General features: G+C 45.5%; 1 protein-coding gene across 3 annotated transcripts; it reads right to left on the minus strand.

Moving 5' to 3' along the window:
- Nucleotides 1–2,728: 2,728 nt before the first annotated feature.
- LOC144695811 (class I histocompatibility antigen, F10 alpha chain-like) lies at nt 2,729–56,750 on the minus strand. Of its 3 annotated transcripts, none has more exons than XM_078566819.1 (6): nt 56,608–56,750; nt 35,679–35,939; nt 20,844–21,119; nt 20,293–20,559; nt 14,182–14,283; nt 2,729–3,628 (listed from the first exon to the last, which is right to left on the minus strand). In XM_078566819.1, the coding sequence occupies exons 1-6, from the start codon at nt 56,678–56,680 to the stop codon at nt 3,612–3,614; spliced, it is 996 nt and encodes a 331-aa protein (XP_078422945.1). In that variant the 5' UTR covers nt 56,681–56,750; the 3' UTR covers nt 2,729–3,611. The 3 variants fall into 3 exon arrangements, with proteins under 3 accessions (XP_078422945.1, XP_078422943.1, XP_078422946.1); XM_078566817.1 differs by having other exon boundaries at nt 14,182–14,269; nt 20,276–20,559; XM_078566820.1 differs by lacking the exon at nt 14,182–14,283.
- Nucleotides 56,751–72,089: the final 15,339 nt, after the last annotated feature.

The following is a 72,089-nucleotide window of genomic DNA, read 5'->3' on the forward strand; positions in this document are numbered from 1 at the left end:
ATTGAATGTAATGTGAGGAAAATGTGAAATTGTCCATTCTGGCAAGAATAAAAAGAGGGGCATTATATAAATGGTGAGAGATTGCAGAGCTCTGAGATGCAGAGGGATCTGGATGTCCTAGAGCATGAATCACATAAGTTTAGTATTCAGGTGCAGCAAGTAATAAGGAAAGCTAACAGAATGTTGTTGTTTGTTGTGAGGGGAATTAAATACAAAAGTGGGGAGGTTATGCTTCAATTACACATGGCATTGGTGAGACCACATCTGGAGTATTGTGTACAGTATTGTTCTCCTTCTTGAAGTAAGGGTGTAAATGCATTGGAAGCAATTCAGAGAAGGCTTACTGGACTTGCAATGGGTGAGTTGCATCATGAGGAAATGTTGGACAGTGTAGGCTTGTATCCGCTGGAGTTTAGAAGAGTAAGAGGTGACTTGATTGCGCCATCTAAGATCCTGAGTGGTGTTGACTGGGTGGATGTGGGGAGGATGTTTCCCCTTGTGCAAGAATCTAGAACTAGGGGTCACTTTATAAAAATAAGGGGTGGCTAATTTAAGACAGTGATAAGGAGACCTTTTTCTCTCAGAGGGTAATGAATCTTTAAACTCTCTTCCACAAAAGGTGGTATATGCAGAGCCTCTGAATATTTCTAAGGCAGAGGTACATAGATTCTTGATAAGCAAGGCGGTGAAAGGTTATCGGGGCTAGGCAGGAATGTGGGGTTGAGGTTACAATCAGATCAGCAATGATCCTATTGAATGGTGGAGCAGGCTCGAGGGGCCGAGAGGCCTACTCCTGCTCCTAATTTGTATTTTTCTGTGTTTACATCTTTGTGAGATGCATTGAATACAAAAGGAGGGGAGTTAAGTTGACCATGGTAATTAAGTTTATAAAGCAACATGGGTACTGCATCCAGTTCTAGTCACCACACTTACGGAAAGATGTTGAAACCCTTGAGAGGGTGGAGACGAAATTTACCAGAATTGTTCACGGGATGGCAAGGAGGGAAGGGGGAGTGTTAGTTACAAGGTTAGGCTGAGCAGGCTGGGGTTGTTCTCGTTGGAGTAAAGGGGATTGAAGGGAGATGTGATAGAGGTGTACAAGATTAAGACAGGGTTAGATAAGTTGGCCAGAAAAAGACTCTTCCCATTCGCTGCTGGTGCAAAGACAATGGGACAGGTCTTTACAGTTCTGAGTAGGAGATGCAGGGGGGATGTCAGGAAGAACTTATTTTGTGTGTGTAACGAGTGGCAATGACCTGGAACTCGCTGCCCATAAGAGTGGTGGAAGTGGAAACAATCAATGATTCCAAAAGTAAATTGGATGGACAACTGAAAGGAATAATCTTGCAGGTTTAGGAGAATTGAGCAACAGCAGGACTGACTGGATTGCTCTGCAGGGTATCAACATGGACTTCGTGGTCTGAATGACCTTCTTCAGTGCTAAAAATAACTCCCTGACTCTGAGAATGTGTAGGTTTATTGTGATAATGTGTAAACAAAGTGCTAATTATGTAAGGATGCTGCAATAAAATCTGTGCACTCTGATTTGTGTCTAAAGTTGGCTAAACAACTAAATGGTAGATAAGATGCCTAAACTTCAATTAATTTTATTTGATGAGACTCAGACAATAAATGCTGCTCCATGAATTGCTAAATGCTTATGTGTCCTCAGAATTTGCCCATTTGCCTGGACAGAGAGTGAATGATTTGAGTGAAGAAAAAATCCACACTAATTATTGCAGAGTTTATTTTGTGCAAATCATTTCTTAAGCCTGTGTTTCTCATTTCTTTCACTACTCCCTCACTTACAGCCAACATGGTGACCATTGTGATCCTCTCCCGCAGAAAGTGTGGCCTCTCCAAATGCATCACTATTTACCTGATGTCCATGGCAGCGGCGGACCTACTGGTCCTGATAGTTGATGTGATCCTTAATGTGATGAATGAAATTTATTTCCCAAATTCCTTCCTGGACTACACTCCTGTCTGCAGTCTGAATTTCTTTTTAATTTTTGCTTCAATTGAATGTTCCGTCTGGTTAACTGTAGCATTCACCTTCGATCGATTTGTTGCCATTTGTTGCCAAAAAATACAAACACAATATTGCACTGAAAAAACTGCAGCAGTGGTTGTAGTGACAATATGGGGACTGGGCATCCTGGAAAACATCCCAATTTACTTTACATTTAAACCTCGCATAACAGTTGACAATATATCATGGTTCTGCTGTAGAAATTAAGCCTCTACACTGTACCTATATGGGTTACATTCTTATGGGTTGACATAGCTTTAATGCCTTTTGCCCCCTCTCTCTTGATCTTGACATTGAATGGCCTGACCATCAGGCACATTTTACTATCAAACAGGATTAGAAGAGGTCGCCGAAGTAGTGACAGTGACCCAGAAATGGAAAATCGAAGAAAATCCATCATTTTACTGCTGGCCATATCTGGCAGCTTTATACTGTTATGGCTGGTAACTTTTGTTCATTATATATGTGTACAGGTTATGGATATTCAATACCTGCACACAGATTACAACAATCCTTTCACTATTATGGAGCAAACTGCAGCATTTGAGTTCCTGCACAAATACCATTATTTATGCAATATCCCAGAGTAAATTCAGAGAGGAGTTAAAGAATTTGTTTAAATATCCAATGACTCTAATTACTAAGTTAGTGAAATGATGTAAAGCCCTGAGTGTAATAATAACTGACCACAAAAACTTGAGACTCCCTTCCGTTTTTATTGTGCAAAGTAGACAAGACTAGAACAGACATGTTACATGCTCCACACAATTCTCTATTCCATGAAGAGGAAGGTCAGGCGTAATAAGCGGCTGGTCTGCTATCCCTGCTCAGGTGGACCATCCCTCTCTGGAAGAGGCGAAGTCAGTGGACCTTATGTTTGCAGTTATGTCCCACTTCGATGTTTAACCTTCTCTCGAAAATATTCACCAAATCCATTTGTAGCTTGCGGTTACTTTAACTTTCCACTTGACATTCTGGAGATGTAGTTCACTTGCCGCTGGTGCCTCAAATACGCTTTGCAGATTAGTCAGAGGTTATGGAAAGCGTCTCATTCTAATTCCCATTGCAGTTAAAGGGTTAGCAGCAGAGGGTTTACATTGGCGTCGCTCCCCTTCACTTAGGGAGAGAGAGAAGCAGACTCGGGATTGCGTATTCGGCTGGTGAACCGTGAGTATGTGAAAAGGATCATGCTCGACTGGGCGTCCAGTTATTGAATATTTCCGTATCCACTGTTTCAAAGCACAAGTGGAGACTTTTACCTGAGGCCAATGTTCAAGCTTCTGCTAATTAGGAACGTATAGATGTTCACAAAACATATTTTAATTGCCAGAAATGCATTTATTCCGCACTGTCGTTATTTATGTAGCGGTACTTATGCAATTATAGGTCAGACTTGGCAATATTCCTTCAATGTTAAGCAAAGGAATAATCGTTTAATAAATTGATTGAAGCAGAAAGCATATGTAAAATATTTATGCAATTACATTTGATTTCATCGCAGAGCAATTGATTCACAGACTACTTTCAGTGTGTTCTTGGTTCCTATTCAAGTCTGGCGTTTGACCCTCGCAGGTACCGGTTAAACAACATTGTAATCTAGGGAGCGGAAAATAAGTGTTAGATAATCCAGAGTCGAAGTGCAGAGCAGTGTAGTGAATGAAGTCACTTTGCCTAAATCAGCAGCCCGCCCACCATTTTTAAAAAAATAATTAACAGGCAACTGAGCTTGTTAACAAGCCGAAACGAGCACAAAGGTCATTCGGACTCGAAACGTTGACTGTGCTCCTCTCCGCAGATGCTTCCAGACCTGCTGGGTTTTTCCAGGTATTATTGTTTTTGTTATCAAGCCAGTTGACCGAAGAATAAGCTGCCCGCACCATGATATGGTTGGCCTGGACAGACAACTGAAATTCAGAAGGCCTTTTTTTAAATAACAATTGAAATGCTGGAAGGAAAGGAAAGCACATCATTCAGCACGACTCCCGCAAAGGTGGTTATTTCGACGTGACTTTCAAGCGAGTGGCAGACTGCGTCCGGCTCCTGAGGGTGTTCGAGGAGAAGAGAGACCTGCCGGAGATGAAGATCCTGACGGCGGAGCCGCACTTTTCTCTGCCGTTGCAACGGGAACGTGAGGTGATGGTGCATGTGTACAACCCCTTCGTCCCTGTCGCCGACGTGGTCACCTTCCTCACCAGGCACTTCGATAAGGTGGGGAGCGGCACCGAGATTCGAGACGACTTGGGGATCTGGACAGGCAAACGCCTGTTTAAGGTCACGCTAAAGACCGATGGTAAGGGAGCCATTTTCCACCCTCCTTCCAGTTTCGCAATCGGGGGAAACCGTGGCTACCTGGTCTACGCTGGGCAACCCAAGCATTGTCGCTCATGCGGCAAGGCTGGCCATGTGGCGGCCAACTGCAGCGCCTCCCTCTGCAAGATCTGCAAACAGGAAGGGCACCAGACAAAAGACTGCAAACAGGCCAAGTGCTGCAACCTGTGTGGCGAGGCAAGTCACCTCTACAGGACCTGCCCCAAACGCTGCCGTACTTACGCACAGGCAGCCAAAGCCGACCAGGGGGAAGCAGAAGAAAGGTTCCATGTCACTCCAACCACCAAGGCCCCCAGGGAGCTCAACGGGACAAAGGAGGACACAGAGAGAGACAAGGTGGAGAAAGAGATTGAGGCAACAGAGAGCCAATCAACAGCACTACCCCCTGAACCTTCCAGCCCTCAGGACAGCGAATCAATGGAGGAGGAGGCAGCAGTGGAAAAGCAGCAGGGGGAGTGGCGGACGGTGAAGAACAAGAAAAGTAAGAGGGAGCGAAGAAGAAGCAAAGGCGTTTCCCAGAGAAGCGGCAAGAGGCGTCTCCCATCCGACACGGATGACAAGGGCAGCAGCTCTTCGGATGATGAAGTGCCAGAGCGGCACCGACAGAAGAGGCGGCAAAGCTCCAGGGCGTTGGAGGACGAGACACCCGAGCTCCAGAAAATTGGAGACAACAAGGAGCCCAGCGCACCCCAACTTTGCCTGCAACCTGAGGAGGCCAGTGCACCACAGCCCCTGGAATCTGGGAGCAGTGAGGCAATCATCGCACCCCAGCTCCAGGAAGCCGGGAACAGCAACCCCCCAGAGGGGGTGAGTTTTGGAGAAGCTTCTCCAGCAAAGGTCATCTCAAAACCCGCTCACTACGTGAACCTCCAGATGCCACTGGAGCAGAACACGGCCAAGGAGATCTACCTCAGCCCATCCAAAGTGAAGGAATTTGAGCTCACTACGGGTATGAAGGAGCAGACTAAAGGTCTGGGACTCTCAGAGACAGTGGGTTTGGTAGGAGAATAAATGCTTTAATATGGGTTTAAAGATTGTATCCATAAATGTGCGTAGCATTAAATCTACTACGCGATGTGTTGCGACCTTGGACTACCTAGCCAAGGTCAAAGCTGACCTGTTGTTTCTGCAGGAGTGTGCGATACCGCACCTCAGCTCCTACAGGCAATGGTCACGATGGTGGTCCCACGGGCCATCGATCTGGTCGGGCGGAAACGACTCTCGTTCCTCCGGCCTGGGTATTCTGCTGCGGGGAGGCAACTTCACCGTCTCCGAGGTCAAGGAGGTGGTGGGCGGGCGACTCCTGGTAGCAGACGTAATGTACAAGAACGCTCCACTCCGGTTAATTAACGTGTACGGCCCGGCACAAGGGGCTGAGCGACTGGAGGTTTTTCAGCAGCTCCCACTGCTGCTGGCGACCTCCAGGCCGGTCATTCTGGGCGGGGACTTCAACTGCATCATCGATGCGGCTGGACGATCCGGCAGGGCCGGAAGCAGATTGGACGCTACGTCCAGATCCCTGATGGAAACAGTTAAGGATGCCAAGCTGCACGACGTCTTCAGCAACCCTGCAGACGGAGCGCAGCGTAGATACACCTGGTCGCGGCCAGACGGGTCCATTCGTTCCAGGATAGACTTCCTGTTTGTGTCCCGTGCATTCACAGTCAGATCCACCGACGTCAAGCCGGTGTTCTTCTCTGACCACTGCCTCCTACTGGCGGACTGCCACTTGGAGGAAGACCTGAGGGTGGGCAGGGGGGCATGGAAGCTAAATGTGCAACTGCTGACCCCAGAGAACATTGAGGAGCTCAAGAGGGATTACAAAGGTTGGAGAACCGTGAAACCCCTCTTTGAGTCCCTGACACACTGGTGGGAAGTGATCAAGGGAAGCATCAAGAGGTTTTTCATCCGCAAAGGCACCCAGAAAGCTAGAAAGGAACAGAGGGAAATGTCCCGACTCCAGGAAAAGATGCAGAATCTGCTCCGGCTGCAGTCGATGGGGGTCGATGTCAAGGAGGAGCTCCAAGAGGTGAAGGGCCAGCAAGCCTCGCACTTTGCCTCGGAGGCCTCCAAGATCATCTTCCGTTCCAGAGTCCGCTCCGTGGAGCAGGATGAGACGTGCTCACGTTTCTTCTTCCAAAAGGTACACAGAGAGCGCTCTGTGATCAGCAGCCTGAAGGAAGAAGACGGCTCAGTAAAGTCATCACGGTCCGACATTCTGAGGATCAGCAAATCCTTTTATGCCGGTCTGTATGACGTGAAGCCCACGGACAGCACGGCCTCCCAGTCCTTCCTGTCCTCTATCACGGAGGTCTTAGACCACAGTACGCGGGAGAGCCTAGACAAACCGCTAACTCCTGACGAACTGACTAAGGCCCTCGAGTCCTTCGAGAAGAGTAAAACCCCCGGAAGCGACGGCCTGCCGGCGGAGTTGTATTCGGCTCTGTGGGACTTGATCGGCCCAGACCTGCTAGAAGTGTACGAGAGTATGCTCCTGGCCGGCAGCATGTCAGAATCCATGAGGAAAGGCATCATCACCCTCATCTACAAGCACAAGGGGGAAAGGGAGGAAATTAGAAATTGGCGACCCATTTCACTGTTGAATGTGGACTATAAGATTCTGTCCAAGGTCATCGCCAACCGGGTCAAATCCGCTCTGGAATTGGTGATTCACCCTGACCAGACCTGCTCTGTGCCAGGCAGGAAGATCTCTGACAGCCTGGCGCTGCTCAGGGATACGATTGCCTATGTACAGGACAGGGGTGTGGATACCTGCCTCATCAGCTTGGATCAGGAGAAGGCCTTTGACAGAATATCGCACACCTACATGGGGGATGTGCTCTCCAAAATGGGGTTTGGGGAGGGAATTCGAAATTGGATCCAACTGCTCTACACTAACATCAGTAGCGCAGTCTCAATCAATGGGTGGGAAACAGATAGCTTTCCGATTAAATCTGGAGTCAGGCAGGGCTGTCCTCTCTCGCCTGTCCTTTTCGTGTGCTGCATAGAACACTTTGCCGAGTCCATCAGGAAGGATCCGGGCATAAGAGGAGTGACGATCCCAGGCAGTGGAGGCACTCAGGTAAAAGCCTCCCTGTACATGGACGACGTCGCCGTCTTCTGCTCGGATCCGCTGTCGGTGCGCAGACTGATGCACGCCTGCGACCAGTTCGAACTGGCCTCGGGAGCCAAGGTAAATCGTGGGAAGAGCGAGGCCATGTTCTTTGGGAACTGGGCTGACCGATCCTTTGTCCCCTTCACTGTCAGGGCTGACGGCCTGAAGGTGCTGGGGATATGGTTCGGAGGGACCGGGGCATGCGTTAGAAACTGGAAGGAGCGAGTGGCTATGGTGAAAAGGAAACTGGGCATGTGGGAGCGACGCTCCCTCTCCATTGCGGGTAAGAACCTGGTCATCAGGTGTGAGGTACTCTCGCTGTTGCTGTACGTGGCGCAGGTCTGGCCCATTCCACACTCTTGCGCGATGGCGATCACTCGAGCCATCTTCCGCTTTATCTGGAGGTCGAAAATGGATCGTGTCTGCAGGGACGCGATGTACAAGCCTCTAGATAAAGGGGGAAAAAACGTGCCCAACATCGCCCTCATACTGATGGCCACCTTTGTGTGTGGCTGCATCAAGCGGTGCGTAGACCCTCAGTACGCAAACACCAAGTGTCACTACGTGCTGAGGTTCTACCTGTCCCCGGTGTTGCGAAGGATGGGTCTGGCCACGCTGCCGCGGAACGCTCCAAGTAGTTGGACCGCGCCGTACCACCTGTCCCTGGTGGAAAAATTTATGCAGAAAAACACCTTTGACCACAAGTCCATCAGGCAGTGGTCAGCACGTAACGTCCTAGAGGCCCTGAGGGATAAGGAGAGGGTGGACCCTGTGGGATGGTTCCCCGAGCAGACTGTCAAAGTCATTTGGCAGAATGCCTCATCGCCAGAACTTTCCAACAAGCACCAAGACGTAGCTTGGCTGGTGGTGAGAAAGGCCCTCCCCGTCAGATCCTTCCTACACGCCAGGAGTCTCACCCCCTCTGCACGATGCCCTCGAGGTGGCTGTGGTGGGGAAGAGACCGTTGTTCACCTCCTTGTGGATTGTGCCTTTGCAAAGAAAGTCTGGAGAGAGATGCAGTGGTTGCTGTCGAGGTTCATCCCGAGCAGTTCTGTGACACAGGACTCTGTGCTCTACGGGCTGTTCCCAGGGACACACACCGAGACAAACATCGACTGCAGCTGGAGGATCATCAACTCGGTGAAAGACGCGCTTTGGTCTGCCCGAAACTTGTTGGTCTTCCAGCACAAAGAGTTGTCCCCGACCGATTGTTGCGGACTGGCACAATCCAAAGTCCAGGACTACGTGCTGAGGGACGCACTAAAGCTTGGGGCAGCTGCCGCAAAGGCGCAATGGGGAAGGGTCGCTGTCTAAGACCTTTCTACCACAGCGCACCGAGAGACTGGGAACTGTTTAGAGCCCCTCGGGCTGTACAGATCAAAATGAAAGGCTGTAAATGATTGTAATATTGTTTGTACTGATGCACCTGGTGATACATTTTGTAAAAGTTTAACCTGGATTGTACCCTTGTAATGTTGTTTTTGAAATGGTTTTGAATGTGATTGAAGATTTTTTATGAATAAAGTATATTTTTACAAAAAAAAAAAAAAAAATCATTCAGGGCACCACGATATTCTGTCAAAGGCCTTCTCCTGATCCAAGCTGATGAGGCAGGTATCCACACCCCTGTCCTGTACATAGGCAATCGTATCCCTGAGCAGCGCGAGGCTGTCAGAGATCTTCCTGCCCGGCACAGAGCAGGTCTGGTCAGGGTGAATCACCAATTCCAGAGCGGATTTGACCCGATTGGCGATGACCTTGGACAGAATCTTATAGTCCACATTCAACAGTGAAATGGGTCGCCAATTTCTAATTTCCTCCCTTTCCCCCTTGTGCTTGTAGATGAGGGTGATGATGCCTTTCCTCATGGATTCTGACATACTACCGGCCAGGATCATACTCTCGTACACTCCTAGCAGGTCTGGGCCGATCAAGTCCCACAGAGCCGAATACAACTCCGCCGGCAAGCCGTCGCTTCCGGGAGTTTTACTCTTCTCGAAGGACTCAAGGGCCTTAGTCAGTTCATCAGGAGTTAGCGGTTTGTCCAGGCTCTCCCGCGTACTGTCGTCTAAGACCTCCGTGATAGAGGACAGGAAGGACTGGGAGGCCGTGCTGTCCGTGGGCTTCACGTCATACAATCCGGCATAAAAGGATTTGCTGATCCTCAAAATGTCGGACCGTGATGACTTTACTGAGCCGTCTTCTTCCTTCAGGCTGCTGATCACAGAGCTCTCTCTGTGTACCTTTTGGAAGAAGAAACGTGAGCACGTCTCATCCTGCTCCACGGAGCGGACTCTGGAACGGAAGATGATCTTGGAGGCCTCCGAGGCAAAGTGCGAGGCTTGCTGGCTCTTCACCTCTTGGAGCTCCTCCTTGACATCGACCCCCATCGACTGCAGCCGGAGCAGATTCTGCATGTTTTTCTGGAGTCGGGACATTTCCCTCTGTTCCTTTCACAGAATATCGCACACCTACATGGGGGATGTGCTCTCCAAAATGGGGTTTGGGGAGGGAATTCGAAATTGGATCCAACTGCTCTACACTAACATCAGTAGCGCAGTCTCAATCAATGGGTGGGAAACAGATAGCTTTCCGATTAAATCTGGAGTCAGGCAGGGCTGTCCTCTCTCGCCTGTTCTTTTCGTGTGTTGCATAGAACCCTTTGCGAGTCCATCAGGAAGGATCCGGGCATAAGAGGAGTGACGATCCCAGGCAGTGGAGGCACTCAGGTAAAAGCCTCCCTGTACATGGACGACGTCGCCGTCTTCTGCTCGGATCCGCTGTCGGTGCGCAGACTGATGCACATCTGCGACCAGTTCGAACTGGCCTCGGGAGCCAAGGTAAATCGTGGGAAGAGCGAGGCCATGTTCTTTGGGAACTGGGCTGACCGATCCTTTGTCCCCTTCACTGTCAGGGCTGACGGCCTGAAGGTGCTGGGGATATGGTTCGGACGGACCAGGGCATGCGTTAGAAACTGGAAGGAGCGAGTGGCTATGGTGAAAAGGAAACTGGGCATGTGGGAGCGACGCTCCCTCTCCATTGCGGGTAAGAACCTGGTCATCAGGTGTGAGGCACTCTCGCTGTTGCTGTACGTGGCGCAGGTCTGGCCCATTCCAGACTCCTGCGCGATGGCGATCACTCGAGCCATCTTCCGCTTTATCTGGAGGTCGAAAATGGATCGTGTCCGCAGGGACGCGATGTACAAGCCTCTAGATAAAGGGGGAAAAAACGTGCCCAACATCGCCCTCATACTGATGGCCACCTTTGTGTGTGGCTGCATCAAGCGGTGCGTAGACCCTCAGTACGCAAACACCAAGTGTCACTACGTGCTGAGGTTCTACCTGTCCCCGGTGTTGTGAAGGATGGGTCTGGCCACACTGCCGTGGAACGCTCCAAGTAGTTGGACCGTGCCGTACCACCTGTCCCTCGTGGAAAAATTTATGCAGAAAAACACCTTTGACCACAAGTCCATCAGGCAGTGGTCAGCACGTAACGTCCTAGAGGCCCTGAGGGAAAAGGAGAGGGTGGACCCTGTGGGATGGTTCCCCGAGCAGACTGTCAAAGTCATTTGGCAGAATGCCCCATCGCCAGAACTTTCCAACAAGCACCAAGACGTAGCTTGGCTGGTGGTGAGAAAGGCCCTCCCCGTCAGATCCTTCCTACACGCCAGGAGTCTCACCCCCTCTGCATGTTGCCCTCGAGGTGGCTGTGGTGGGGAAGAGACCGTTGTTCACCTCCTTGTGGATTGTGCCTTTGCAAAGAAGGTCTGGAGAGAGATGCAGTGGTTGCTGTCGAGGTTCATCCCGAGCAGTTCTGTGACACAGGACTCTGTGCTCTACGGGCTGTTCCCAGGGACACACACCGAGACAAACATCAACTGCAGCTGGAGGATCATCAACTCGGTGAAAGACGCGTTTTGGTCTGCCCGAAACTTGTTGGTCTTCCAGCACAAAGAGTTGTCCCCGACCGATTGTTGCGGACTGGCACAATCCAAAGTCCGGGACTACGTGCTGAGGGATGCACTAAAGCTTGGGGCAGCTGCCGCAAAGGCACAATGGGGAAGGGTCGCTGTCTAAGACCTTTCTGCCACAGCGCACCGAGACTGGGAACTGTTTAGAGCCCCTCGGGCTGTACAGCTCAAAATGAAAGGCTGTAAATGATTGTAATATTGTTTGTACTGATGCACCTGGTGACACATTTTGTAAAAGTTTAACCTGGATTGTACCCTTGTAATGGTGTTTTTGAAATGGTTTGGAATGTGATTGAAGATATTTTATGAATAAAGTATATTTTTGCAAAAAAAAAAAATCATTCAGGGCACCACTCCACCTGACCCCCTCGCTGCCTTCCTCGGATCCCCGATCGCTACCCGCCCTGGAAACTCGGGATTTACCTCAATCTGGCTGCTCCCTGGGTCCATTATTATTCTTCCAGAGACCTACTTGTAGTCCCAGCAGCGCCCACTAATGAGCTCTAGCGCTGTTGCGACTGCTAGAGCTGCCGGCCAATCAGAATGGGCAGGAGTCCCTCTGCTCGTTCACTTCGGTCGGTTTGAGACCGGCTTTTGCAACGTGGGGTAGGGGTGCGTGCAATAGCCCCTCCAAACTAACTCCCCCAGTAAAATTCAGCCCATCGAAGCTATCTCAGGGGGCAGATTCTGCAGCAGTGCTGATTGACGTGAACACAGGTCTGAGACAGGTCTGCACTAGTATGGCTCAGGTGAAAGGTTTTCCACTCCTCCGCTCTGAGCCAATGGAACAATAGAACCATACAACCATAGAAAAGTTACAGCACAGAAGGGGGCCATTCGGCCCATCTTGTCCATGCGAGCCCGAGGACACCCAGGTGCTCTTTCTAATCCCACCTTCCTGCACCCAACCCACAGCCCTGCATCTTACAGAACTTTAGGTGCAGATCCAGGTACTTTTTAAATGAGTTTAAAGTTTCTGCCTCCACCACCAACTTGGGCAGCGAATTCCAGACACCCACTACCCTCTGCGTAAAAAAGTTCTTCCTCATGTCCCCCTACACCTTCTGCCACTTATCTTGAATCTATGTCCCCTGGTTCTAGAATTCTCCATCAAGGGAAACAATTTTATCCTGTCCACTCTATCTATTCCCCTCATAATTTTGTACACCTCAATCAAGTCACCTCTCAGCCTTCTTTGTTCTAAGGAAAATAACCCCAACCTATCCAATCTCTCCTCATAGCTACACTTTTCTAACCCTGGCAACATTCTTGTAAACCTCCTCTGCACTCTCTCCTGAGCTAGTACATCCTTCCTGTAACATGGTGACCAGAACTGCACACAATCCAGTTGTGGCCTCACCAGTGTTTTATACAATTCCAACATTATATCCTTACTTTTATACTCTACACCTCTGCCAATGAAGGAGAGCATTCCATATGCCTTCTTTACAACCTTGTCTACTTGAACTGCTGCCTTCAGGGACCTGTGTACTTGTATACAAGATCTCTCACTTCACCTCTTCACCCCTGTAAGTATATTCCCATTTATTATGTAATCCCTGTAACTGTTTGACCTCCCTAAATGTATGAACTCACATTTCTCTATGTTAAAATCCACCTGCCACTTTACCACCCACTCCACCAACGCATCTTTTTCATTTTGGAGATTATGGCTATCCTCTACACTATCCACTACTCGGCCAATCTTTGTGTTATCTCCAAATTTCCCAATCGTGCCCCCCAACTTCACGTCCAAATCGTTAATATATAACACAAACAGCAAGGGTCCCAACACCAAGCTCTGAAGAACACCACATGAGACAACTTTCCATTCGCAAAGGCATCCATCGACCATTACCCTTTGTTTCCTGTTACAAAGCCAACCTTTTATCCAGGTTGCCACATTACTCTGAATCCCATGGGCTTTTACTTTCCTGATTAATCTGCCATGTGGGACCTTGTCAAATGCCTTGCTAAAATCCATGTACACAACATCCAGTGCACTACCTTCATCAACCCTTCATGTCACTTCCTCAAAGAATTCAATCAAATTTGTGAGGCAAGACCTTCCTTTAACAAAACTATGCTGACCATCCCTGACTAGTCCATGCCTTTCCACATGACAGTTAATCCTATCTCTCAGGATTGATTCTGCTAATTTGCTCACCACCGATGTAAGATTAACTGGCCTATAACTGTTTGGCATTTCCTTTGATCCCTTTTTAAACAATGGAGGCTATGGCAACGCCAGTGAATCTCTAAATACTTCTTAACTGTTACGATTTTCTGACTCAACCACCCTGTCAGGCAGTGAATTTCTCTTCAACTCCCCTCTTATCCTTCTACCTCTTACCTGAAATCTATGCCCCCTGGTTTTGACCCCTCTACAAATGAGGCAGCATCTGAGTGAATGTGGCCTGTAGCTTTTTTAAAGCTCAATGACCCACAATGGTGGGAAGCTCAGCACTGCACACAGCACTCTCACTGAGGTTGCAATAAACCTATGTGCAGGCTTCTCATTACGTCTTGCCTTTTATATTCTATACTTCTTTTGACAAAACGCAGCATTCAATTAGGAAATGTTTCCTCGATAAAAGTTGAAACTCTTACGCAAGCAAAGCCATGGACCCTGCCATAACTGATGTTAAAAAAGCAAATATAATCATGGGCAGGGGTGAGAAAAGATTTTTGGCAAAGCTGCTGTGCAATAACAAAAAAAAAATGCCCTTGCCTTACCTTTTCGCCTTTTCCACTTTATATACAACAGAATAATGATTGCCAGTAACACCAGTACACCAGTGACAATCAGCCCCACATGTTTGTCCTTCATTTTTCCTTCTGAAACATATTAGAAAGACTTTTTGATATAATTTTATATACGAATAGACTATATATATATATATATATATATATGGATACCTATGACACAGCTCATGTAATAAGAGAATATTATGAATATGAATAGTATCCCCAAACCAAAGACTGCATGATATTATATTTAGACAGAAGGAGGCGGAGGAAGAGTAAGGGCGAGGATATGTGAGGAGGGAAAGTGAGAGAGGAGGGGAAGGAAGGGGCCGGCAAAAGGAAAAGCAAGTCAGAGAGGGAGTGGACAGGGCAGGAAGGAGTGGGAGCAGATGGCTGGCAAAGAGCGAGATAGGGGAGGTAAGAGTCGTTTGGCCAGAAAAGGTTTCTCAATTCCAGGATGGGATCATATCAGCCTAAACCCATTCATGGCTTTGCTTAGTGGGCGGGGGCGCACAGCCTGAAATGTTCATGGCGGGAGGGAAGGTAAAAGACGAGTTACTCTGCTTTGTGGTTCCAGGATATAGTGGGGCGTGGGGGGGGAGGGTGAGGCGCAGAAGCTGCTCAGTTTTGTTTTTGCAGTGGAAATCCCTGATTACTGCCCAGTGTATAAGGGAATCCCTGAATAGATAATGATCATGGTGGTGGGGCGGGGAGGTGAGGGTGGTTGTCCTGTTCCCTTTGGGAAAAATGGATCAGTGATGGGATTTAGAGGCCTAAGTTTCTACATGGTTTGTGGTGGACAGTTATGGGAGGATCTGAGGGAAGGGAACAAGGGCCAGGGTCAGTGGTAGGGCTGTTCACTTGGATGGGGAGGGTGTGGGGGAGGGCTGGGGCTCAGTGGGGAACAAAGAGCAGTAGCCAAAACACTGCTTCGTGAGGGGTCTGGTCACTAAGGTATAGTATCTGCTACATAGGGGAAACGAGGCGTAAGGGTGATCAGTGGTGGGTGGGAGTGGAGGGTAATTCCCTGAAAGTTTCCTCATGGTCAAAAGCAATGGTCCTAGTGAATGTGGGAAAACTGGGATATCGAGCGAGCTCCTGGTGAATGTAGGCTTGGTCAGGGACAAGAGAGTTTGGCTTAGTGACTGCTAAGTGGGGCAAAAATAATGGTCCTGGTGAATGAGAGGGATGAAAAAGACAATGACCCTGGTGAATGGGGGCAGTGGAGAGGCTGTAAATGTGGCTCGTGGTGGTGGGGTGGATAAATGCAATTTGCCACAGATATGAATGCGTTGCTGGAAGGTCCATGGAAAAGGATTCTGGTCGCGGTGCCTATTAAGGGAGGGGTAAAGCTCGCAGAGCCCGTTATTGCTTGCTTATTGGCTGTGTGGGAGGGGGCAGAAGGGAGGTGGAAGAAGACCCTATCTGTGGGTCTGGTGAGAGTGGCAATGTGAGGGGCAATTTAATAGTTGATGTCTAGTATGCCAGCTCCCATGTCTGAGGGATAGAGCTTCTAACCGCTGTCGCAGGTCTCTGTGTTGGAACTTATGGGGTTGGGGCTCAAGGTGTAACGTTACATCCCCTAAAAATGTAAAATGCACAATTATCTACATGAAATTTGCGTTTCATTCAAATAGTTTAAACTTAAACAAAAACAGAATTACCTGTTTTTGTTTCTGTTTCTGTTTTTGTTTTGGATTTCCAGCATCCGCAGTTTTTTGTTTTTATCTCTGGTTTAAACTTAGCTGCTTTTACCTAGACTGCTCCACACTGACATGCAGTGGCCAGAGCCAGTAACTGCATACAGACTCCGTCTGTGAAGACTGTACTAACGCTCACTATCCAGCAAGGGTCGCCTTGTGCTTTGGTGTTAAATTAGGTGGCACTCTATCATAAAAACAAAAAGCTAAAAGCTACTGCGGATGGTGGAAATCCAAAACAAAAACAGAATTACCTGGCAAAACTCAGCAGGTCTGGCAGCATCGGTGGAGAAGAAATCAGTCAACGTTTCAAGTCTTCATGACCCTTCGGCAGAACTGAAGCATAGTTAGGAGAAAGATGAAATATAAGCTGGTTTAAGGTGGGGGGGCGGGGGGAGAGAGAAGTTGAGGGTGGGGTGGTTGCAGGGATAAGCAAGCAGTGATAGGAGCAGATAATCAAAAGATGTTACAGACAAAAGGATCAAAGAGGTGTTGAAGGTGGTGATATTGTCTAAGAAAGGTGCTAATTAAGAATGGAAGACAGGATACTCAAGATACAGCTCTAGTGGGGTGGGGTGGAAAGACTAACAAAGTTTTAGTTTTAGATTTAAAAATAATGGAAATAGGTGGGAAAAGAAGAATCTATATAAATTATTGGAAAAAAAAGGGGGGAGGGGGCAGAAACGGGGTGGGGATGGGGGGAGGGGGGGGTGGAGTTTAAGATCTAAAGTTGTTGAATTCAATATTCAGCCCAGAAGGCTGTAAAGTGCCTAGTCGGAAGATGAGGTGCTGTTCCTCCAGTTTGCGTTGGGCTTCACTGGAACAATGCAGCAAGCCAAGGACAGACATGTGGGCAAGAGAACAGGGTGGAGTGTTAAAATGGCAAGCGACAGGGAGGTTTGGGTCTTTCTTGCGGACACACCGCAGATGTTCTGCAAAGCGGTCGCCCAGTTTGCGTTTGGTCTCTCCAATGTAGAGGAGACCGCATTGAGAGCAACGAATGCAGTAGACTAAGTTAGGGGAAATGCAAGTGAAATGCTGCTTCACTTGAAAGGAGTGTTTGGGCCCTTGGACGGTGAGGAGAGAGGAAGTGAAGGGGCAGGTGTTGCATCTTCTGCGTGGGCATGGGGAGGTGCCATAGGTGGGGGTTGAGGAGTAGGGGGTGATGGAGGAGTGGACCAGGGTGTCACGGAGGGAACGATCCCTACGGAATGCCGTCAGGGGGGGTGAAGGGAAGATGTGTTTGGTGGTGGCATCATGCTGGAGTTGGCGGAAATGGCGGAGGATGATCCTTTGAATGCGGAGGCTGGTGGGGTGATAAGTGAGGACAAGGGGGACCCTATCATGTTTCTGGGAAGGAGGAGAAGGCGTGAGGGAGGATGCGCGGGATATGGGCCGGACACGGTTGAGGGCCCTGTCAACGACCGTGGGTGGAAAACCTCGGTTAAGGAAGAAGGAGGACATGTCAGAGGAGCTGTTTTTGAAGGTAGCGTCATCAGAACAGATGCGATGGAGGCGAAGGAACTGAGAGAATGGGATGGAGTCCTTACAGGAAGCAGGGTGTGAGGAGCTGTAGTCGAGGTAGCTGTGGGAGTCGGTAGGCTTGTAATGGATATTGGTGGACAGTCTATCATCAGAAATTGAGACAGAGAGGTCAAGGAAGGGAAGAGAAGTGTCAGAGATGGACCATGTGAAAATGATGGAGGGGTGGAGATTGGAAGCAAAATTAATAAATTTTTCCAGGTCCCGACGAGAGCATGAAGCAGCACCGAAGTAATCATCGATGTACCGGAGAAAGAGTTGTGGGAGGGGGCCGGAGTAGGACTGGAACAAGGAATGTTCCACATACCCATAAAGAGACAGGCATAGCTGGGGCCCATGCGGGTACCCATAGCCACACCTTTTATTTGGAGGAAGTGAGAGGAGTTAAAGGAGAAATTGTTCAGTGTGAGAACAAGTTCAGCCAGATGGAGGAGAGTAGTGGTGGATGGGGATTGTTCGGGCCTCTGTTCAAGGAAGAAGCTAAGGGCCCTCAGACCATCCTGGTGGGGGATGGAGGTGTAGAGGGATTGGACATCCATGGTGAAGAGGAAGCGGTTGGGGCCAGGGAACTGGAAATTGTTGATGTGACGTAAGGTGTCAGAGGAATCACGGATGTAGGTGGGAAGGGACTGGACAAGGGGAGAGAGAAGGGATTCAAGATAACGAGAAATGAGTTCCGTGGGGCAGGAACAGGCTGACACGATCGATCTGCCAGGACAGTTCTGTTTGTAGATTTTGGGTAGGAGGTAGAAGCGGGCTGTCCGAGGTTGGGTGACAATCAAGTTGGAAGCTGTGGGAGGAAGATCTCCAGAGGAGATGAGGTCAGTGACAGTCCTGGAAACAATGGCTTGATGTTCTGTGGTGGGGTCATGGTCCAGGGAGAGGTAGGAGGAAGTATCTGCGACTTGACGCTCAGCCTCCGCGAGGTAGAGGTCAATGCGCCAGACAACAACAGTACCACCCTTGTCAGCGAGTTTGATGACAATGTTGGGGTTGGACCTGAGAGAACGGAGTGCAGTGAGTTCAGAGAGAGACAGATTGGAATGGGTGAGAGGAGCAGAGAAATTGAGACGGCTAATGTCACACTGACAGTTCTCAATGAAAAGATCAAGAGAAGGTAAGAATCCAGAGGGAGGGGTCCAGGTGGAGGGAGAATATTGGAGGTGGGTAAAAGGATCCGTTGAATGGGGAGAGGACTCGCAGACACTTCCTCCTACCTCTCCCTGGACCATGACCCCACCACAGAACATCAAGCCATTGTTTCCAGGACTGTCACTGACCTCCCATTCCCATTCTCTCAGTTCCTTCGCCTCCGTTGCATCTGTTCCGATGACGCTACCTTCAAAAACAGCTCCTCTGACATGTCCTCCTTCTTCCTTAACCGAGGTTTTCCACCCACGGTCGTTGACAGGGCCCTCAGCCGTGTCCAGCCCATATCCCGCGCATCCTCCCTCACGTCTTCTCCTCCTTCCCAGAAACATGATAGGGTCCCCCTTGTCCTCACTTATCACCCCACCAGCCTCCGCATTCAAAGGATCATCCTCCGCCATTTCCGCCAACTCCAGCATGATGCCACCACCAAACAGATCTTCCCTTCACCCCACCTGGCGGCATTCCGTGGGGATCGTTCCCTCCGGGACACCCTGGTCCACTCATCCATCACCCCCTACTCCTCAACCCCCACCTATGGCACCTCCCCATGCCCACGCAGAAGATGCAACACCTGCCCCTTCACTTCCTCTCTCCTCACCGTCCAAGGGCCCAAACACTCCTTTCAAGTGAAGCAGCATTTCACTTGCATTTCCCCTAACTTAGTCTATTGCATTCATTGCTCCCAATGCGGTCTCCTCTACATTGGAGAGACCAAACGCAAACTGGGCGACCGCTTTGCAGAACACCTGCGGTCTGTCCGCAAGAAAGACCCAAACCTCCCTGTCGCTTGCCATTTTAACACTCCACCCTGTTCTCTTGCCCACATGTCTGTCCTTGGCTTGCTGCATTGTTCCAGTGAAGCCCAACGCAAACTGGAGGAACAGCACCTCATCTTCCGACTAGGCACTTTACAGCCTTCTGGGCTGAATATTGAATTCAACAACTTTAGATCTTAAACTCCCTCCCCCCATCCCCACCCCGTTTCTCCCCCCTCCCCTTTTTTTTCCCAATAATTTATATAGATTCTTCTTTTCCCACCTATTTCCATTATTTTTAAATCTAAAACTAAAACTTTGTTAGTCTTTCCACCCCACCCCGACTAGAGCTGTACTTTGAGTATCCTGTCTTCCATTCTTAATTAGCACTTTTCTTAGACAAATATCACCACCTTCAACACCTCTTTGATCCTTATGTCTGTGACATCTTTTGATTATCTGCTCCTATCACTGCTTGCTTATCTCCACAATCACCACACCCTCAACTTCTCTCTCCCCCTCCCCCCACCTTAAACCAGCTTATATTTCACCCCTCTCCTAACTATGCTTCAGTTCTGCCGAAGGGTCATGAAGACTCGAAACGTTGACTGATTTCTTCTCCACCGATGCTGCCAGACCTGCTGAGATTTTCCAGGTAATTCTGTTTTTGTTTTGGCACTCTATCATGTTCACTTCTGTCACAATAACGTTGTGTTCACAACTGCGTGCAGCAGTTTTGAAATCTTCGCTCACCTTTTTCAAGGTAGGCAGATAGAGAAATATAGAGAGACAGATGGAAATATGATTAGATGAAAGTGTGTATATGCAGATAAGAACGCAGATGCGCAATGAGCCGGTACCTCCACCTCCGGTTGCTTAACGAAAGTGACTAGTGTGAAACCACCGGGGCCGGCACGCGTTGGACGACAGCACCAGAAAATTGACCTTACCCCAGGGGACAGTCTTCCCACCCGGCAAGCTGCTGTGCTCAATATGGCAGGAATACTGTTTCCCACCATACGGGTCAAATTGAAGGGTTGTCGTTAGTTGATACGTCCCATCTTCATTGGGCAGTAAGCCGGTCGAGTTGGTCTCAGGGACACGTTCTCCGTTCTTCAGCCAGGTCACACGGATGGCCTGCGGGTAAAATCCACGCACAATGCACTGGAGAAAGCAACGCTGCCCATCTCTGGCAATGATTGACACCTCGGGAGGAACTGGACGATAGAATGAAAATTATTTTCAACTTCAACGCAAATCGGACTTTTCATTATGAAATCAGTTGGGGGGGGCGGTAATTGGCGGGGGGCAGACTCGATGGGCCGAAGGGCCTCTTCTGCACTGTGTGATTCTGTGAATTGTAGCCTTTGCTGCTAATGTAAAATAGGCGATATCGAACCAGCCCCGCCTGTTAACGAGTGTGCCCAACAGAATAGGATCTATCACTTATTGTACACTAACGGCGAGCTTTAAGAGTACCCCTGGGCTGTTCTGAACTTACCTTCTCTGGTTAGGGATGTATTCCCAACTGAATAGTATGTCCACCAAAGATCCACGCAGTCCTTCTCTAACAGGCTCTTGAAATAATTGTTCATTTTTTTTTCTTTATTCCACTTGACCTCTAATTCCTGAGCTGTTGGAACATGTGCAGTCCAAACCAACGTGTTTTTATCAAAACTGAATGCGTACCTCCCATCAAGAGCAAACTTCAAAATCCCTCCACTCGGCTTTGTATCATTCAGCTCACAGCCAAACAGTCCTTGTACGTAATGGATATCTGCAAAATTAATTCAATCGATGAATGCTTAAAAACATATCGCATCTATTCTCACCAAATCTGAGAATTTCACTTATTTTCTCGTCACTTCATATCCAGTCATTTTTTTTTTTACAAGTGAGTTCAGTATAGAAAACAAGTATCATTACTTGGGGACGTAGAACAATTGGCACCAAATTTAAGCCCAGAACTGTTAGCTCCAATCATTTTCTTTTCTCTGCCGGTGGTCGTTTCCTTAAACAATTTCCTTGTCGTGATTTATTCAGTTCGATTTTAAGTAATTCTGTAATAGCTGCATCAGTAACATTGCAAATTATGATGGAAAAAATCCTAATTTCTACCGTTGTTCTGTGTGTCCCTTATTAACAGCAGCCACGGAAGGCAATCATTCATTGGCGAGACTGTCAAAGATCGACGTAACTTCCAAAACCTCTCACAATCTCCACGCACCTTGTCTATGTCTGTAAACATGTGCTACTTTTCGAGTCTGTCTTCATAACTATAAAAACTCATTCTTGTGAATCTCTCTTCTACGGCATTAATATCCTTGCTGTCGTAGGTACTCAAAACCGCATGCATACAAACTCTGTCCTAGCCATTGTCTTCTTTAGGCCACCGTCATATGCAATAAATACCCTTAGGCCCAATTATCGATTGAAGGGTAAAGCAGCACTTTGTTGCACGGGTGCCACTTGATATTGGTATTTCGTTTGATGTCAGAACTTAAAATGTCTCCTGGGAGTTAAGTTTCAATTCAGCTGGGCTACCAAACGACTGGTAGCGGGAATTCCGTCAGTTATACTCCCAGGTCCATCATAGCTTGAAGTGAATTCAAATGGAACGTGTAAGAGTTAATCAGGGACTTCTATTGGTAAAACAAAGGTCAGCAGAATTTTCCAGGTGAACCATGTACACCATAGGGGCGATATTAGCAGAACTCTCCAGAAAGAACTGTAAGGTCACAAGGGATTAACTGGTTAGGAGACATAAGAGGGGGATGAAGGTAAACAGATAAGTTAAAGACAAACAGTGCCAGGGATGGAGCCAGGCTAGAATGAGATAAAGTGGCCTTGCTTGGGTAAGGAAAAGATGCACACCTGGGACTGAGAATCACAGAATCGCACAGTGCAGAAGAAGCCCTTCGGCCCATCGTGTCTGCACTGATACGTGATAAACATCTGACCTACCTACCTAATCCCATTTACAAGGACTTGGCCCATAGCCTTGAATGTTATGACGTGCCAAGTGCTCATCCAGGTACTTTTTAAAGGATGTGAGGCAACCCGCCTCCACCACCCTCCCAGGCAGCGCATTCCAGACCGTCACCACCCTCTGGGCAAAAACGTTTTTCCTCACATCCCCCCTAAACCTCCTGCCCCTCACCTTGAACCTGTGTCCCCTCATGACTGACCCTTCAACTAAGGGAAGCAGCTGCTCCCTATCCACCCTGTCCATGCCCCTCATAATCTTGTACACCTCGATCAGGTCGCCCCTTAGTCTTCTCTGCTCCAACATCTGCTTATTATGCAATTATGTCATGACAAGATTAGAATTCAAAAATAACACAATATCTGTGTGACTAACTCTGTATAAAAAAGATGGTTTTGCTGTAATTGGTGGAGTTCTGTTTTAGCCAGTCTAAGACAGACATTCCATGAGTTTGCTTGAATAAAACAATCATTAACCTGTACCTGAGTCTCCTGTGCTCGATTCTGAGAAAACACCACAACAACCTGGCATAGTTGGCAGGATACTCATCTCAAACCATCAGAGCGGCGCTGCATAACGGGTGAGTAATGTTTATTTACCACTTGCAGTTAGTGCATTAAGCCAAGCCGAGGACGGTCCAGTCGAGCATCAAAGAATCTAAAGAGGAACTCAGTACAAGAAGCACTGAGAGAAGAGAGGTTGCTAGCGAAGGGGCAAATCAAGCGCTGGTGGTATCCGCACAGGGGCTGTAGCCAAATCCGTGCTGGTGGTATCCGCACAGGGGCTGTAGCCAAATCCGTGCTGGTGGTATCCGCACAGGGGCTGTAGCCAAATCCGTGCGGGTGGTATCCGCACAGGGGCTGTAGCCAAATCCGTGCGGGTGGTATCCGCACAGGGGCTGTAGCCAAATCCGTGCGGGTGGTATCCGCACAGGGGCTGTAGCCAAATCCGTGCGGGTGGTATCCGCACAGGGGCTGTAGCCAAATCCGTGCGGGTGGTATCCGCACAGGGGCTGTAGCCAAATCCGTGCGGGTGGTATCCACACAGGGGCCATGACCAAATCCACACTGGTGGTATCTGCGCAGGAGCCATAGCCAAATCCGTGCTGGTGGTATCCGCACATGGACCGTAGCCAAATCCGTGCTGGTGGTATCCGCACATGGACCGTAGCCAAATCCGTGCTGGTGGTATCCGCACATGGACCGTAGCCAAATCCGTGCTGGTGGTATCCGCACATGGACCGTAGCCAAATCCGTGCTGGTGGTATCCGCACATGGACCGTAGCCAAATCCGTGCTGGTGGTATCCGCACATGGACCGTAGCCAAATCCACGCTGGTGGTATCCGCACATGGACCGTAGCCAAATCCATGCGGGTGGTATCCACACAGGGGCCATGACCAAATCCACACTGGTGGTATCTGCGCAGGAGCCATAGCCAAATCTGAGCTGGTAGTATCCACGCAGGGGCTGAAATAGAATACTGTGCTGATGGCATCCACATGGAATACAAATAAATAAATAAAATGCATTCATGGGAGGAGAAAAATGAATTGATCTAAGACACAACAGCTCTGTGCTGGAGAGAGAGAGATAGATAGAAAGAGAGAGAGAGGGGTACCCTTAGGGGGTTAATGAGCAGTAACAGGCAGAAGCAAAGGAAATGTGAGCTTCAGTCAGTTTGATTATCCCTGTTAGTGGAGTCTCCAAGATTCCTTTATTCCCCCCGCTGCTACTTGAAGTTTTGTTTAGAGTATGAAAGTTTTAAGTCATTAGCTTCAAAGTTATAAGAATGGAAATACATACCTTTGTATATGTGTGTACTTGTGTGCAATAAAGTGTTTGTGTGCAAGGAAACATTTGTATGTGTGCTTTAATGTGTTTCCTTCCCTAAATTGTCATTTGTGTGTGGAGTTCAGCACTTTAGAGTCAAAAGCCTCATATTAGATTAAAGGAAAAGTGTACTCAAACATTCCAATTTTCCGAGTATCAGGTTCGAGTTGAGATTTCCAGCAAAATCGCAATTCCAATGTATTGTAAAGATAAAACAGGATTTTCCTTTGTTTGAGATGAACCAGCCTTTGTAAAAAAAATCTACCTGAAATTCAAAAGGATTCTAGGAAAACCAAAAGACATAAACACTTGATGGTTTCTGTGGATAAAAATGGGTTTCTTTTGAAGAGCTTAATTAAATAGGAAAGGAAATCTACAGCCCAACAGCACTGTTATTTGTATTTGGGACAATCTTGAGATGTGAAAAGTGCAATGGAATTTAGCAGGCCACTTTTGAATAAATAGGATGCTATCCATGGAAAAGAATATGTGTTGATAAACATGTGGGATTTTTAATCTGGATACAAATTTATACTCATGAGAAAGAGGCTGTTTTAATTTTGCTAGTGTACATAAGAACGTAAGAAATAGGAGCGGGAGTAGGCCATTCAGCCCCTCAAACCTGCCCCGCCATTCAAAATGATCATGGCTGATCTGCCCCAGGCCTCAACTCTTCTTTCGTGCCAGCTCCTCATAGCCCTCAACTCCCCGATATTTCAAAAATATACCTACCTCCTCTTTAAATACTTTCAGTGATCTAGCCTCCACAACTCACTGGGGTAGAGACTTCCAGACATTCACTACCCTCTGAGAGAAGGAATTCCTTCGCATCTCAGTTTTAAATGAGTGTCCCCTTATTCTGTAACTATGTCCCCTAGTTCGAGATTCTCCCACTGGTGGAAACATCTTCTCAACATCTACCCTGTCAAGCCCCCTCAGAACCTGTACATTTCAATAAGATCACCCCTCATTCTTCTAAACTCTAATGAATAAAGGTCTAATCTGTTTAGCTGTTCTTGATAAGTCAACCTCTTCATTCCAGGAATCAGCCTAGTGAATCTCTTTTGAACTACCTCCAATATCCTTTCTTAAATACAGGGACCAAAACTCTACACAGTACTCCATGTGTGGCGTCACCAACACTGTACCGTTGTAACAAGAATTCACTATTTTTAAACTCCAACCCTCTAGAAATACAGGCCAAAATTTCATTTGCCTTAATTACTTGCTGCACCTGCATACTAACTTTTTGAGTTTCATGCACAAGAACACCCAGGTCCCTCTGTGCTGCACTTTTTTGGAGTCTCTCTCCATTTAAGTAATAGTCTGCCTTTTGATTCTTCCCACCAAAGTGCATGACCCCCTCACACTTTCCTACATTAAACTCTATCTGTCAAATTTTTGCCCACTCACTCAACTCAACCTGTCTATATCCCCTTACAGATTCCTTATATCCTCATCACAACATGTCCTCCCACCTATTTTTGTAACATCAGCAACTTTGAATATATTACATTCTTTCTCCTCCTCCAGGTCATTAATATAGATAGTAAATAATTGAGGCCCTAGGACTGATCCTTGTGGCACTCCTCTGGTTAAGTCTTTCCAACCTGAAAACGACCCATTAATCCCGACTCTCTGTCTTCTGTGTGTTAAGCAATCCTCAATCCATGCTAATAGATTACCCCCAATACCGTGAGCTCCTATCTTCTGCAATAACCTTTTATGTGGCACCTTATCGAAAGCCTTCTGGAAGTCCAAATACACTACATCTACCGGTCCCCCTTTATCAACTCTGCTTGTTATATCCTCAAGGAACTCTAGCAAATTTGCCAAACAGGATTTTCCTTTCACAAAACCATGTCGATCCTGCTTTATTGTGTTAAGCTTTTCTAAATGTCCTGCTATTTCTTCCTTAATAATGGGCTCTAGCATTTTCCCAACGACAGATGTTGGGCTGACTGGCCTATAGTTTCCTGCTATTTGTCTCCCTCTCTTCTTGAACAACAGCATCACATTAGCAGCTTTCCAATCCGCTGGGATTGTCCTAGAATTCAGTGAGTTCTGGAACATTTTGACTAATGCCTCCACTATCTCTGCAGCCACTTCCTTTAAAACCCTTGGACGCAGACCATCAGGTCCTGGTGATTTGTCTGCCTTTGGTCCCAAATACTTTGTCCCTCATGATAGAGACTGTCAAAAGGTCTTTCCTCCCATTAGCTCCTTGCTTATCTAATATCTTTGGAATGTTTATAGTGTCCTCCACTGTGAAGTCCGATGCAAAATATTGATTTAAATTATGTGCCATTTCCTTGTTCCCCATTATCATTTCTCCAGTTACATCCTCCAAGGGTCCCATGCTCACACCAGCTACTCTTTCTTTTCATATACCCGTAGAAGCTCTTGCTGTTTGTTTTTTCTATTTCTTGCCAATTTACTTTCATAATCAATTTTCTCCCTCTTTATTAGCTTTTCAGTCATCAGCTGCTGGTTCCTAAAAAATTCCTAATCCTCTAACCTACCACTAGTTTTCGCCGCTTTGTATGCTTTAGCTTTTGATTGGATACTCTCCTTGACCACCTTTACGGGTGGTTCATCCTTCTCATTGGGTCCTTCTTTTTGACTGGGATAAATGTTTGCTGAGTGTTATGAAATATCTGCCTAAATGTCTGCTACTGCTCATCCACTGACCTTCCCCTAACTCTATTTTCCCAGCCCGCTTTAGACAGCTCTTTCTTCATACCTCTGTAATTCCCTTATTTAAGTTGAGGACACTGATTTGAGACCCGAGTTGCTCGCCCTCAAACTGAATTTGAATTCCTACCATCTTGTGATTGCTACCCCTCAGAGGATCTTAACTACAAGATCTCTTATTAATCCCACCTCATTACACATTACTAGATCCAAAATAGCCTGTTCCTGGGTAGGTTCTGCAACGTATTGCTATAAGAAACAATCCCAGATGCACTCTACAAAGCCACCTTCCATGTTACCCCTACCAATCTGATTTGTCCAGTCAATATACAGATTGAAATCACCCATGACAGTTGTAGCACCCTTCTTACAGACTTCCATTATTTCCCGATTTATACTTTGTCCTACGTTGAGGTTAATCTTCGATAGATGACCCTTCCCTTGCTATTCCTTATTTCTACCCAAACTGATTCCACATTACGATCTATGCCACCTATATCAGTACTCACCACCACACTGATACTTTCCTTTATTAACAAAGCTACCCCATCTCCTTTTCATTTTTGCCTATTTTTCCAGAATACTGAATACCCTTGAATGCTGAGTTCCCCGTCTTGGTCACATGTAACCACGTCTCTGTAATAGCTACCAAGTCATAGGCACCAGAAATGACAACGGCAATCACAGCCCTATTGACCCTGCAAAGTCCTCCTTATTAACATCTGGGGGCTGGTGCCAAAATTGGGAGAGCTGTCTCCACAGACTAGTCAAGCAACAACCTGACATAGTCATCCTCATGGAGTCATACCTTACATATAATGTCCCAGACTCCATCATCACCATCCCTGGGTATGTCCTGTCCCACCGGCAGGACAGACCCAGCAGAGGTGGCTGCACAGTGGTATACAGTCGGGAGGGAATTGCCCTGGGAGTCCTCAACATTGACTCTGGACCCCAGGAATGGCATCAGGTCAAACATGGGCAAGGAAACCTCCTGCTGATTACCACGTACCACCCTCCCTCAGCTGATGAGTCAGTGCTCCTCCATGTTAAACAACACTTGAAGGAAGCACTGAGGGTGGCGAAGGGTGCAGAATGTTCACTGGTTGGGGGACTTCAATATCCATCTACAAGAGTGGTTCGGTAGCACCACTACTGACCGAGCTGGCCAAGTCCTAAATGGCATAGCTGTTTGACTGGGTCTGCAGCCGGTGGTGAGGGAACCAACAAGAGGGAAAAATATATTTGACCTCATCCTCACCAAAATGCCTGCCGCAAATGCATCTGTTCATGATAGTATCGGTTGGAGTGACCACCGCAAAGTCATTGTGGAGGTTTTGAACAGATCTAGCAACTCAAAATTGGGCATCCATGAGGCACTGTGGGCCATCAGCAGCAGCAGAATTGTACTCGAACACAATCTGTAACCTTATGGCCCGGCATATCCCCCACTCTACCATTACCATCAAGCCAGGGGATCAACCCTGGTTCAATGAAGAGTGCAGGAGGGCATGCCAGGAGCAGCAGCAGGAATACCTAAAAATGGGGTTTCAACCTGGTGAAGCTATAACACAGGACTACTTGCATGCCAAACAGCATAAGCAGCAAGTGATAGATAGAGCTAAGCAATCCCACAACCAACGGATCAGATCTAAGCTCTGCAGTCCTGCCACATCCAGTCGTGAACTGCGGTGGACAACTAAACAACTCACTGGAGGAGGTGGCTCCACAAATATCCCCAAGCTCAATGAATGGGGGAGCCCAGCACGTCAGTGCAAAAGATAAGGCTGAAGCATTTGCTACAACCTTCAATCAGAAATACCGAGTGGATGATCCATCTTGGCCTCCTCCGCAGGTCCCCAGCATCACAGATACCAGTCTTCAGCCAACTTGATTTACTCCACGTGATATCAAGAAATAGCTGAAGGCACTGGATACTGCAAAGGCTATGGGCCCTGACAACATTCCGGCAATAGTACTGAAGACTTGTGCTCCAAACTTGCCGCACCCCAAGCCAAGCTGTTCCAGTACAACTACAACACTGGTATCTACCTGGCTAAGTGGAAAATTCCCCAGGAATATCCTGTACACAAATAGCAGGACAAATCCAACCCAGCAATTACCACCCCATCAGCCTACGCTCCATCATCAGTAAAGTGATGGCAGGGGTCATCAACAGTGCTATCAAGCGGCACTTGCTTAGCAATGACCTGCTCACTGACGCCTGGTTTGGGTTGCGCCAGGGCCACTCAGCTCCTGACCTCATTAGAGCCTTGGTTCAAACATGGGCAAAAGAGCTGAACTCCCAACGTGAGGTGAGTGTGACTGCCCTTGACATCAAGGCAGCATTTGACAGAGTGTGGCATCTAGGAGCCCTGGCAAAACTGGAGTCAATGCGAATCAGGGGGAAAACTCTCCACTGGTTGGAGTCATACCCAGCACAAAGGAAAATGGTTGTGGTTGTTGGAGGTCAGTCATCTCAGCTCCAGGACATCACTGCAGGAGATCCTCAGGGTAGTGTCCTAGCCCCAACCATCTTCAGCTGCTTCATCAATGACCTTCCTTCCATCATAAGGTCAGAAATGGGGATGTTCCCTGATGATTGCACAATGTTCAGCACCATTCACGACTCCTCAGATGCTGAAGCAGTCCACATCCAAATGCAGCTAGAACTGGCCAATATCCAGGCTTGGGCTGACAAGCGGCAAGTAACATTTGCTCCACACAAGTGCCAGGCAATTACCATCTCCAACAAGAGAGAATCCAACCATTGCCCCTTGATGTTCAGCATTACCATCACTGAATCCCCCACTGTCAACATCCTGGGTTACCATTGACCAGAAACTGAACTGGGACAGCCATATAAATACTGTGGCCACGAGAGCAGGTCAGAGGCTAGGAATCGTGTGATGCGTAATCACCTCCTGACTCCACAAAGCCTGTCCACCACCGACAAGACACAGGTCAGGAGTGCGATAGAACACCCCCCACTTGCCTGGATGAGTGCAGCACCTACAACACTGAAGAAGCTGGACACCATCCAGGACAAAGCAGTCCGTTTGATTGGCACCACATCCACAAACATTCACTCACTCCACCACTGACGCACAGTAGCAGCAGTGTGTACCACCTAGATGCACTGCAGGAATTCACCAAGGCTCCTTAGACAGCACCTTCCAAACCCACGACCTCTACCACCTAGAAGGACAAGGACAGCAGTTAGATGGGAACACCACCACCTGGAAGTTCCCTCCAAGTCATTCACCATCCTGACTTGGAAATATATCGCCGTTCTTTCACTGTGTCACTGGGTCAAAATCCTGGATCTCTCTTCCTAACCACACTGTGGATGTATCTGCACCACATGGGCTACAGTGGTTCAAGGAGGCAGCTCACCACCACCTTCTCAAGGGCAACTAGATGGTGGCCCAGACAGCGAAGCCCACATCCTGTGAATGAATTTTTTAAAATCCATGTATTTCTATTTGTGCTGTCAACTCATCCAGGAGTTGGAGTTCTGTTTTAAATTGTTTTAAGTGTTGCGTGCATTCAGATAAAGAGCCTTAAGCTTCCACTTTTTACCATTGTTACTCATTCTGGTTCTAATTTCTGCTGCATGCTTCTGCTTACATTTTCTGCCCCTTCCTGTCACACTTTGATTAGCGTTCACCTCTTCACTGCAATGCAACTCTGCTCTCTCATTTCTTAATGATTTTTTTAAACACCCCTTCAATTGAACCCTCCCCACCCCACCCCATCCCACCACTGGCTAATTCATTTAAAGTTCTATCTACAACCTAGTTGTATGATTCACCAGGACACTGGTCCCAGCATGGTTCAAATGAAGCCCATCCCAATGGAACCGCTCTCTCCTTCCCCAGTACTGGTGCCAGTGCCCCATGAATCAGAACCTATTTCTCCCACACCAATCTTTGAGCCACGTGTTTATCTCTCTAATATTATTTACCCTGTGCCAATTTGCACGTGGCACAGGTAGTAATCCGGAGATTATTATCTTTGTGATTCTGCTTTTTAATTTAGCCCTGAGCTGTTCGGTAGTCCCTCAGCAGAACAGCTTTCTTAGTCCTACCTATGCCATTGGTACCTGCATGGACCACGATAACAGGATCCTTCCCTCTCCAGGACAGATGTCCTTAACCTTGGCACCAGATAGGGAACACAGCCTTTGGGACTTTCTGTCTTTGCTGCAGAGAACAGTATCTATTCCCCTAACTATGCTATCCCCTATTACTACGACATTTCAATTTTTCCCCCAACTTGAATGTTACTCTGTACCACTATGCTGTGGTCAATTTGCTCATGCAATGCCCCTGCAGTCTGTGCCTTCATCCACACCAGGAGCAAGAACCTCATGCCTATTGTACAAGGGCAGTGGCTGAGGCTCCTCCAAAGCTAATTTCTGCATCCCCATACCTGCCTCACACTCAGTCAAACACTCCTGTCCCTGACCATGGACCAAATTTGAAGTAATTATACTAAGGGGTGTGACTGCCTCCTGAGACGCAGGGTCCAGGTAAATCTCCCCCTCTCTGATGTGTCACAATATCTGCAGCTCAGACTCCAGCTCATCAACTCTGAGTTGAAGTTCCTCGAGCAGCCAACACTTGTTGCAGATGTGGTCACCGTGGATCGCACCCTCACCCACCAGCTCCCACAAGCTACAGCTGCAACACATCGCCTGCCCAGCAGTCTCCGTTCCATTTAATTAATTAATTTGGATGTTAAATATTTTTAAAGTGTATTTCTGAACAGTACTCATGAGCTGTAATAACGTCTCCTGATTTAAACCGCTTGGCCAATCAAAAGAGCCATGGAAGAGATACCCACCAATTACCTACCTGTTTTCCTGTGATTCACACTTGGCCCTGACAGGCTGCAGGGGCTCTCTGCTGCCAGTTTTTATCTCCCACCGCTGCTGCGCTTCTCTCGATGGTCCGCTCCCTGTATCTGAGCTCCAGGCTCTCCTCTCGCCGTTTTAGAATGTGAAACTTCTGGCACTCCTGTCACTATTTCAAACTGTGAAAATCCCGGCTCGCCTCTCACTGTTTTCAACTGTGAAAATCCCGGCTCTCCTTCCGCTGTTCTAAATTGTGACAATCCCACCTTTCCTTTCATTATTTTAAACTGTAAAATCCTGGCTCCCCTCTCACTGTTTTAAACTGTGAAAATCCCGGCTCTCGCTGTTTTAAACTGTGAAAATCCCAGCTCTCCGCTCACTCTTTTAAACTGTGAAAATCCCATCTCTCCTCTTGCTGTTTTAAACTGTGAAAATCCCAGCTCTCCTCTCAGTTTTAAACTGTGAAAACCCCAGCTCCCCTCTCGCTGTTTTAAACTGTAAAACTCCCACTCTCCTTTCGTTGTTTTAAACTGTGAAAATCCCGTCTCTCCTCTCATTGTTTTAAACTGTAAAAATCCTGGCTCTCCTCTCGCTGTTTTAAACTGCAAAAATTCCATCTCTCCTCTTGCTGTCTTAAAACATGAAACTTCCGGCTCCCCTCTCATTTTAAACTGTGAAACTCCCATCTCTCCACTCACTGTGTTAAACTGTAAAAATCCCAGCTCTCTTCTCTCAGTTTTAAACTGTGAAAATCCGGATTTCCCCTCACTGTTTTAAACTGTGAAAATCCCGACTGTCTTCTTGCTGTTTTAAACTGTAAAACTTCCGCTCTCCTCTCGTTGCTTCAAACTGTGAAAATCCCATGTCTCCTCTCTCAAACTGTGAAACCCCCGGCTCTCCTCCCACTGTTTTAAACTGTGTAAATTACAGTTCTTTCAAAGTTTAAAAATTTGAGGTTTCATTCCCGATAAAGTCCTCAAAAGGGAATTTTTTATTTTAAAGGATTTGACGACAATTGACACTAATTCAAATGCTGCAAGCTTTTGTATGTGCAAGTTTGTTCCCAAAATAAAAAGTTAAGCTCAAGAACTTGACAGATTTGGCAGATTTGGCAAATTTTTGGTAGAGTTAATAAATCTGAGATATTTCTAAAATGAAGAAACAAGGTCAGACACAATCTAGTGAGTTACTTTTGAGAAAATAAAATGTTGTTTGGGGTGAAGATAAGGAAGCAAAACATGTTAATGCTGGGAATCAAATAGAAATGTTTAATTTCTGTTTCAAAAGTTGTGAGACAACGTTATTGGTTTGTAAAGTCTCTCCAAACAACCTGAACAAGATACGGTGGTAGCTTGTATGTGTAAAATGGTATGGGGAAATGATTATGGGTAGGAGATTGAGTTAGAGAAAGAGGACACAATATACAAACCGTTTTAAGAGAACTGAATTTGATAATCTGGCCAACACCTGAGACATTGGAACTGCACAGAGGTAGATAGAGACCGAGATCCCCATTGACATGGAATGGTAAATAGGACCTAAAGAGTAAGGAAACATTTTAAATGATCAAGGTAATAGAAAAACTGACCTCAAGAGAATCTTAGAGTGATCATGGTCAGTGGGAGTAAAAAACTTAAAGGTCAAAGTATAAGGAATCTGTAGTTGAGGGGTTATGAGAAGTAATAATTAACAAGAATTTATCACTAGATGGATACAGGTAAAGGAAAAGCTGGGAAAAGGCTAAATAGATGTATTGCTGTCTATGTTAATGTGCCTTACCAAAGGACAAATCAGTTGTAATAATTGGCAACTCTAGGGTCAATCCAGCAGAGAGCTTATTGTTAGAGGGGAAGGAAAATGTCATTGAACTGGAACATTATAGCCTGCGGGAGATAGATGAGGAGAGCCGGGGACTCTGAGGGAAAATGAGTTAGAAGATATAGACATGTCCCTGTTCGTAGATGGATCCTACAGATACGTGGATGGGACCCCCTGCACTGGATGGGCTGTTGTCTTTGGAGAAGGACAGATCTTGGTCAGAGGTAAACTAGTAGGGTACCTTTCCGCCCAAGTAGCGGAGTTGGTAGCGTTAAAAGAAGCCTTGCATATGGCGGAAGAGAAAAGGGCTAATATTTATACCGATAGTATATAATCTTTTGGGATAGTGCACGATTATGTGGTTGTTTGGAGCCAGAGGGGATACATATCATCAGGAGGAGGACACGTTCAACATGAAGCAATAGTTCAGGAACTAGTGGAGGCTGCGAATCTACCACTAGAGGCAGTGGTGATAATGGTCAAGGCTCACTAGAAGGTGGTGGACCCCATTGAATTGGGCAACCAACAGGCGGATGCAGCAGCTAAGGAGGCTGCGGAAACTGGCCCTGGGTACCAGGTGGCCGGAGCAGCAATTGGACCCGAGGAGGTGAATATGGCCGATTTACACAGAGACATTGAGGGAGAAGAGAGGAGTCAGTGGGATAGACGGGGCAGACAAAGGCACAGATGGGATTTGGCGACAGGAAGGAAAGGTAGAAGTGCCCTGTTGTATGCAACAGAGCCTCATGAAAATATACCACTGAATCGCCACCATGGGAGAGAAGCTATGTTGGGAAGGATTGGCAGGTGCTGGTGGTGGAAGGGAATGGGAAGAGACATTGCCATATACTGACAGCAGTGCCTGACATGTGCACAGCATAAGAAGGTAGACCCATCAAGGTTCGTATGTCACACCAAACCCGACCAAGGGACCCATGGGAGGAGATACAGATAGATTTCACAGGGCCTCTCCCACCAAGCTGAGGGAAACAGTATTGTTTAGTCATTATTCATCAATTTACTAGATGGGTAGAAGTGTTTCCCACACAGCATTGTTTAGCCACAACTGTTACTTGAATAATGCTAGAGGAAGCGATTTCCCGGTGGGAGATACCATTACAGATAGATTCAGATCAGGGTACACATCTTAAGGGGCAAGTGATTAAGGAAGTGTGTAAATGGCTAGGACTAAAACAGAAGTTTCACATTCCCTACCACCTGCTAATTTCGGGCATGGTTGAATGAATGAACAGAACATTGAAGAAAGCGCTGGCCAAGGCCATTCAGGACACAGGCTGGGGGTGGTATTACAGTATTTTTAATCATTGGATGTTGGCATCACTGTCTGGGCCAGCAATTATTGCCCATCCCTAATTACCCCTTGTTCAGAGGGCATTTTAAGAACCAACCACATTGCTATGGGTCTGGAGTCACATGTAGGCCAGGCCAGCTAAGGACAGCAGATTTCCTTCCCTGTAGGGGGCCAGATGGGTTTTTATGCCAATTGGCAACCCATCAGCAGACCTTCAATTCTAGAGTTTTATTGAATTCAAATTTCACCATCTGCTGCGGGTGGTATTTGAACCCAGGACCCCCAGATCATTATCCTGGGTCTCTAGAATACCAGTCTAGTGACAATACCACCACGCCACAGTCCAGGACTACATGCTGAGGGACGCGCTAAAGCTTGGGGAAGCCACCGCAAAGATGTAATGGGAAAAGGTTGTGGTCTAAGCCCTTTCAGCCATAGTGCACTAAGGGACTAGGAATTGTAGAGACCCCTCGGGCTGTATGACTCATATTGAATGTATGCAGTGAATATTACATGCTTCACAATTGTATTGAAGCACCTCATAGTGCAACATGATCTATGTAGACAACTTAAATACCATTGCACTGTCTGACTGCCTGTTATAGCCATTATGAAATGTCTGTAATGTTCATTGATTGTATTGAAGCACCTCAGGGTGTGACATGACCTAAGTGGAAAACTTGAATGCGATTGCACTTCTTGTGATGGCCATTTTGAAACGTTTTATAATGTTCTTTCAGACATTTTATGAATAAAGTATATCTTTGAAAAAAAAATCTCCCAAAGTGAAAAAGGCCCCTGTCAGTCACTCCATTGATTCCAAATGAATTAACTCACTTGCTGTTTCGTTGTTCTTCTGCAACCAGTTATTGACCTGACCCTTGATGAGTCCGTGGAAGCCAGCTTGAGTGATGGTGGCCCCTTCCCAGTATCTCTTGTCAAATGCGTCCGCTAGCCATTGCTGCCTTGGAACAGTAATGCTCATATTTTTGTCATAATAGTCTGTCTCGCAGCCATCCAAAAACCCTGCAACACTGTACTCCGGAAGATCCGCAATCCCATGGGACAAGATGTACTGATATAACAGAGAGTGAGACGCTAGAACAGAATAAAGAAAGGAAAATCCTCGTCATTGACCAATCAGATATTAGAAATATCAGCTTGTTGAATAACTTGGGAAAGAGCTTGAAATGATAAGCAAATCTGAACAATTTACGAGATACAGAAGATAAACATGATGGTTCAACTAAATTATGTCAGCTCATCTAATTTGTCCATCCCCACTTGTAATTTATATTAGCCCCTCAATGGGGATTCTTTGGACACTTATTGTGGCAATGTACCCAACACTATCGCACTAAGCCATGTAGAACTCATTTGTCGAGTGATATGATCTCAGCCCTTTGGTTTTAGCAATATCAAAATTAGCCTCCATTTTTGCTGAGGCAAGCTGGTTAGTCCACAACTGCAGCATTTTTATTCCTATTATTTATTCATTCATGGGGTGTGGGCCTCACTGGCTGGGCCAGCATTTGTTGCCCATCCTTAATTGCCCTTGAGAAGGTGGTGGTGAGGCACCATCTTGAACCGCTGCAGACCATGTGCTGTAGGTACAGCCACCATGCTGGTAGGAAGGGAGTTCCAGAATTGTTGACCCAGCAACAGTGAAGGAACAGCGATCTATTCCCAAGTCAGGATGGTGAGTGGCGTGGAGAGGAACTTACAGATTGTGGTGTTCCCATGTGTCTTCTGCCCTTGTCCTTCTAGATGGTAGAGGTCGTGGGTGTGGAAGGTGCTGTTGAAGGACACTTGACCAGTCGCTGCAACACTTCTTGTAGATGGTACACCCTGGAGCTACTGTGTGTTGGTTTTGGAGGAAATTGATATTTAAGGTGGCAGATGAGGTACCAATCAAGCAGGATGCTCTGTCCTGGATGTTGTTGAATTTCGTGACTGTTGCTGGAGCTGCACTCATCCAGGCAAATGTAGCATATTCCATAACAGTCCTGACTTGTACCTTATGGATGGTGGACAGGCTTTGGTCAGTTGAGAGGTGAGTTATTCACCTCAGAATTCCCAGCCTCTGACTTACTCCTGGGGCCATAGTATTTATATGGCTGGCCCAGTTCAGTTTCTGGTCAATCGTAACCCACATGATGTTGATAGTGGGAGATTCACCAATGGTAATGATATTGAATGTCAAGGGTTGATTGTTTATATCCTCTTTTGTCGGAGATGGCCATTGCCTGGCACTGGTGTGGCATGAATGTTCCTTCATGGAATTGGGCTTGTGTGGTGAGGACAAAATTGGGTCCAAGTTTTGACGCCTACCATTGTCCCTTAACACGGGGATAGAGTGTCACCGTCAGGAATATGGGTAAAAATGGGAACCATGTCCTGCTTATTTTCTATTTGATTCAATTGCTTAATAATTATGTGCAGAGATTTACATGCTAACTCGAATCGATCTGTTAACTTCAATAACTAAATAACTCGCAAGAGCGGTCACCCATCCTGCATGAGCCAGGAAAGCAATGAGTTGCAGACGACTGAACCCTGAGGGACCGTGTCCAGGAAAATTGGGCTCAAGTGTTCTTTACACACAAGCACTTTTCAGCAAGAGTAATAATTTGACAATGACAAGTAGTGGAAATCCCTGGTTGATTTTGATCCCAGCGCAGAGAAGGTGGGATTAATGGTGATGTGAACACATTCTCCCAACTGAGGTCACCTACACCAGCCTTCAGCGGAGATGAAACCTGGCGCCCTCTCCACATGCATCGTTCAGTACCACCTGCACAATTGGGAAGTTAGAAGGGCAATTGCCGTAAAACTTGAACTCATGGCAGGGTAAATCTTCAATTTGCCTCCCGGTCATGAAACTGACATTGTATATCAGCTTCCAACTGCAGAAACCGTTCAACTTACATTTCCAATTGCTTCAACCCCAATTAAAATTGGACAACTTTCACAATGTATGAGTAATCTACAAATCTATTCTGTCACAAATGCTTTGAACGTAATTTCCAGTCCCTCCGCTAATTGGAACACTGGTAGGACAAGTTTGGCCACTCAGCAACACATTTTTCTTTTGATCAAACTTGGTGGATAATTTCCGAGAAGCAGTCTTCTACTCTACGTTGAAAGTGTAAATCGGCTTGCACCGATAAATTATGTAGGGTTTTACGACTTCCACTGGTGGCTTGGTTGCCATTAATGATGCCAGATTTTCATTCAGGAGATATTGAATTACACGGAGTTAAATTCTGCCCGCAGCTGCCATGGTGGGATGTGAACTCAGAAAATGAGTCCAACCCTCTGGCTAGTTAGTAACATTGCCACTGTGCTACCGTACACCTAGACCCACATGTAGGAAATGGGGGGCACAATTAGATTAGAAAAAAATACATTGCTCAGTGACTTCAGTGGAAACCCGAGACATGCATTGAAAGCACTGGCATGAACACTGTCCACCAGATGGATAGCAATTATAGCGTTGGCTGTTAAAAGCAGCAGCAATATCTTCCTTGTGTTTACAACTTGTCAGGACAGTTGCACACTTCAAGCTGGTGACATAAATGTAGTAACATGGTGATCAGCAACGCAATCCGAAAAATCAGCTGTCATTTCTTGCATTAAAGCTGAATATTTGATGTGGACAGGCTGAGACATTGCTGAAGTAGTGCAAAGAAGAATTCCAGGTGATACAATCCTTCTTTACTGGCTCATATTACGCGCTGTGTCACTGTAAGTTTTTGGCCTAAAATTGCTTTTGACAATACTGATGTAACATTTTTTCTATCCATTAGCTTATCGCAGACGATATTCCACTTGGTTTAAGAGGTTGTGCCTCTAAATTAACTGGGAAAGAAATGTTACACAAATATATTAAGAATTTGCCTTCCAACATCACCAATATTCATTCAAGAACAGGCTTGGGCTATTCAAATCCTTAAGCCTGCTCTGGCATTCTATTAAGTTGGAGCTGATCAGTATTCTAACTTGATAAAATCAGAGTTTGTTACAGCACGGAAGGAAGGCCATTCAGCCCATTGTGTCTGCACCGGCTCTTTGGTGAAGCTAGCCAATTAATCCCTCTCACCTGCTCCATTTTCATAGTCCTCAGTATATTTTTTCCCCTTCAAGTACATGCATACGAACATAGAACAAGGAGCAGGATAAGGACATTCAGCCCCTGGAGCCTGATCCGCTATTTAATAAGATCATGGCTGATCTGTTAGTATCCTGAAATCTGCATCCCGCCTACCACCAATAACCTATCACCCCCTTGCTTACCAAGAATCAATGCACCTTTGCCTTAAAAATATTCAAAGACCCTGCTTCAACCACCTTTTCAGGAAGAGAGTTCCAAAGACTCACGACCATCTGAGTGAAAAAAATTCACTTCATCTCTGTCTTAAATGGGCGACCCCTAGTTCTAGATTCTTCCACAAGAGGGAACATCCTCTCCCCATCCACCCTGTCAAGATCTCTCAAGATATTATATGTTTCAATTAGGTTGCTGCTTACTCTTCTAAACTCCAGCAGATACAAGCCTAGTTTGTCCAGCCTTTCCTCATAAGACAACCTAACCATCCCAGGTATTAGCCTGGTTCCAACGCATTTACATCCTTCCTTAAATAAGGTGATCTGTACACAGTACTGCAAATTTGGTCCCACTAGTGCCCTGTACAACTGAAGCATAACCTCCCTATTTTTTCAAAGCTCTATTGAAGTTGCATTCACTAGTTTTCACACAATGCATTGCGCAAAAACTTACTGCATAAAAAAAGTTTGCCTTGTTTTGCTTTTTTGATTGCCAATCTTAAATTTGCATCTTTTGTTTACTGACCCTTCTGCCACTGGAAATGGCCTTTTTAACTGACTCTTTGAAAATCATTCATAGCTTTGAACAACTCTATCAAATGTCATCTTAAGCTTAAAAGCAAAAAACTGCGGATGCTGGAAACCCAAAACAAAAACAAAAATACTTGGAAAAACTCAGCAGGTCTGACAGCATCTGCGGAGAGAAACACAGTTGTAAACTTATGAAAATGAATTGAATTTAATTTAATTTTGGAACTTAGTTTATTGTGTGAGAAAATGCAAAAAGAAAGGTTTCTCTCAAGAAAACAGTACACTGGTGCAAAACCCAACAACCAAAGCAGTTTAATCAATATCATTCAGTGGATCCTGATTAACAAAACCAATGTATTGACTTATAGAGCAACACATAAAGTGGTTTACTAGATTCGTGACTGTTCAAAATCTTGTTTACAATGAGTCTTTATTGTGTTGCTTTCTAGCTTTGCAGATACTCCCTGTAGAATTTTCTGTGGTACTTTGCTTTTAAGCTAAGGAGTACACCGGGTTGCATGTATAGAAATCTGGGAAGGTGGCAAGATAATTTGAGGAGGCTGTTTAAAAAAAAATGTTGAATCCTTGGCTTTAATAATATAAGGATAAAGTACAAAAACAAGGAAGTTACACTAAACCTTTATAAAACATTGATTCCACCTCAGCTGGAATTGTGTTCCATTCTGGGCACCACACTTCAGGGAGCATGTCACGGCTGCAGAAGAGATTCACTAGAATAGATCCAGGATGGAGGATTTCAGTCATGCAGCGAGACTACAGAAGAAGGGGGTTGTTCTCCTTAAAACAGGAAGCCTAAGATGGCCCCTGGCCCCAACCGCCTCCTCTTCACCATGGACATCCAATCCCTCTACACCTCCATCCCCCACCGGGATGGTCTGATCGCTCTCCATTTCTTCCTCGAACAGAGGCCCAAACAATCCCCATCCACCACTACTCTCCTCCATCTGGCTGAACTTGTTGTCACACTGAACAATTTCTCCTTAAACTCCTCTCACTTCCTCCAAATAAAAGGTGTGGCTATGGGTACCCACATGGGCCCCAGTTATGCCTGTCTCTTTATGGGTATGTGGAACAATCCTTGTTCCAGTCCTACTCTGGCCCCCTCCCACAACTCTTTCTCCGGTACATCGATAATTGCTTCGGTTCTGCTTCATGCTCTCGTCTGGACCTGGAAAAATTTATTAACTTTGCTTCCAATTTCCACCCCTCCATCATTTTCACATGGTCCATCTCTGACACTTCTCTTCCCTTCCTTGACCTCTCTGTCTCAATTTCTGGTGATAGACTGTCCACCAATATTCATTACAAGCCTACCGACTCCCACAGCTACCTCGACTACAGCTCCTCACACCCCGCTTCCTGTAAGGACTCCATCCCATTCTCTCAGTTCCTTCACCTCCATCGCATCTGTTCTGATGATGCCACTTTCAAAAACAGTTCCTCTGACATATCTTCCTTCTTCCTTAACCAAGGTTTTCCACCCACGGTGGTTGACAGGGCCCTCAACCGTGTCCAGCCCATCTCCCGCACATCCGCCCTCACACCTTCCTCTCCCTCCCAGAATCATGATAGGGTCCCCCTTGTCCTCACTTATCACCCCACCAGCCTCCACATTCAAAGGATCATCCTCCGCCATTTCTGCCAACTCCAGCATGATGCCACCACCAAACACATCTTCCCTTCACCCGCCTGGCGGCATTCCGCAGGGATCGTTCCCTCCGGGACACCCTGGTCCACTCCTGCATTGTTTAGTGAGCCCTGTCACAATCACAGGCTACCTCAGAGCAGTCCTTGGAAAGAGTCTCTCATTCCCTGGTTTATTGAGTACAACAACATTGATTATTATGGGGTCTCTTTCTCGACATTTTCTCTTTCGCTCTCTCTCTATGTTTTTGTCTCTCTTTCTCTCTGTCCCCGTCTCTATTCCTTCTCTTTTCTTCCCTATCACTTCTCTCTGTTAGTATTTCTTGAGCGCACGTCTGAGTCGCTTTCACTCTCTCTCTTTTTCTATCTCTCTCTGTGTGCGTGCCTCTCTCTCTAAGTATAACTCCTTGACACACTCTCTCACTCTCTCTAACTCCTTTTACCTCTCTGACACTATCTCTTCCCATGTCCCTGCCACTCTCCTGTCTCTCTCTCTCTCTCTCTCTCTCTTTGTATCTGTCTCCTCCTCTCCTCTTCATGAACCCTCGGATACTGAAGCAGTCCTCGTCCATCTGTACCAAGACATGGACAGCATTCAGGCTTGGTCTGATGAGTGGTGTTAGGGGGAAATTAAATATATTAAAAGAAAACAAAGTAAGAATTTGCTGATCACACTTAAATCTCTAGGCAGCCATTACTGCTAAATATATTAACAGTTGAACGTTACCAGATGAACATTACACAGCCTTTAGAGCCAGGCTGGAGATAAAGTTTGACATAAATTAGATTAAGTGTGCTCCTCTCTCAGCTAGGGAAGGGACAAAATGGTTTTAGCTTAGAAATGGGAAGATGAGCAATGGAAAAAGAGGGGGCTTTGATGAAACACAAGCAGTCTTGAGTTGCAAGAACCAAGGTTCATGTATATGTGCCTTAATTCTGATTGGATAGTATAACTATGTAGATATGCTTTAGAATAATTGGATAGCTAAATCACTTGTTTATGTACTCAATAGGATAGGGATAATATGGAACCAGTGCATCGGTTACCAGTTAGATGTATTCAAATGTACTCAAATGTATTATGATAAGAAAAAGTACAAAAGTAATGACATGTAATCAGTCTGGGAGCTGGGTCTTTATTCCTAGGAATGATTGTGGTTTCCTTGCATATGCTTGAATACAACTGGTTAAAAGGAATCCTGAGTCTCGTGTGATCATTGCGGGATCAGAGACTGTAACATCTCTTCCTCAGTGGCATAGTCAGCAGGATTCACCCAGACCTCTGTGAAGGCGGAACAATGATCTGGCGAGTATTTTCATTTGAAAGATACTCTCTGGTTGTTCGCGTCAAACTAGAACGGATGTCTGATAGGGCGAATCTGAATGTCTCAGTTAGGGAAACTCAGGAGGACAGTTGAGGCAATTGAGCCTTGGGAGATGGAGAGTCTCGGGAGATGGAGTGTCTTGGGGGAATTATGGGTCCCTGTTTCAGTTGAGGCAATTGAGCCTCAGGAGACAGAGTGTCTTGGGGGAAATGTGGGTCCTTGTTTATTGTGTGAATGTGAGTATGACTGAGAAAATCAAACTCATTGCGTTCATTGCGGAGTGGGGGGGGGGGGTGAAGGAACCATGTCCCTTCACCTCGCCAGGAAGCATAGAAAGCTGATCAACAAAATGAAACAACAAGGCTGGCAGCCGAGCAACCCACCAGTGGTGGAAAGCTCAGACTAATGATAAAACCAACAAAGCTACAGTATTCATTTTGAGTCTGTATCTGCAACAAACTAAACTAATACAGAAATATTTCAGTCGAGTTGCACCAGTCGCAGCAATAGACCGATTTCTCCCAGGGGCCACCAATAGATACTGGGAATATGTGGAAGGATAATTGGGACCTGAAAGGTCCCTTACTGAACTTTTGTAACTTAAAAGAAAATAAATGAATTGATCTAAGTTACAAGAGCTGTTTGTGCTGAGGAGAGAGAGAGAGAAAGAAAGGGGGTGCTTCTAGGGGGGGTTAGTGAGCAGTGACAGGCAGGGGCAGAGGAAATGTGAGCTTCAGTCAGTTTGATTGTCCCTATAGGTGGAGCCTCCAAGATCCTTTTATTCCCTCCACTGCTACTTGAAGCTTCATTTAGAGTTAAGTTCAATATTATAGGAATATAAATACATACCTTTATATGTGTATTTGTTTGTGTGCAAGGAAGCATTTGTATGTGATCTTTAAGGTGTTTTCTTCCCTAAACTGTCATTTGTGTATGTAGTTCAGCATTTTAAAGTCAAAAGCCCCATATTAGATTAAAAGAAAAGAATACTCAAACATTCCAAAGTTTTGAGTATAAGGTTTGAGTTGAGATTTCTGGCAAAAATCACAATTTGAAGGTATTGTAAAGATAAAACAGGGTTTGCCCTTGTTTGAGATGAACCAACCTTTGTCCCACCCCCTTGCAGACTAGTAGGGAATAACCCTTATCACCAGTTTCCAAGCTGATTGGGATTGATACATAAGAATATGTATTCTAAAATTTGGAGGAAAAAAAATTACCTGAAATTCAAAAGGATTCTAGGAAAACCAAAAGACATAAACACAAGGTCTAGATGGTTCCAATGGATAAAAAGGGGTTTCTTTTGAAGAGATGAATTAAATATGAAAGGAAATCTGCATTCCAACAGCACTGCAATTTGAATTTGGGACAATCTTGAGATGTAAAGTGCAGTGTAATTTAACAGGTTACTTTTGAATAACGAGGATGCTATCCAAAGATAAAGAATGTGTCGATAAACATATGGGACTTCAAATCAATACATATAAGAAAGAGGTTGTTTTAATTTTGATAGTGTAAATTACAGTTCTTACAAGGTTTAAAAAATTTCAATTTTAAAATTCTCAAAAGGGAATTTTTATTTTAAAAGGTTTGACAACAATTGACAATAAATCAAATGCTGCAAGCTTTTTGTAATTGTAAGTCTGTTCCCAAAATATGAAGTTAAGCGCAAGGCCTTGACAAAGTTTGGCAGAAACCCAATTTTTGGCTGAGTTAATGAATCTGGGATAATTTTTTTTAAAAGGGTCAGACATAATTTAGTGGGTTACTTTTGAAACAATAAAATGTTGTTTGAGAAGAAGATAAGGAAGCGAAACATGTCAATTCCTGATTTCTGTTTTAAAACTGCTATGAGAATACTTTATTGGACTTTAAAGTCTCTCCAGACAACCTGAACAAGATGGTAGCTATTACATGTGCAAAATGGTATGAGGAAAGGATTAAGGGTAGGAGAAAGAGTTGGGAAATACAAACCGTTTTAAGGGAAGTGAATTTGATAATCTGGCCATCAACTGAGATATTGGACCGCACAGGGGTAGATAAGCAAAGATCTAGAGACAGAGATCCCCGTTGACCTGGAATAGTTAATATGGCCTAACGAGTAAGGAAACATTTTAAACGACCAAGACAATAGAGAAACTGACCTGAAGAGAATCTTAGGATGATCATGATCAAGAAAAAAAACTTAGAGGTAAAACTATGTGGAATCTGTAGTTGAGGCAATTGAAGGGTAAGGGGAAAAAGGCTAAATAGATGTACTACTGACTATATTAATGTGCCTGCGAGCTACAAAAAGACCACAGGATTAACACACTGATGACAGGCAGAGTTAAGTGGGTCCTAGAGAGAACCGTCACTGGAGGTGAAGATAGTGAGCCATTGAAAGATAGGATAAGAAAGTGCATTGTGGAGTTGCGTAGACAGCTTAAGGAATTGAGGTCCAACGTGGGACAGCAGCAGGAGATAGCGGTCTGGAAGAAGTGGAGGGGGTGCCTACCCAGATGGATTCAGATCAGGGAACTCATTTCACAGGAAGAGCCATTAAAGAAATGTGTAAACTTATGGAGATTAAACAGAAATTCCACATTCCTTACAATCCTCAGAGTTCAGGGATGGTGGGAAGGATGAACCAAACTTTAAAAACATCAATAGCAAAAGCAATTCAAGAAACAGGAAGAGTTGGGCAACAGTGTTGGCCAATATTCTGATGCACCTTAGGGCTATCACAAGCAGGGCCGCCGGGTTCATCTCATTTGAACTAATGACAAGGAGAGCAATGCAGTTACTCGAGGGAATCATAGTAGGAGGGGGAGATGTAGGACCACTAAAAGGAAGGGTGCCAGACTATGTGAGGGAAATGAGTAAGCAATTGCATGAGCTAAGGAAGGAAGTCAGGGACCGACAGATGATTAAGGATATAGAAACAGGCAAATCCAAAGAATATCAATGGACCCCCAAGTGGGGAATAAGGGTTTGCCCCAGGTGGCAAGGACCATACGAGGTAATTATGGCAGGTGATACGTGCTGTTAGGGAGAAGAAAGTAAGTAAGAATTTATGGTAAGGGAGAATTTATTGAAAAGGAATAAATTACTTAAAATATCCAGGCAACCAGGGCTACCAAGCACATTGGCAGTTAAAGGTTACCAGATGAACCTTGCACAGCCTTAGGGCCTGCAAACAACAGAAAGGCCTTGGGAGCCGGACTGCAGTCAGAGCATTGACAATAACAACTAAGATTAAGTCTGCTCTTCAACAGATAGGGGAAGAACAGATGGTCCTAGTTTAGGTAGGAGGGAAGGTCTCTACCTGGGTGAAAAATAGGGACATACGATGCTTGTACCTGTTACCAGAGATGTCTGTTTAATGTAAGCCTATATGTTGACGAGATCGGAATCTGGAAACTGTTCTTGTACGTGACTAATAATGTATAAATATGTTGAACACTTGTAATTTAGCAGAGTGCTATCTCAAGCTGCATTGAGATAGCTCTCCCCTTGCAATTGCTCGAATAAACGATCGTGACCTGTACCTGAGACTCTTGTGGGCCGTTTGTCAAAGTGACCACAACAGTTTGGCGTAGTTGGCAGGATAACTGGATCGGATCCTCGGGGCGGCTCTGCAAAGTGGGTGAGTATATTTTATTTGCCACCCGTAGTTAGTGCAATAAGCCTACCCAAGAGCAGTCCGGTCAAGTATCAAAGAATCGGGAGGAGGACTCAGGACAGGAGATAGGAGGCACCAGGGTAGAAGGCGGAGCCAAGCAGGCGGGCTAGTGGTGCCAAAGCGCGCAGGAAAGCCAGACAACTACCAAAAAGAGGAGGCACAGTCGTGCTGGCGGCTTACGGTTTGAAATATAACCATAACCGAAGCCGCGCAGGAAGGCCAGACCCAGTTGAGAGGAGGCAGAGCTGTGCAGGCAGGCTACAGTTTGAGATACAACCTTAGCCGAAGCCACGCAGTCCAGACCCCAGTGAAACAAGTAGACCACACACACCGCAAATAACTAAGTTGTCAGAGCCGCATGAATTAATTGTGCAGAGACAAACAAATAAAATGCTGTGAGCAAAACAGGAAAGTGCTATGGAACTTGACTGGGGAACTACGAACTCCATCACGAGGTTCATAGCGGAACGACAGTCAAAATGAATCACAAAAATGCAGACGGAGGAGTGGAACCCACAGGGAACCCCCAGAGAACAAAAACAGTGGTGGATAGAGCAGAAAAAGGATAAGGAAAAGAAAGGGGTGATGGTTATTATTATTATTATCTTGTACCTGCAGTTGTGCAGACAGGTTAATACTAAATTCCAGTCGATTAGAGAGAGAGACAAAGTCAGAGGACAGATCAGAGCAGTAGCGGCAACTTGTAGTGATACTGATCAAGAGGAGGAGAGCTCCAAAGGAGAAACCTATGATGGAGTTGGGACAAAACCCCCTCATATAAACCAACCGCCCCACTGTGCCCGTTGAATCCCATGGCCCCTATGGCAGTAACTGTTAGGAAAAGTAAAGTCAGGAAAGGCGAATTAAAAACCAAATGGAGAAAGGGGGCTGAGGAATGGGGAGAGGATGAGGAGATTGATGGGGTTATGGAGAAAGTTAAGCACATACCATTCAGCCAGGGGGAGAAACAGGTTTTGCTTAAAGAACTGCCGACACTTAAAACTCGGCATAGCAACCCAGATTTTTGGACCAAATTGCGGGAAATGCAAGATTTCCATGCAATGCACCCCCTTGATACCCACATACTGGCAAAGGCGAAGTGCCCAGGGGATATTTGGGGAAGATTACCCCTACAGTTTAGAAGTGTTGACTGGGCGAAACCTGGGTATGTCTCAGATCGGGAGAAGGCGACAGCCCTGCACAGGGACTTTGAGGAGGCAGTTAAGGAAGCATTGGGGGAGGAAGAAACGAATTGGGGGTGTATAACATCCGTAGTACAGAAGAAGGGTGAGTCCGTAATGGACTATGCAGAGCGTAAGTGAGAGACGTATGTACAGTTTTCAGGACAACCGCATCCCATGTGGGATGATGAGATTTTCCTGAAAATGGAAGGATGATTGGGACCCGAAAGGTCCGCTACTGAATTTTCTGTAACTTAAAAAATGAATTGATCTAAGTTACAAGTGCTGAAGAGAGAGAGAGAGAGAAAGAAAGAAAGAAAGGAAAAGTGGGGTACCCCTAGGGGAGCTAATAAACACTGACAGGCAGTAGCAGGGGAAACATGAGCTTTCGTCAATTTGATGGTCCCTATATGTGGAGCCTTCAAGATCCCTTTATTTCCCCCACTATTTGAAGTTTTGTTTAAAATATGAGAGTTTTAAGTCATTAAACAGGGTTAGATGAACCAACCTTTGTACCACCCACTTGCATCACCAGCTTCCAAGCTGATTGGGATTGATACATACAAGTTACATTAACTCATATGAGTTAGTATTCTAAAATTCTGAGGAAAAAAAATTACCTGAAGTTCAAGGGATTCCAGGAAAACCAAAATGCATAAACATACGGTCTAGGTGGTTCCAATGGATAAAAGGGGTTTCTTTTCAAGAGATGAATTAAATATGAAAGGAAATCTGCATCCCAACAGCACTGTAATTTGAAGCTGGGACAATCTTGAGATGTAAATTGCAGTGTACTTTAACGAGGATCCAAAGGTAAAGAATGTGTCAATAAACATATGGGACTTTAAACTTGGATACAAATCATTACACATGAAAAAGAGGTTGTTTTAATTTTGATAGTGTAAATTACATTTCTTACAAAGTTTAAAATTTAAGGTTTGGTTCCTGATAATTCTCTTTTGAGAAATTTTCATTTTAAAAGGTTTGACAACAATTCACACTAATTCAAACGCTGCAAGCTTTTGTGTTTGTAAGTCTGTTCCCAAAATATGAAGCTAAGCTCAAGACCTTGTCAAAGTTTGGCAGAAACCCAATTTTTGGCCGAGTTAATGAATCTGGGATAATTCTAAAATAAACGGGTCAGACACAATTTAGTGGGTTACTTTTGAGACAATAAAATGTTGTTTGAGAAGAAGATAAGGAAGCGAAACATGTCAATGCCTGATTTATATTTCAAAACTGTTGTGAGAATACTTTATTGGATTTTAAATTCTCTCCAGACACCTGAACAAGATAAGATTGTAGTCTGTTGTATGTGTAAAATGTTATGAGGCAAATAGGAGAAAGAGTTTGGGAAAGAGGACACAATATACAAACTTTTTTAAGGGAAGTGAATTTGATAATCTGGCCATCAACTGAAACATTGGAAATGCACAGGGAGAGATAAGCAAAGATCTAGAGACAGAGACAAAAACAAAAATACATGGAAAAACTCAGCAGGTCTGGCAGCATCTGTGGAGAGGAACACAGTTAACGTTTCGAGTCCTCATGACTCTTCAACAGAACTAAGGAAAAATAGAAAAGGGATGAAATATAAGATGGTTTAAGGGGGTGGGGGGTTGGGACAAGAAGAGCTGGATAGAGGGCCAGTGATAGGTGGAGAAAACCAAAAGATGTCATAGACAAAAGGACAAAGAGGTGTTGAAGGTGGTGATATTATCTAAAGGAATGTGCTAATTAAGGTAGAAAGCAGGATGAACAAGGTACAGATAGCCCTAGTGGGGGTGGGGTGGGGTGAAGGAATCGAAAAAGGCTAAAAGGTAGAGATAAAACAATGGATGGAAATACATTTAAAAATAATGGAAATAGGTGGGAAAAGAAAAATTTATATAAATTATTGGAAAAAACAAAAAGGAGGGGGAAAATCGGAAAGGAGGTGGGGATGGAGGAGAGAGTTCATGATCTAAAATTGTTGAACTCAATATTCAGTCCAGAAGGCTGTAAAGTGCCTAGTCGGAAGATGAGGTGCTGTTCCTCCAGTTTGCGCTGAGCTTCACTGGAGCAATGCAGCAAGCCAAGGATGGACGTGTGGGCATGAGAGCAGGGTGGAGTGTTGAAATGGCAAGCGACAGGGAGGTCTGGGTAATGCTTGTGGACAAACCGAAGGTGTTCTGCAAAGCGGTCACCCAGTCTGTGTTTGGTCTCTCCATTGTAGAGGAAACCGCATTGGGAGCAACGAATGCAGTAGACTAAGTTGAGGGAAGTGCAAGTGAAATGCTGCTTCACTTGAAATGAGTGTTTGGGCCCTTGGACGGTGAGGAGAGGGGAAGTGAAGGGGCAGGTGTTGCATCTTCTGCGGTTGCATGGGAAGGTGCCGTGGGAGGGGGTTGAGGTGTAGGGGGTGATGAAGGAGTGGAGGGTGTCACGGAGGGAACGATCCCTATGGAATGCCGCCGGGGGGGTGAAAGGAAGATGTGTTTGGTGGTAGCATCATGCTGGAGTTGGCGGAAATGGCGGAGGATGATCCTTTGAATGTGGAGGCTGGTGGGGTGATAAGTGAGGACAAGGGGGACCCTATCATGTTTCTGGGAGAGAGAAGAAGGTGTGAGGGCGGATGCGCGGGAGATGGGCCGGAGGTAAACTCACTAGAGTTTAGAACGGTGAGAGGAGATCCAATTGAGCTATATAAAATGCTAAAGGGGATCGACAAAGTAGACGTGGAGCGGATGTTTCCCCTTGTGGAACATTCTAGAATGAGAGGCCATAGTTTTAGGCTAAGGGGTGGTAGATTTAAATCAGAGATGAGGAGGAATTACTTTTCTCAAAGAGTCGTGAATCTGTGGAATTCACTACCTCAGAGTGCAGTGGATGCCGGGACGCTGAATAAATTTAAGGAGGAGATGGACAGATTTTTAATTAGGATCGGGTTGAAAGGTTATGGGGAGAGGACAGGAAATTGGAGTTGAGGCCGAAATGGGATCAGCCATGACCGTATTGAATGGCGGAGCAGGCTCGAGGGGCTGAATTGCCTACTCCTGCTCCATGTTCTTATGTTCTATGAGATACAAGGAGAAAGTCTGCTATGGGTCCTTAGGCAGACCACAGACGGAATTATAGATACAGCCGTATCACAAGCTACAGGGAGGGCATGTGATATACTAGCACGAGACTTAATTGATGGGGTAAAATCCGACTTTGAAGATATCAGGTTCAGAACAATCCCCAAACACATGTTCGAGTCAATATACCAATTGAACCGCAAATTTACACAAGGAGCGACAGAGATTGGTGATTACACAACCTCAAGTTGGAGGAGAGGATGGAGTCATAAAATTCATCATGACCATTCCCCAAGAGCATCATCCAAATGGGGCTTTCCTAGACAGCCATAGGTTTGAGTCCCTCAGAATAAATAAAGGGGGGTTGGTGTACCGTTTAGGATTATGCGGGTATATCTCCTAAGTGAAAGACGCAGTATTGATGAGCACTAGAGATTGTTGTACAGAATCAAGAAATTACATTGTGTGCTCATGTCAAATGCTGGAGGTATTTACAAATACTAGTAAAGTCACATTCACCACATTACCAATTCAGGAAGCCTGAGTCTCTTGCGCTCGTTGCGGGATCAGAGAGTGTAACATCTCCTCTTCAGTGCCGTAGTCGGCAGGATTTGCCCGGACCTCAGGAAGCAATTCAGGTATCCTCAACTCAATGGTGCTTCATGACTAATGAGGCTGAGTTCCTTTATGGGGACTTAATTTGTTCTACCAACTCGAGTTTCTGCCTACAGGTGACCGATTCCTTTACCATAGCAGACTTCCATTTGCCAGGCAGAACCACAGGATACTTATTTAGCTCCTGGTGGGATGACACATTGTTCACCAACCAAACTCCTGGCAAAATAGCACACCTGGCCATGCAAGAGGCAACAAGGAAACCTCAGTCATACGTAGAAGCTTCTAGAGAGCAAATTGAGAGGGGGCGTGTGCAACTGGACTTAGCCACCCAATCGGTTAGAAGATGAGCACAGTCAGCTACACCCTACACTATGACCAGAAGATTAATAAGTTGGTGGGCGATATTTAGGGTGGGCATGACGATAGCCTCAGGAATTATGCTCGTATGGGCTATCAGATTCTGTTGCCACCAACGGAAAACCTGGAGAAGGTCTCCAGGCAGAGGCAGCAGTAAACCAATGGTGCGCATCAGTCGCCCGACCTATGCATACTCCAAGGGAGAAGACAGGGAAGGGAAAGTTAGGTTATACAACCGGGTGGTTTAGGGTTCCTCTGGCGTTCTGGATGACTGGCCACCCAAAGGACCAGAAGAGGAATTCTCAACTAAAGGCGTGGCCAGCTTGGGCTTTGCCAAGGGCCAAAAGGGAGGACTGTTAGGGGGAAATTAAATATATTGAAATAAAACACAATAAGAATTTGCTGATCACACTTAAGTCTCCAGGCAGCCATTACTGCTAAACATATTAACAGCTGAACGTTACCAGATGAACATTACACAGCCTTGAGAGTCAGGCTGCAGATAAAGTATGACAAAAATTCAATTAACTGTGCTCCCCTCTCAGATAGGGAAGGGATAAAATGGTTTTAGCTTAGATATGGGAAGATGAACAATGGACAAAGAGGGGCTTTGATGAAACACAAACAGTCTTGAGTTAAAAACAAAAAGCTAAAAGCTACTGCGGATGCTGGAAATCCAAAACAAAAACAGAATTACCTGGAAAAACTCAGCAGGTCTGGCAGCATCGGTGGAGAAGAAATCAGTTAACGTTTCAGTCTCCTCTACATTGGAGAGACCAAACGCAAACTGGGCGACCGCTTTGCAGAACACCTGCGGTCTGTCCGCAAGAAAGACCCAAACCTCCCTGTCGCTTGCCATTTTAACACTCCACCCTGCTCTCTTGCCCACATGTCTGTCCTTGGCTTGCTGCATTGTTCCAGTGAAGCCCAACGCAAACTGGAGGAACAGCACCTCATCTTCCGACTAGGCACTTTACAGCCTTCCGGGCTGAATATTGAATTCAACAACTTTAGATCTTAAACTCCCCCTCCCCCAATGCCGACCCCGTTTCTCCCCCCTCCCTTTTTTTTCAATAATTTATATAGATTCTTCTTTTCCCAGCTATTTCCATTATTTTTAAATCTAAAACTAAAACTTTGTTAGTCTTTCCACCCCACCCCCACTAGAGCTGTACCTTGAGTATCCTGCCTTCCATTCTTAATTAGCACTTTTCTTAGACAATATCACCACCTTCAACACCTCTTTGATCCTTTTGTCTGTGACATCTTTTGATTATCTGCTCCTATCACTGCTTGCTTATCTCCACAATCATCCCACCCTCAACTTCTCTCTCCCCCCGCTCCCCCCCCCCACCTTGGACCAGCTTATATTTCACCTTTCTCCTAACTATACTCAGTTCTGCCGAAGGGTCATGAAGACTCGAAACGTTAACTGATTTCTTCTCCACCGATGCTGCCAGACCTGCTGAGTTTTTCCAGGTAATTCTGTTAACAGTCTTGAGTTGCAAGAATCAAGGTTCATGTATACATGCCTTAATTCTGATTGGATGGTATAACTATGTAGACACACTTTAGAATAATTAGATAGCTAAATCACATGTTTATGCACTCAATATGACAGAGATAGTAAAGAACCGGTGTGTCGGTTACCAATTGGATGTATTCAAATGTATTATGATAAGAAAAAGTACAAAAGTAATGAAATGTAACCAATCTGGGAGCTGGGTCTTCATTCTTAGGAATGACTGTGGCTCCCTTGCATATGCTTGAATAAAACTGGTTAAAAGGAAGCCAGAGTCTCGTTTGGTCATTGCGGGATCGGAGAGCATAACATCTCCTCTTCAAGTGGCAAGTAACATTGTGCCACACTAGAGAGCCAGGCAATGATCCTCTCCAACAAGAAGGAACTTAACCATCTCCCTCGATGTGCAATGACATTGCCATCACTAAGTCACCCACCATCAATAAAGTAGGAGTTACCATTGCCCAGAAACTGAATTGGACCAGTCATATAAATACTGTGACTACAAGAGCAGGTGAGAGGCTAGGAATCCTGCAATAAGTAACTCACCTCCTGACTCCCCAAAGTTTGTCCACCATCTCTACAAGGCACAAGTCAGGCATGTGATGAAATATTCCCCACTTGCCTGGATGAGTGCAGCTCCCACAACACTCAAGAAGCTCGACATTATCCAGGACAAAGCTTGGTCACACATTTAAACATTCATTCACTGCACCACTGATGCACAATGGTAAAAGATACAGAGCAGTGACTCACCAAACCTCCTTCAATGGCACCTTTCAAACCCAAGGCCTGTACCTAAGGTCAAGGCCAGCAGGCACATGGGAACATAACCACCCATAAGTTCTCCTCTAAGCCACTCGTCATCCTGACCTGGAACTATATCAGCATTTATTCACTCTCACTGGGTCAAAATCCTGGAACTGCCTCTCTAAAAGCACTGTGGGTGTACATACACCACATGGACTGCAGCGGTTCAAGAAGGCGGCTCCATCACCTTATCAAGGGCAATTAAGGATGGGCAATAAATGCTGGCCCAGCCAGCAACGCTCACATCCCATAAGAGAATTTTAAAAATGCTCGCCTTCTCTCTTCATCTCTCTCTCTCTCTCCTGATCCTACCCCTTTCTCTCTCCCCCTCTGTCTCTGTCCCTCTCTTCATCCTGCGTTTCATTCTCTATGCATGCCTCTCTCACTCTCACATTTACTCTTTCATTATGACTTCTACCATGTATCTCTCTGTCCCTGCCTCTGACTTTCAAGGTGCCTCTGTCTCTCTGACTTCCATCTTCTCTCTGTCTCTTTCTATCGCTCTCTTGCTCTATTTCTCCCTGAGTGTTTCCTGTTTATTTCTTTGCTTGTGTCGATCTTTGTCCCTCTGTGTCTTGCTTCCTCTCGGTCAAAGTCTTTTTTCACACTCTTTCTCTCTCGCTCCCCCTCTCTGTTCTTCTCAATACCAAGATACCACCGCGCCCCCCCCCCCACCATCCCCCCATAAACCAGTTTACATTTCACCCCTCTCCTAATTTTACTCAGTTCTGTTGAAGGGTCATGAGGACTCGAAACGTCAACTCTTTTCTTCTCCGCCGATGCTGCCGGACCTGCTGAGTTTTTCCAGGTAATTCGGGTTAGTGAAGATCCGTTTCTAATAATCCGTATTGTCAAGGGCTCCATTGCAGCTCAGAACCTGCCAGGTGAACAATCACGTTGTACAGATCTGAGGCTGGCAGTAGTAGTGTAACCGCAGGCACACTATACAGTGCGTACCCATGCGCCCGCCTTTTCATTCACACCCACTGCACAGTCCAATCTGACGCGTGTGAAAGTTCACACGATCCAATTAATCGCGCTAACACTAAGTACAATTAAAGGCCGGATCTCCGGCATCGTCTGAACGTCACATGTAATCACTGTTTCCGTTTTATTGACCAACAGTCGGCCAAGTACCCAGTCTGGTAACACTGGGAGTTAATCAACCGCTCTAGACACTTCTGATTGGAGTTTCTGTCAATCCGTCCGCTTTTGTGCCCGCTGGCAGCTACCGCCAGAGCTCGGGCAATCCCCCTCAAAGCTCACTATACACCACTGTGGTTATTCATGCCTAGAGGTTCCTCACCTCCCTTTCTACTTCGTTACTCATCTCTGTGTGACCAGCTCTACACATGATCAGAGGTGAACGATTAGGCTATAGTTTGAGGGATGAATGTGTACCTCTGCTAAAAATTATTATTTTAATAGAATCGGAATCACAGAACGATAGACACCTCTATTTGAGGCGAGTCACAGGTCAGACGGACACACAATGGCTGAAGATGAGAGAAGTGCCGAACGCTGAGAGCTGAAGTTCCGGAGCTCTCTCATACAGTTTCAGGCTCAACACAAAAACCTTGGAGCAGTAATAATTCTTCAAGCTGCGAGGCACCATACATGGGGTGGGGAGAAAGCTGCGCCCCGTGTGAGACAGAAAATAAAATCACACCAGTTTTCAATCCCAACTGATCAGGCGCAGTTCAAACATTGACGAAAACATTTGGATAGTTTCAAAGTTAGCTACATAGGAAGTGAAAACAGCCCCATAGAGATATCCCTCCCCCCTTAAAAATATTGCAGCGCCTTTAACTGAACTGAAAATCAATCGTGCGTTATTTTGACTCGAGTGCATATATCTTCTGAAGACCCCCGTTCCTGAACCGAGCGTCCCGCATTTCAAAGCCTCCCATCAGATGTGAAGGGCGAGGGAGACCTTGTCCTGCCTAGGCCGCCGACTTCAGTTCGCATCCGCTTCCACAGGGGCTCCCAGAGTCACTGTAGCCGGCCACACACTGGCGTTTCAAACCACATAGCACACCCGAAACAAAGGTCAATCAACACCATCAAATGCCTGTTCCATTGCTTTCTTACAACGCAACAGCGAGCGCGCTTTAGAAACACTTCATTGGCTGTAAAGAGTTCGGCTCAATGAGGAAAGGACCTTAATGGACGAAGGGGGTGGAAACCATTTGAACACCATGCACCACAGAATGATTCGTGTATGGATGGGATGTGGGGGGGGGAGCTGGAATGCGCCTTTGGGAGTCCTGCAGACGTGAGAGGCGCTATATAAATCGCAAGTCTTTCTCTCTTATGCAAGGAGCAGTAACAGATGCAGAAAGCAACACGCAGTCAGTGGGGTCGATTTTGACTTTTCCTGACGGCGTATGCTGTCGGCAGCCCGTTTTTTTCGGGAGATGTATTTCCAATCTCGTCAATAGAAGGTGAAAGTGGAGACATTATACCGTCACACACACACAATCACAATTATCCCAAGTGAAAGGGCACTTATTCGGAATCTGCAGTAAATGCTGGAAGTTCATAGCAAGTCAATCTGAAAGAAATGGGCAGGTTAATCACTTCACTTCACCCACGGTATTCTGTTTCCCGTTGTGAAACATCAGATGTCATCTACAAGCCTGTTACAGCCCAGGGTCAGATAGCAAGCGTGCAGACATTAATTAATGCAGCCAGAACAGGGGACTTACCAGCCAGAGCTGTTTGTGCCCGGTAGAAACACAGCATAAGTGCGAGAAACATGCTTTGGGATCCGCCTGCCATAGAGAAACTAAAAGCGGGCTCGAAGAAGACGAGCTGAGCGCAACTCACAAGTGGTCAATCAGAGGCCTCGCCGTCCAATGGGTAAAAGGCTGGTCACTCCGTCACTGGTTGTCACTGAACCGTGAGCAGCTCCGAAACTGGCTCCCAGCCCAAGGTGCACAGCCGAGCAACAGACATTATAGATAAAAGCAAAATACTGCGGAAGCTGGAAATCTAGAACAAAAACAAAAATACCTGGAAAAACTCAGCAGGTCTGACAGCATCTGCGGAAAGGAACACAGTTAACGTTTCGAGTCCGGTTGTCTCTTCATCAGAATTAAGTAAAAATAGAAAAGAGGTGAAATATAAGCTGGTTTAAGGGAGGGTGGGACAAGTAGAGCTGGATAGAGGGCCAGTGATAAGTGGAAATAACCAAAAGGTGTCATAGACAAAAGAACAAAGAAGTGTTGACGGTGGTGATATTATCTAAGGAATGTGCTAATGGGGACATTAAAGGTGGAAAGCAGGACAAGCAAGGGACAGAGAGCCCTAGTGGGGGTGGGGTGGGGGAATCGAAATAGGCTAAAAGGTAGAAATAAAACAATGGATGGAAATACATTTAAAAATAATGGAAATAGGTGGGAAAAGAAAAATATATATAAATTATAGGAAAAAGGGGGTGAGAATGGAGGAGAGAGTTCATGATCTAAAGTTGTTGAACTCAATGATAAAAACAAAAAACTACTGCGGATGCTGGAAATCCAAAACAAAAACAAAATTACCTGGAAAAACTCAGCAGGTCTGGCAGAATTGCCGGAGAAGAAAAGAGTTGACGTTTTGAGTCCTCATGACCCTTCAGCAGAACTGAGTGAAGTTAGGAGAGGGGTGAAATATAAGCTGGTTTAAGGTCGGGGGGGTGGGAGAGAAGTTGGGGGGTGGGGTGGTTGTAGGGACAAGCAAGCAGTGATACAGATGATCAAAAGACGTTACAGACAAAGGGACAGGGAGGTGTTAAAGGTGGTGATATTATCTAAGAGAATGTGCTAATTAAGGATGAATGGCAGGACACTCAAAGTACAGCTCTAGTGGGGGTGGGGTGGAAAGACTGACAGGGTATTATAGTTATAGATTTAAAAATAATGGAAATAGGTGGGAAAAGAAAAATCGATATAAATTATTGGAAAAAAAAAGGGAGGGGGAAGAAACGGAAATGGGGATGGGGATGGGGGAGGGAGTTTAAGATCTAAAGTTGTTGAATTTAATATTCAGCCCGGAAGGCTGTAAAGTGCCTAGTCGGAAGATGAGGTGCTGTTCCTCCATTTTGCGTTGGGCTTCACTGGAACAATGCAGCAAGCCAAGGACAGACGTGGGCAAGAGAGCAGGGTGGAGTGTTAAAATGGCAAGCGACAGGGAGGTTTGGGTCTTTCTTGCGGACAGACCGCAGGTGTTCTGCAAAGCGGTCGCCCAGTCTGCGTTTGGTCTCTCCAATGTAGAGGAGACCGCATTGGGAGCAACGAATGCAGTAGACTAAGTTAGAGGAAATGCAAGTGAAATGCTGCTTCACTTGAAAGGAGTGTTTGGGCCCTTGGACGGTGAGGAGAGAGAAAGTGAAGGGGCAGGTGTTGCATCTTCTGCGTGGGCATGGGGAGGTGCCATAGGTGGGGGTTGAGGAGTAGGGGGTGAGGGAGGAGTGGACCAGGGTGTCCCGGAGGGAACAATCCCTACGGAATGCCGCCAGGGAGGGTGAAGGGAAGATGTGTTTGGTGGTGGCATCATGCTGGAGTTGGCGGAAATGGCGGAGGATGATCCTTTGAATGCGGAGGCTGGTGGGGTGACAAGTGAGGACGAGGGGGACCCTATCATGTTTCTGGGAGGGAGGAGAAGGCGTGAGGCTCAACCCCCACCTATGGCACCTCCCCATGCCCACGCAAAAGATGCAACACCTGCCCCTTCACTTCCTCTCTCCTCACCGTCATAGAAGGGCCTAAACACTCCTTTCAAGTGAAGCAGCATTTCACTTGCATTTCCTCTAACTTAGTCTACTGCATTCGTTGCTCCCAATGCGGTCTCCTCTACATTGGAGAGACCAAACGCAAACTGGGCGACCGCTTTGCAGAACACCTGCGGTCTGTCCGCAAGAAAGACCCAAACCGCCCTGTAGCTTGCCATTTTAACACTCCACCCTGCTCTCTTGCCCACATGTCTGTCCTTGGCTTGCTGCATTGTTCCAGTGAAGCCCAACGCAAACTGGAAGAACAGCACCTCATCTTCCGACTAGGCACTTTACAGCCTTCCGGGCTGAATATTGAATTCAACAACTTTAGATCTTAAACTCCCGCCCCCAACCCACCCCCTCCCTGACCTTAAACCAGCTTATATTTCACCCCTCTCCTAACTTCACTCAGTTCTGCTGAAGGGTCATGAGGACTCAAAACGTCAACTCTTTTCTTCTCCGCCGATGCTGCCAGACCTGCTGAGTTTTTCCAGGTAATTTTGTTTTTGTTGAACTCAATATTCAGTCTGGAAGGCTGTAAAGTGCCTAATTGTAAGATGATGTGCTATTCCTCCAGTTTGTGTTGAGCTTCATTGCAGCAGGCCAAGGACGGACATGTGGGCATGAGAGCAGGGTGGAGTGTTGAAACGACAAGCGACAAGCGACAGGGAGGTCTGGGTCATGCTTGCAGACAGACCGAAGGTGTTCCGCAAAGTGGTCACCCAGTCTGCGCCTGGTTTCTCCAATGTAGAGGAAACCGCATTGGGAGCAGCAAATGCAGTAGACTAAATTGAGGGAAGTGCAAGTGAAATGCTGCTTCACTTGAAAGTAGTGTTTAGGCCCTTGGACAGTGAGGAGGGGGGAAGTAAAAGGGCAGGTGTTGCACCTTATAGGGTGTGCAATGATAGATGATTGAAATAGCTTTTCACGGATTATGAGTTTGCTGAGAGATCAAACAGTAAACAATTGAAGTTCATATCACAGCAATTAAACCTTTTCTGACCCTAGGGGCAGTTTAAACCCAACCTTAAAATTAACAAGTCCAAATGACACAGTTCCAAAGAGTGTGCAGAAACAGACAGATCTAGGTTGGGGGAGGAGTGCAAGTTCATTGATCATTGAAGGTGCCAGGAATGTTGAAAATGTTTAACAAAGCATAGGGAATCTTGGGCTTCATAACCAGAGGTGTTGAGCACAAAAGCAGTGAAGTTAAGCTGAACTTCTATAAAGCTCTGGTTAGACCAAATGAGAGTATCGTGTCAGGCTCTGGCCACCACACTGGGAACGATGTGATGGCCCTGGAGAGGGTGGAGAGGAAATCTACCAGGCTGATTCCAGAAATTAGGGGTTTTAGCTAAAAGGTTAGGGTGGAGTTGTTCTCCTAAGAGGAAAGGAGATTGAGGGAAGATTTTATAGCAGTGTACAAGATTATGATAGGTTTAGATCAAGTAGACAACAAGAAGCCTTTCCCATCAGCTGCTGATCCAAAGTCTTGGCAGTACAGGCATGAGGTTTTGGACAGGAAATGCAGGGGAATGTGAGGGAAGAACTTGTTTATTTACTCAGTGATAATCTGGAACCCATTACTCAGGAGGGAGGTGGAAGTGCAAATGGGGAATGACTTCAAGGAGAAATTGGAAAGGTGCTTGAGAGGGTAATAAACTTGTAGGACTACCAATATAAAATGGGGTAATGGGACTAACTGGATTGTTCCACAAAGCATTGACATGGACTTGATGGGCTGAATAGCCTACTGCTGTCCCATAATGACTCAATGATTGTTTGACTCTATCTTGTGCTTCTAACTGTATAAAGTATAAAATATAAAGTGAAATTATTGTGTAAAACATAAGACAGAATGTAATGACTTTGAAATGGGGCGTGAAATATTTTAGGTAAGAGAGCTTAATTTGTTCATTTCCTAAATATCCTAAATGTTTTTGTATAACTATAAATTATAATACCACCACCTGGAAGTTCCCTCCAAGTCATTCACCATCCTGATCTGGAAATATATCGCCGTTCTTTCACTGTCGCTGGTTCAAAATCCTGGAACTCCCTCCCTAACAGCACTGTGGGTGTACCTCCAGCCCATGGACTGCAGTTGTTCAAGAAGGCAGCTCACCACCACCTTCTCAAGGGCAACCAGGGATGGGCGATAAATGCTGGCCCAGTCAGCGACGCCCACATCCCATGAATGAATAAAATTAAATAAATAGACAAACAAACATACATAGAAACAAACTCAGTTTATATGTATAAGGCCAAAAGACATGAATTACAGATTTATGGGAATAAACAATGCCTGGGCTCTTTGGACCAGTTTCCCTCAAACCTGCCTCACAAAAATAATACACTTGGTACTAAGTATTTAATACAATGAAAATAGGTTGGGTTCTTAAAATAATGTGGGACCCCCGCTGTCCAGATTTACTCTGTGCTTTGCCCAAGTGAGGCTTAACAGCTAAAGGCTAAGGATGAAAATCTGCCCCTAGGGCTTCCACTTGTCAACAATGTGTATATGACCAGCATTGGTTTCTTGGTTGTGTTTTCACAGTTTCAAAACAGAACTGACCCGTGGCATATGTTCAGGGCTGGTGCAACCTACAGTGGCAAAATTTTGAGGGTTGGAGGTGGGGGGCGTGGGGGGGGTGGGGGGGGTGGCAAAAAACTGAATGAACTATTCATGAAACTATATCCAGCTTTAAAGTGTTTTGAAGCAGGATGTCACACTTTTTGTGTGGATATGAACCTGGAACCCTGGATATGAGCAACTTTCCATGAATGCCTGAAGTTTCCACAGATGAATCCAAAACTTGAAAACTTTCAGAAGCAGCTTCTGCCAGGCACTGCCCACCAACCACACAACCACACCCCCCGCCCCCCCCCACCCCCCCTCGCCCAACCATCCCACACATGCTTGTTAAACCTCCAATGACAAATACCCCGCCCCCACCATGCTCGCTGACTCACCAATCACAGCCTCCCCTTCCCCTGTGCTTGCTGATCCATGAATCATGTAGTTTTATGTGATTTTTGTTTCTTGTTTCATTTATAAGCTATGAAAGGCCAAGAAGCAATGCGCGATGGTTAATTTGGTCAATGTAAAATCTTGCTGAATAACATTTCCGTTGGAATATGGGAGGCAAATAGAAATGTTCAGGTCACGGGAACTGCTAATCTTTGTCTGGTCAGGTTTGGAATTTGTTTGTTTGGCTCATACTGACCAGAAGAGCAGTGAGACACCATGAATCATGTATAACGGAGGTAAGTAAAAAATATTAGTTAACAATGTCATCTTTGTGATTCCTGAGAAAGGTAGTAGAACCAGGGGCCATCTGTTAGAATCTGAGCATGTGCAAGTTTGATGAATGCTCATAAAATAGTTACAAGAGAGACCATGTTTGATAATCAGATTGTAATTTAGTCATGTTTAATCACCAAACAATCAAGGTATCTTAATCAATTAACCTAATATTACATTATGTGTAAGTCTGGCCAATGTAGGACACTATTACGGCAAAAGAGCAAAAATAAAAGTAAAATACCGCGGATGCTGGAAATCTGAAATAAAAACAGAAAATGCTGGCAAAACTTAGCAGGTCTGACAGCATCTATGGAGAGAGAAACAGAGTTAACGTTTCAAGTCCATTTGACCCTTCTTCAGGGCTAAAAACATGTGTGCCACATCATACCTTTTTCATTATCTTCAGTCCAAGTACTACGTGCTCACTCACCATTCAATCATAGCTTTTCTTTCTTTGCCCCGCCCACATGCTTTTGACAAGGTTCCACATGGGAGAATGGTCAAATAGGTAAGAGCCCATGGGATCCAGAGCAATTTGGCAAATTGGATGCAAAATTGACTTAGTGGCAGGAGGCAGAGGGTGATGGTCGAAAGTTGTTTTTGCGATTGGATGGAAGCCTGTGACAAATGGTTGGTGCTGGGACCCTTGCTGTTTGTAGTGTACATTAATGATTTAGATGTGAATATAGGAGGTATGATCAGTAAGTTCGCAGATGACATGAAAATTGGTGGTGTCATAAGTAGTAAGGAGGAAAGCCTTAGATTACAGGACGATATAGATGGGCTGGTAAGATGGGCAGAGCATTGGCAAATGGAATTTAATCCAGAGAAGTGTGAGGTGATGTATTTTGGGAGGACTAACATGGCAAGGGAATACACAATGAATGGTAGGAACCTAGGAAGTACAGAGGATCAGAGGGATCTTGGTGCACATGTCCATATATGCCTGAAGGCAGCAGCACAGGTAGATAATGTGGTTAAGAAGATATATGGGATACTTGCCTTTATGAACCGAGGCATAGAATATAAGAGCAGGGAGGTTATGTTGGAGCTGTATAAAACACTAGTTAGGCCACAGCTGTAGTACTGTGTGTAGTCCTGGTCACCACACTATAGGAAAGATGTGATTGCACTGGAGAGGGTGCAGAGGCGATTCACCAAGATGTTGCCTGGGCTGGAGCGTTTCAGCTATGAAGAGAGACTGGATAGGCTAGGGTTGTTTTCCTTAGAGCAGAGAAGGCTGAGGGGGGACCTGATAGAGGTATACAAAATTATGAGGGGCGTAGATAGGAAGAGACTTTTCCCCTTAGCAGAGGTGTCAATAACCAGGGGGCATAGATTTAAGGTAAGGGGCAGAAGGTTTAGAGGGGACTTGAGGAAAAAAAATTTCACCCAGAGGGTGGTTGGAATCTGGAATACACTGACTGAGGGGGTGGTAGAAGCAGGAACCCTCACAATATTTAAGAAGTATTTAGATGAGCAATTGAAATGCTTTAGCATACAGGGCTACGGACCAAGTGCTGGAAAATGGGATTAGAATAGATAGGTGCTTGTTGGCCAACATGGACACCATGGGCCGAAGGGCCTGTTTCGGTGCTGTATAACTCTATGACTTTATGACTCTATGTGCTCACTGATTTTCTAATCACATCACCATCCCCCCGCCTCCTTCCCCCTCTCTGCCCCACTTGCCCTTTTTCAATGGGTTTTGGCAGCACTTCAGCCACCTTCAATCAATCTGAGGCAGGACTTTACACTCCTTTGCTCTGCAGCTCAACAGCCTTTGAAATAGGGGAGGTCTGAGATGAAAAAGTGTTGCAGGGAAATGGGAAAACAGAAGGGATTTCACCTGGCAGACTGGTGAGAGGTGGTGAGAGTGAGTTTCCTCGCTCAGAGCAAATCTACGGAGCACTTACACTGACCCAGCAAAATGGGAAACAGAGTGACTCAATCCAGGGAATGGTCAGGGTGCTGATACCAGCTCTAGAGAGGGCCAGAGGTGGGGAAACGTGTGAAAATACCATAGTGGAATCAGACACCAACTGGCATCGCCTAGGAACGGGTTATAACCTAAACATAGAACCATAGAAACTAGGAGCAGGAGTAGGCCATTTGGCCCTTCAAGCCTGCTCCGCCATTCAATATTATCATGGCTGATCCTCTATCTCAATTTCATATTCCTGCTTCCTCTCCATTCCCCTTGATGCCCCTAATATCCAAATATTTATCAATTTATTTCTTGAATATACCCAGTGACCCGGCCTCCACAGCCTTCTGTGGTAAAGAATTCCACAGGTTGACCACCCTCTGAGTGAAGAAATTTTTCCTCATCTCAGTCCTAAATGGCCTGCCTCGTATCCTGAGACTGTGGCCCCTGGCTCTAGACTCCCCAACCAGGAGAAACATCCTACCTGCATCCAGTCTGTCTAGCTCTGTTAGAATTTTATTCATTTCAATTGGATCCCCTCTCATTCGTCTAAACTCTTGTGAATACAGGCCTAGTCGAACCAATCTCTCCTCATACGACAGTCCTGCCATCCCCAGTATCAGCCTAGTGAATCTTCACTGCACTCCTGCTATGGCAAGTATATCCTTTCTTAGGTAGGGAGACCAAAACTGCACACAATACTCCAGATGTGGTCTCACCGAGGCCCTGTATAACTGCAGTAAGGCATCCCTACTTCTGAACTCAAATCCTCTTGCAATGAAGGACAACATACCAATTGCCTTCCTAATTGCTTGCTGCACCTGCCTGTTTACTTTCATTGTCTGGTGTACAAGGACACCCAGATCCCTTTGTACATCCAAATTTCCCAATATATCACCATTTAAATAATACTCTGCCTTTCTGTTCTTCACACCGAAGCGTATAACTTCACGTGTATTCAAGTTATACTGCATCTGCTATGTGTTTACCCACACACACAACTTATCTAAATCGCCCTGAAGCCTCCTTGCATCCTCCTCACAACCCCACCCAATTTTGTGTGGTCACCAAACTTGGAAATATTGCATTTGGTTCCTTCATCCAAGTCATTTATATATATCGTGAATTGTTGGGGCCCACGCACTGATCCCTGCGATACACCACTAGTCACTGCCTGTCACCTGGAAAAAGACCCATTTATTCCCACTCTCTGTTTCCGGTCTGTCAACCAATTCTTAATCCATGCCGGTATATTACCCCCAATAGCATGTGCTTTAATTTTGCCCAATAGCTTCTTATATGGGGCCTTAACAAAAGCCTTCTTGAAATCCAAATACACCACATCCACTGGTTCTCCCTTACCTATTCTACTAGTTACATCCTCAAAAGACTCCAGTAGAATAGTTAAACATGATTTCCCTTTCATAAACCGATGCTGACTTTGTCTAATCCTGTTAATGCTTTCCAAGTATTCTGTTACCACGTACTTTATAATAGACTCTAGCATTTTCCCCACTACTGATGTTAGGCTAACTGGTCTGTAATTCTCGGTTTTTTTTCTCCCTCCTTTTTTAAATAGTGGGGTTACATTTGCCACCCTCCAATCTGTAGGAACTGCTTCGGAGTCTGTAGAATTTTGGAAGATGACCACCAATGCATCCAATATTTCCAGGGCCACTTCCTTTAGTACTCTGGGATGTAGATGATCAGGCCCTGGGGATTTTTCAGCCTTTAGCCCCATTAATTTATCTAGCACCATTTTTTTACTAATATTGATTGTCTTCAATTCCTCCCTCTCACTGTACCCTTGGTTCCGTAACATTTCTGGGAAATTATTTGTGTCCTCTTTTGTGAAGACAGAAACAAAGTATGTGTTCAATTCTTCTGCCATTTCTTTGTTCCCCATTATAATTTCCCCCATTTCTGACTGTAAGGGACCTATGTTTGTCTTTGCTGATCTTTTTCTCTTCACATATTAACAGAAGCTTTTACAGTCAGTTTTATGTTCCTTGCAAATTTACTCTCATACTCCATTTTCCACTTCTTGATCAATCTTTTGTCCACTTTTTCTGAATTCTAAACTGCTCCCAATCCTCAGGTTTGCTGCTTTTGCTGGCAATTTTATATGTATCCTTTTTGAATCTAATACTATCCCTAACTTCTTTTTAAGCCATGGTTGAGCCACCTTTCCTGTTTTATTTTTGTGCCAGACAGGAGTGAATAATCGTTGTAATTCATGCATACGTTCCTTAAATTTTAGCCATTGCCTATCCGCTGTCAACCCTTTTAGTAAGATTCCCCAATCCATCATTGCCGACTCATGCCTCATACCCTTGTAGTTCCCTTTACTTAGATTCAGATTCAACCTCTTCACTCTCCATCTCAATGAACAATTCTATCATTCTATTGGTCACTCTTCCCCAAGGGACCCCACACAACAAGATTATTAATTAATCCTTTCTTATTGCATAATACCCAGTCTAGGATAGCCTGCTCTCTAGTTGGTTCCTCAACGAATTGGTCAAAAAACCTATCATGCACATAGTCCAGGAAATGCTCCTCCACAATATTATTGCTAGCTTGGTTTGTCCAATCTATATGTAGATTAAAGTCATCCATGATTACAGTTGTACCCTTATTGCATGCATCTTTAATTTCCTGCTTAATGCCTTCCTTTACATTTCCGTTACTGTTTGAGGGCCTATAGACAACACCCACCAACGTTTTCTTCCCCTTGGTGTTTCTTATCTCCACCCAAACAGATTCCACCTCATAATTTTCCAAGCCAATATCCTTCCTCACTATTGCATTGATTTCCTCCTTTACTAACAGTGCTACCCCACCTCCTTTCTCTATTTGTCTGTTCTTCCTAAATATTGAATACCCTTGGATGTACAGTTCCCATCCTTGGTCACCTTGCAGCCATATCTCTGTACTTGCAACTATATCATAAACATTTATATCTATTTGTGCTGTTAATTCATCTACCTTATTGTGAATGCTTCACGCATTAAGATACAATGCCTTTAGACTTATCTTTTTAACTTTGTTAGTCATCTTAGCTTTGTTTTGCACTATGACCCCATTTGTTTATCGCCCTTGTTTTTTTTTTTGCCTTCCACTTTTCCTTCTTATTTTTCTGTCTTTCGTTTCCATCCTTGTTCCCCCCTCCCCTGTCTCCCTGCTCAGGTTCCCATGCCCCTGCCATTCTAGTTTAAACCCTCCCTGGCCACACCAGGAAGCACCCCCTCACCCCCACCCGAGGACATTGGTCCCGGTCCTGCCCTGATGCAACCGGTCCTGTTTCAACTGGTCCCACCTTCCCCAGAATTGATCCCAATGCCCCAGGAATCTGAATGCCTCCCCCCTACACTATTTCCTCAGCCACATATTCATCTGATATATCCTGTTATTTCTACTCTCGCTAGCACGTGGCACTGGTAGTGATCCTGAGATTACTACCTTTGAGGTCCTACTTTTTAATTTATGTCCTAACTTCCTCTTTCCAGCTTGTAGGACATTACTCCTTTTTTTTTACCTATGTCATTGGTACCAATATGTACCACGGCCACTGGCTGTTCACCCTCCCCTTTCAGAATGCCCTGCAGCCTCTCCGAGATATCCTTGGCCTCACACAAGGGAGGCAACATACCATCCTGGAGTCTCTTTTGCGACTGCAGAAATGCCTGTCTGTTCCCCTTACTATTGAATCCCCTATCACTATAGCCTTGCTTCCCTCTTGTGCAGCAGAGCCACCTGTGGTACCATGGACTTGGCTCCTGCTGCTTTCCCCTGTGAAGTCATCTCCCCCAACAGTATCCAAAACGTATATCTGTTAGAGAGGGGACAGCCACAGGGGATTCCTGTACTACCTGCCTCCCCCTACTCTGACTGGTGATCACCCATCCCCTTTCTTCCTGTTCAATCTTTAACTGCGGTGTGACCACCTCACTGAATGTTCTGTCCACGACAATCTCAGCATCACAGGTGCTCCACAGTGAATCCACACACAGCTCCAGCTCTGAAATGCGGTTAGCCAGTAGCTGCAGCTGAACACACTTGCTGCACACATGGTCACCAGTGACACTGGGAGCGTCCATGACTTCCCACATAGCACAGGAGGAGCATATCATGGCGCGAGCTCTGCTGCCATGACTTCCCTTTAGATTAAGCTCATTCGGTAATCCCTTTGAAGAATACTATTTACGCTTGGTGCCTTATTCCACTCCAAACACTCCCACTACAGTCCAAAGTCCTCACCTTATTTTGTTTAAGCTAATGGACTGCAACAGTTTAATTAGTAGAAAAGGTAAAAGTAGAATTAGTCACCTGACCCTACATACCAATCAGCTACCTCCCCTGCGTCGCGTCACTTTTTGAATTGTGATGTCCTTGCGCTGCTTTCAGCCCCGAGTCCAGCTCCCGCTCTTTTTAAATCTCCGCTCTGACTCTCAGCTCCATTGCAGGCTACCCGATAACCAGAACAACACCAGGGACCAACTGTTCCTGTGAAAACTATCCCAAAGTCTAGGGTCCTGGTTATCTCTTCTGTAAGAAATCTGGAGAAATGAATGAAGGGTGGAAGTTGGGATCGGACTAGAAGAAAGTTCCTTGAATGAATGATTCAGGGACCAGTTTTGTGAATAGTCTGCATGAGGTAAAAACATGAAGTGAGAAAGTTACACGTCTCGTGACAATGACATTGTAAACAGTGCTTTCTAAAGCTAAATCCTAACTGTAAACCTAATACTATAATCCTAACACTTTAACCCCAATTCCTAACTAGTAGTCCTAACCACTAACCCAATCCTAACTAATAACCTAAGTAAACAAACAGGCTTCAGCAGTTGAAATGAAAGATCTAGATATACATCCACATATACTGACAGAATATATATAACGTATATATACACAGATTTCCATGTATTTACATTACAGTCTTTCCTACAGTTTCATATTATATTCCTCATTCTGTTTACGCAAAATTTGTTCATCCACACGACTATTCCAAAATTGTGAACCAGTAAACAATATCAAAAATTGTAATTTAACCTCGCCTACTCTATCACAATGATTATTGATTGTGTAAATTGTGCATAAAAGCTTCTAGTAACTTATAGAGACACATACTATTGCAGCATGTAAGCCATATTAGAACTTATAATGTACATACTTTCTAGTGCATTTCCTGTGAAATGTGTAGAACAATGAGAAGCTATAATCACAGAATCACACAGTGCAGAAGAGGGCCTTTGGCCCATCGAGTCTGCACCGACACATGAGAAACACCTGACCTACCTACCTAATCCCATTTACCAGCTCTTGGCCCATAGCCTTGACGTGCCAAGTGCTCATCCAGATACTTTTTAAAGGATGTGAGGCAAACCGCCTCCACCAGCCTGCCAGGTAGTAGATTCCAGACCGTCACCACCCTCTGGGTAAAAAGTTTTTCCTCACATTCCCCCTAAACCTCCTGCCCCTCACCTTGAACTTATGTCCCCTTGTGACTGACCCTTCAACTAAGGGGAACAGCTGCTCCCTATCCACCCTGTCCGTGCCCCTCATAATCTTGTACACCTCGATCAGGTCGCCCCTCAGTCTTCTCTGCTCCAACAAAAACAACCCAACTCTATCAAACCTCTCTCCATAACTTAAATGTATCATCCCAGGCAACATCCTGGTGAATCTCCTCTGCACCCCCTCCAGTGCAATCACATCCTTCCTATAATGTGGTGACAAGAACTGCACACAGTACTCCAGCTGTGGCCTCACCAAGGTTCTATACAACTCCAACATGACCTCCCTACTTTTGTAATCTATGCCTTGATTAATAAAGGCAAGTGCCCCATATGCCTTTTTCACCATCCCACTAACATGCCCCTCTGCCTTCAGAGATCTATGGACACACACGCCAAGGTCCCTTTGTTCCTCAGAACTTCCTAATGTCATGCCATTCATTGAATACTTCCTTGTCAAATTACTCCTTCCAAAGTGTATCACCTCACACTTTTCAGGGTTAAATTCCATCTGCTGCTTATCTACCTATTTGACCATCCCGTCTAGATCTTCGTGTAGCCCAAGACATTCAACCTCACTATTAACCACCCAGCCAATCTTTGTGTCATCCGCAGACTTACTAATCCTACCCTCCACATAGTCATCTATGTCATTTATATAAATGATAAATCATTCTCATAATATTCTCCTTTCTCATGTAAAATAAATTTGTAATTATAAATGAAGAATTTTTATTCATACTTAGGCACAATATTTATTTTCAAAGGTTAATACCAGACGGGGAGACCAGTGGGCACAAGGTTGAAGGTTAGGCTAGGGTGCTTAATACTCTTGCACTGGTCCTGTGTGTGATTAGTGAAATCAATATTGTTGTGAATATAAACAGTAATCCTTCAAAGTAGGAAATGACAAAATCTTGCTTTGCTGGTATTTTTCGTTTCCAACCAAGAGTGAATGTGTCCATCTGATCTGTGCTGAGTTTGCTCATTTCATCCAAGGACGTGTAATTAGAATTAGTCTCTGAGTTATGAGCTGACACATCTGAGGTACCAAAAGAGAAACTCCTTGTGCGCTGATGTTGGATTGGTTTTTGCTGCCCCTCACAGTGGAATATCCTGCTGATTCAGAGTCTATGCGCTCACACCTGGAAAGAGGCCCCATTGACGGAACGGGAAAGATCATGGGTGCCTTCAGAATTCTAGCTCAGCATCACACATTCTACCTCCCCCAGAGAATGGTGATGTCAAAGAAATGAGAGGGGAAGTTCAAGAAAAAGTGTAAAAACCAAACCAGCCTGATTTGACTCCTTTTAAACCAGACTGTGCAGTTGACTTGTATAACTTTCCCAAATATACATGTGCTCCCATGGGTAAGACTGGCATTTTCTCTAAATATGGCTCTGTATATTAAGTAATCAGCATTACCTAATACTGTTCTTCAAATGTGACTCATAGTTCTGTGGCATATAAGTGGTTGATGGGTCACAAGTTTGATATACGCCTGCTGATTCTTCCTCCTTCTAGTCTCACGTCCTCATAAACAATTCATATTACATTCATAGAACAGTTAAAGCTTCACGTTACTTTCCAATTCCATAGGAACAGAACAATTGTTTTATGATCATTTTAAATTGTAAGCTCTGTTTTGACTCTTCTGTGAGTGTACATTCTTTCAAATTGGCATCAAGTGAATAGAATTACTCATCCATGTAATGTTCTGGCATGGCTCCACCCAGCTTTTTCATCGATGTTGTCTATTTTGTCTGAACCAATGACAGAGAAGTATATCTTACATAAAACCTTGGACATATGAACAGGCCATTTGGCTAACTGGCCTGTGCTATTGCTTATACCCCACAGAGGTGTTGTTCTAATCTAATTATTCTTCTCACCCTTCCCCATATTCCTCTATTCCCTTCTCCCTCTGTTATGCATTAAACTCATTCCTAAATATGGCAACGTTATTTGCTTCAATTATTCACATGGCAGTGAGTTCCACATTCTCTTCATTCTGCGCAAAGGGAAACATCTAGGAAATTATTTTTCTGATCTGTCAAATGCCAACAACCTGCAGCCCAATCGCTGCCAACTCTTTCCTGATAGTTTCATTCTTCCAATCTGATAAAATCCTTGCAAATCTTTTCTGGACTTTCCCTGGCACTTCAATGTGTTTTTGTTGCATGGAGACCAGCACAGACCACAGTACTCCAAGTACAACCAATAATCCATATAAATGTGACATTATTTCTCTGTTTTTATTCTATTCTGCTAAAAATAAATAATACTTTGTCTGCATCTTTTATGGTCTGCAATTTGAGTTGCTACTTTTTAACTATTTGTGCACTTGTGTTTCTTTGGGCAGAATTTTATGGCTGACGTGTGGAGGCAGAGCCCGCACATCAGAACTTAAAATGTCGCGGCCTGACGTCGCGCAAGAGTCCCGTCATCAGCTCGCGGCATCACGATATTTAGGTGGGCGGGCGCGCTATTAAGCGCAATACGCGCCTGCCATTAATTTAGGGCCTTCTTAAGGCCCTTAACTCAGCAATTGAAGCTGATTTTGAGGAGCCTGTGCGATCTTTGGCTCAGCGCATGGGCCCAACGGGCAGGCGGGTTGGTGATTTTTTAACAAACCTCATTCACGGGCAGGATATGTGGGCTCAGAGGGGTTGTTAATGTTTTATCTG

Source organism: Cetorhinus maximus, chromosome 21 (genome assembly GCF_964194155.1).
Source record: "Cetorhinus maximus chromosome 21, sCetMax3.hap1.1, whole genome shotgun sequence".
In the NCBI taxonomy this organism is placed as follows: Eukaryota; Metazoa; Chordata; class Chondrichthyes; order Lamniformes; family Cetorhinidae; genus Cetorhinus; species Cetorhinus maximus.

What these genes read in the sequence shown, in the direction of transcription:
- LOC144695811 (XM_078566817.1), bottom strand. Translation starts at nt 56,680, where the DNA reads ATGGCAGGCGGATCCCAAAGCATGTTTCTCGCACTTATGCTGTGTTTC. An exon ending in GGCACAAACAGCTCTGGCTG is followed by an intron (nt 35,940 to 56,607) that starts GTAAGTCCCCTG and finishes ATTCTGTTCTAG; the next exon opens with CGTCTCACTCTCTGTTATAT. An exon ending in GGGGTAAGGTCAATTTTCTG is followed by an intron (nt 14,270 to 20,275) that starts GTGCTGTCGTCC and finishes GGAAAAATGAAG; the next exon opens with GACAAACATGTGGGGCTGAT.